The sequence below is a fragment of the Cryptomeria japonica genome, chromosome 9, assembly GCF_030272615.1.
Source record: "Cryptomeria japonica chromosome 9, Sugi_1.0, whole genome shotgun sequence".
Taxonomy (NCBI): Eukaryota; Viridiplantae; Streptophyta; class Pinopsida; order Cupressales; family Cupressaceae; genus Cryptomeria; species Cryptomeria japonica.
In genome coordinates, this window is record NC_081413.1 from 249,374,228 (window position 1) to 249,446,316 (window position 72,089).

Sequence of the window (72,089 nt, forward strand, 5' to 3'; positions counted from 1 at the left end):
GTTTCCCTTGACTTGATTATCTTTTTGTGAATCAACAAAACCACTAGCTTCACCTCTCGTGTTCACATATCCTGTTTCACCACTCCATATGTGGTTTGGTCTTTCCTAGCAATTAGCCTACAAAATCGCAAAATCAACCAACAACATATTTTTCTCTATTGCTATATCATAAACCACATGGTTTGCCTTGGAGGTCATCTCATGAAATAGCAATGACACAATTACCTTTTACCATGCGGTCTCTATCATATTTTTTATTTCGCAAAGAGCCTTGGTCAACCACAAGTTTGATCAGCAAAACTGCAAAAAATCCCTGTGGTTAATGGTTTTGCTGAATTGCAAGGAGCTAGGTCAACCAAAACGTTTAAGCCATGACACAACAAAAACCTTTGTTGATGTGATAGTTTATGTGTCACATTGACAATGGTATAACAATGAAGCTCGATAGGAGATAGAAGGGGTCTTAGTGAAAGAAGAAGTTATGCCAAAAAAAAAAGGGACTCCACAAGAACAACTCATCACCAAGGTGGACGAATCAGCTCCCGTCAAATGGGTACCTACTGACACATGGGCAAAGCAGGCCCCATATGAAAAAATCATGGTCTGAGAAGACAAATAAATTGTTGCTACATGGATACCTATGGACGCATGAGAGAAGTGGGCCTAATAGACATAATAGCATTTCATGATTTCGTACAAGAGTTAGTTCAATAGAAAATGTTAACCGCAAAATGGCAAAAAATATCCCAGCGTTAACCATTGTCGCTAAGACAATTACCCTGTCATGTCGAAATCTTTGCAACACATGAATACAACATTTTGGGCACATCTGCAATTTATTTCATTCTGGAACTCATCTACAACCCTAGTTGACATCAGTGACAACATTTTCTAACAACCACGACCTAGATAGTAAATGCTCAAAATGTGCTATTTAAATCTCACCCAAATTAACTAATTAGCTGATAGGATTTTTTTATTGTGGACTTATCTTTCCACAATTTACAGAAAACCTATCTCACACCAGTAAATAGGTTTAATCCATCATTTAACAATTTTTAGATTGCCAAAAAAATATCACACATAAGAAACAAATAAATTCCATTATTTTTTCCCTAATTTTTTCCTGTTATTTTTCATTACATTTTATTGCCACTTTTCATGCATTATATATGTTGTGTTGCATAACTATCATATTGTGCGTGTTTGCAATTGTTGTTGGTTAAGTTAAAAAGAAAAAAAAATGAATGCAACAAGGGACGCAAGCATCGTGTTCTTGTTGATGGTGTGTTGTCATAGGCTGTAATGTGGAGCATGGGGAAGAATGCCTAAAAATATTGGAGGAAGTTTTACGAAAAGTTTGAGATGCATGAAATCTATTGTGAATAATTTGTATAATATTGCTACATGGCATAGAAAGTTGTGAAGATGTGACATTTTTATTAATCTTTTGTTCATAAATTCTATTGTTTAGTACATATAGTCAACAACCAAACAAATTTATGCGTTGATGGGATTAGTAGACCTATAATGCTATCATGTTCTATTGTGAGTAGAATACAATAATTTGGAATCATAACCCCAAATCATTACGTGTCTTCATTCACTAAACAAAGAGAAACAAAGGTAACGTGATCATTAGGTGAAAGAGTGTGAACTATGATAGCATCATTATAACATCATTACCATGATCATTACAATCCATGAGAAGAACACACTCCAAGCTCCCTGAATTGAATCTGAAACTTATATATTTAGAAATTTTAACTTATTTAGTTAACACTCAATAAAATATCAAATTTTTTTTTGGGTGCATTATTATTAGCCTACACAAAATATATGCATCCAATTATCATTTCCATTCACCATTGTATGCATGTCTAATGATAACTGTATGCACCTAAAAATGGTCTGAAGATAATTAATTAAATAAGAAATTATTTAATTAATCCCCATTCCCAATTTAATTGAATTCATTAGCAATTTGATTAAATTCCCTATTCACCTTCTTATTAATAAATCTAAGGATTTATTTAATAAGTTCATTTTAATAGTCCCCTTTAATTAATTAATATAAATTAATTAATCCTCTCCCCATTTAATTCATTCTTCTAATCCCCTAATTAATTAAAACAAATCGATTTATGAGTTGTTGAAAGTTAATTAGCCTTTTCCTATTATTTGAATTTTTAAATTCAAATTTCCCACATGGCTCCTAACTTCTAACCATCTAACCTAACCACCCCTAACCTAACCCATTCCACCTAATCCTGGGTTAAGCTAACCCCATCCTAACCTCCTCATCCTAACCTCCTTATCCTAACCTCCTATGGGTTGGATATTCTCCCCTTGAGACACATGGAACTTATAACACGTCTCCTCCCTTGGACACTTTCTCTCTTGTGAGCAAGATTCCTTGACACTTGTCACCACATAGATGACAAGTGTCCCTCCCTCCAACCTCGTCAAATTTGACCCTTGATATCTTCATACTCAATTTTAACCATTGATTCCTGCCACCTCTGTAATGCCCATAATAAAATAAACTTATATATATGAATACACACACACACACACACACACACACACACACACACACACACACACACACACACACACACACACACACACACACACACACACACATACACACACAGAAAATAAATTTATTTTAAAAAGAATCAAATTAAATAACTACATAGAAATCCAAATTTTCATATTTTGGTATACACGAAATACAATTGGAAAAAAAGCGAATTTAATTACAACCTTCTGCTCCCTGCACGGTAACATGTGTTGCCATCGGTAGCACTGCTACCTCACGGTAGCAAGTGCTACCGTAGGTAGCAGATGCTACCACCGGTAGCATACTACCATCGATAGTACTGCTACCGTGCGGTAGCGGCTACCGATGGGTTTTTATTTTTTTATTTATTTTTTATTATTATTATTTTTAATTATTTTCCTTTGCTAAATACAATAAAAATAAATTTCCAAATACCAATGAAAATTCTCTGTTACAGAATTTTATTATATATATATATATATTTTTGTTCAAAAATTAAATAAATTAATTTTCCAAGACTTATATATCCCAATAAATTTAATTAATAATTAAATTTATTTTCTAAAGTTAATAAATCATTTCATAGAGATCTAATTATTAAACAAAGACTGTCATAGCCCAATCTCAGAACAAAAGCAAACAAGAGGAAATGATTTCTCTAGTAAATCTCATTCCTCCCAAATCTTGCCATTTCCATGCATAATAAAAATCTTGGCGAAATTTTCCATAATAAACTCCCAATTTTCTCAAAATCAAATCCACAAACACTCAAGAAATAATTTCTTTTCATAAACTAGAAATTAACATCAGGAATGGATTGTAGCCAAGAACAAGAAATATACAGACGGGATATGATAAACATCTTAACACACACATCATTCAGAAAGATAGAAGAAATAGAAACATTTTCTTGAAACAACAATCAAAAGAAGCCACCCAACCTGGTATAGCTTTCCTAAAAGAAATCTATAGAAGAGCCCTAATCTTTTCAACAAGCTTCCAAATAAATTTCTTCACCTAAATCCCTGACCTGTTTCTTGTGTATCTAAAATAAAGACCTATTCCCCTATTTAAACTAAAATTCTAGGTTGAATAACTTTTTCTCAAAAACCTAAATTTAGAATAAAAGCAATTTTATTATATTTTTTAATTTTATAACAAAAGATAAGCTAACATGCAATAATTACAAATCATTATTCTTTCTTTTCTCTTCTCATGCAAATTAATTAATTTTCTAAGTAAAGAAATTAAAGCAATACTTTAATTCTAATTAATTCTTTTATTCATTCATTTATTTATTTATTTAAAATTCTAGGAAACAATAAATGCAATTAATCTAATTTATTTTTCCACTAAAATTTGAATAAAATATATTTCTTATATCATGCAGCTTGCAACTTAATTTAATAATTTCTTTTAATTAACTAAATTTATAATATCAATGCATAAAATACATAATTCACAAGAATACCAACTATGAGATAAATCCATAAATTTAATTAATTAATAAAATCCACTAAAAATACACAAACTGAACAAATCTCAAGCAAATACTCATAAAAAGATCAAATGACAAAATACGAAGGCCAAACAAACTGACAGGACGACCAACTGACGACACTCACATGAGTGTAACTGAGTAAAATAGGGTCAACTACTATCTCCTCCACTTCCATCGAAAAATATAAGGCATGCTCAGACCTGTGAAGCCAGGTGGAGATGATACCCTGTACCTACCTGGTACTTGTACCCGCAATATCCTGCATCACCGAACCACACATGCATATATACTATATAGAAAACATGACAAACACACTGATGAAGGAGAATCATGATGTTCCCTGTCTCACCAAAATGAGTGAAGGAAAATCATCCCCTTGCATCCAATACATTCTCAGACACACAATATATAATTCCACATTGCATAGATAAAGTAAAGTGTCTGTATATAGCAATAATCCATAAAATGCCATTAATCACAAGTACTGAAATACTGCAAATAAATTATGCATCTCATATCCAGGTAAAGCATGAAATAGTGTCATAAAAATCTGAATAACACATCATGGTAATGTATCCACTGAAAACAAATAATAATAAAATATGAATCTAATGAGTTCAAACAAGTAGGGGTACTACATTCTCCCCCCCAAAACTAGGCTTACTCTTGGAAGCCTAAAATAAATAAGAATATAGCTCTCTCATCTTCACTGCATCCTCCCAAGTCGTTGAGGTCTCATCATTTGGGTCCCATAGAACCCTTACCTGGTTGATGGTGCGACCCTTGAGGATCAAATCCCGATGTTGAAGAATGTGCATGGGCTCCATGGAAAGTTGCCCATCCTCGATCTGCAAAGAGTTCCAATCAAGAACATGTGTCACATTAGGATGATATGGTTGAATAACTAAACATGGAAAACATCATGGATGCAGGATAAACTCGGTGACAAGGCTAGATGGTAGGCAATAGGTCCTATCCTCTCTAGGATCTCAAAAGGTCCAACAAACCGAGGTGCCAACTTAGAACCCTTTCCATAATAGATCAGACTCTTCCGTGGACACACTCTTAGGAACACACGGTTGCCAACAAAAAATTGACGATCTACCCTATGAGCATCTGCATACTTCTTCTTCCTATCCTATGCAGCTACCAAATGCTCACGAATCTGCTTTACCTGTTGCTCCATCTCCAGAAGAATATCTGGTCCTATAAGCACCCTGTTCTCTAGCCAATCCCAACTCAAAGGAGTGCGGAAAGGATGACCATACAATGCCTGAAAGGGGGACATACCTATGGAGCTATGATATCCATTATTATAAGAAAACTCCACTAGATAGATATAGTCCTCCCAGTGCAACTGTTGGTCCATTACATACATGCGAAGCATGTTCTCTAACACCTGATTCACTCGCTTTGTCTGACCATCTATCTCTGGGTGATAAGTTGAACTAAAGTTCAACTGAGTCCCCAAAGCATGCTGAAGTGAGGTCCACAATGCTGAGGTAAAGACATGATCTCTATCAGATATGATCCACCTCAGAATCCCATGCAATCTCACTACATCTTCCAAGAAGACTCGTGTCACTACTGATGTTTTATAGGAAGCTCGAATAGGAACAAAATGAGCAAATTTAGTCAATCTGTCAACAATGACCATGATAGCATCATGACGAGGCAAAGAGCTAGGAAAACCAACAATGAAATCCATGGAAATGATATCCCATTTCCAATCTGGTACCAAATTAGGCTGTAAAAGCCCTACTGGGTGCTGATGCTCTGCCTTCACCCGCTGACACTCTAAACACTTCGACACAAAATCAAAAATGTCGCGTTTCATACCAGCCCAATGATAAATTTTTCTAAGATCCGCGTGCATCTTCTTGACACCTGGATGTGATGAATAAGGTGCATGATGGGCCTTAGTCATGATCAAAACATGAAGACCCTCAAAAGGAGGTACATAGATCTGTCCATGGTGATGAAGAAGTCCATCTGCCTCAAGGTTATATCTAGAAAATCTACCCTCTAAAGGCCTTCCAGACTCTATCATAGCTCTAACATCCTAATACCAAGTATCCTGAGAAAGAACTCCAAGGATTCTCTCTCAAGTCTACTCCAAGGGACAATGCTGAAACTTCATGCTGCCTATGACTCAAAGCATTTGCCACTATGTTCTCTTTCCCCTGAATATAAAAAACCTCAAAATCATACTCGCAGAAGAATTCCATCCATCTCTATTGTCGAGCATTCAAGTTCATCTGCGTGGATATATATACTGCAGACTACGGTGATCACTGTGCAGCTCAAACGGATGCCCTAATAGGAAATGCCGCCATCTAACTAAAACATGAACTACAGCTTCCAACTCTAAATCGTGAACTGGATAGTTTAACTCATGGTTCCTGAGTTTGCGAGACTCATAAGAAACCACATGTCCATCCTTCATAAGCACTGCACCTATACCTTCCAAAGAGGCATCTATGCATATCATAAAATCTCTAGATGGATCAGGAACTGCCAAAATCGGATCAGTGACAAGGAGTTCCTTCAAGGTCCTAAAAGCTGCTTCACACTGTTCTGACCAAACAAACTTCTTCCTTTTTCTCTGAAGAGAAGTAATCAGGTGTCCTATCCAGGAAAAGCCTTCAACAAAGTGATGGCAATATCCAGCCAAACCCATAAAACTCCTAACTTCTGAAATGTTGGTCAGCACTGGCCAATCAACAATGGCTTGGATCTTTGAAGGATCCACAGATATACCTTCTCCTGAAACCACATGACCAAGATAGTTCACCTTAGTCTGGAAGAAGTCACACTTTGCCAAATTGGCATATAGTTGATTCTCCCTCAAGCACTGCAATACCTAACGTAAGTGACCCTCATGCTCTTCCATAGATCTAGAATAAATAAGAATGTCATCCAAGAATACAATGATGAAATGGTCAAGGTAGGTGCGAAAAACCCCATTCATTAGGCTCATGAAAAATGAAGGCATGTTCGTCAACCCAAATGGCACCGCTGTGAACTCATAGTGACCATAACGAGTATGAAATGTTGTCTTATGAATGTCTATATCTTGAATGTGCAACTGATGGTATCCAGACTTCAAATCAATTTTAGAGAACACCTTGGCTCCCTTAACCTGATCAAAAAGGTCATCTATACAAGGCAATGGATATCTATTCTGGACGGTTACCTTATTCAGCTATCAGTAATCAATGCATAGTTGAAGAGAACCATCTTTCTTCTTAACGAAGATAACAGGTGCACCCCAAGGAGAAACACTAGGATGAATGAATCCCTTAGCCAACAATTATTCTATCTGCAATTTCAACTCACTTAACTCCTGAGTAGTCATCCGATATGGAGCTCTTGAAATAGGTTCTGCACCTGGAACCAAATTGACACAAAAGTCTATGTCTCGCTACGAAGGCATACCAGGAATATCCAATGGAAACACATCAGCATACTCTCCTAGAATGGGGTGACTATCAAGAGTGATTTCTCGACTCTCTGACTCATCCACATCCTCAAGAGAAACTGCAAAAAGATGACACCCTCTATGCATGTACCGCTTAAGTTTCATAGCAGAGATCATACATAGGGATATCGATCTTTGAACTCCCACAATCTCTACTTCTCTGCCAAGGTCATCCAAACACTCCACTATCTTGTTGCGACAATCTACATGAGCACTGTGAGATGATAGCCAATCCATCCCCAACACAACCCCACAAGAACCCAAAGGAATAACTCGAAGGTCAACAGAGGTAGCTATGGTTCCTAGGTCCAACTTACAACTGGGAATGAAAGCATCTACAGAAACACAGACACTTGTTGCCAACTCTACTTGCCACCTATCCACCTGCTTAGCAGACATGAGTCCGCACTGCTCCACAATGGATGAAGAAATGAAAGAATCTGAAGCATTGGAATCAAAAAGTATAGAGATAGGGATTCCATGCAACATACCTGCTGCCTCAATGATTGTACCCTGATGATCAACTTGGTGATCATCTACCACTGCAAACACTCTATGAGATCTCCCTACATCTCCCACTATAAGTTCAGATGTTGTTGGCCTCTGATTACCTATATTGTGTAAACCCAGAGGGCACTACGCGGCTCTATGACCAAACTATCCACAAGAGAAGCAAGCTCCTCTATTCCCTGTCAGCCCACTAGATTGCTGGAAGCTTCCCTGGCTAGGGGCGTGAGATGCAATCTATGAGGACTACCCTATAGGGCCTTGTTTGCCCTTCTACTAATTCCTGTTCTTATATTGAGAGTTGCCACCTTGCTGGCTCTGGAACTGTTTTGGTTTTGACGATTTTTGTTGTTGTTGTCCACCCTTAGCGGGTGTCTGAGGGGTCCTAAATGGTGCAGCTGACTAAGACTGATTTCCCTGAGCTCTATTCCGACTAGAAGGTGTACTCCCTATCTGCACACCTGTTTGACCACCAAATGCACGGCTAAGGTTCAACTCAACCAATTTGTCTTTCACCATGGCTATCTCAACTAAAGGTGGATCAAACACCCTCACTCCCCCACTAATGTGGTCATTCAAACCTCTCAAGAAGTGTTGAACAAGCATAGCCTCATCATTACCAATCCCAGCATATTGTTTGAGCTCATAGAACCTTTACTCATACTGGTCTACTGTCATCCCATATTGATGCAAGGCGTAGAACTCATCTACTCGAGTCTGCCTCCACTGGGGTGAGAGAAATCATGCCCTAAATCTCTCCAAAAATAGCTCCCATGTTACGGTGTTAATGCATACATCGATTTTCTCCTCCTCTAATATCCACCAAATCGAAGAAAAATTATTGAGATGCATAATAGCACATCTCACCTTGGTGTTGTTACTATATGGAAACATGGTGAAACACCAGTCCAAATCGATGAGCCAGGTCTCTGCCTCAAGACCGGTACCCATACCATCAAAGTAAGGAGGATTGGACCTCATCAAGTCCTTTATGTGACCCAAGGAAGGTGGGTCTCAGACAGCTGGAATCTCCCTCCTCCAGGGTGATCTCTCTCTCTCTCTCTCTCTCTCTCTCTCTCTCTTGAACCTGCTGAAGCGGCTCCTCAACCTGAGCATGAATAGGCTGCTCAAACTCAAGCCTTTGGCCTAACCTAGCCAAAACCTCCTGAAACATTTGTCTCAGCTCTTCCCTTTCGGGAACCTGCTCTCCTACATGCTGAGAATTCTGATGAACAGACTATTTCGGGTCCTGATGGACGGACTGTTCTAGCTCAACACTCACATGAGTGGGTGGTGGTGAAGGATTGTGATGGTCAGAACCATGGCCCTATCCTCCACCTCTGCCTCCTTTACAACCACCTGTATGGCCACCTCCTCTAGCTTACCTAGCCATGACCTGGTACCATAAATAGAGAAAATGGTTCAAATCTACGGCAAGGACAAAACAAGGGAAACACAAACATTAAGACCTAAACAAGATGGTCAATTGAAAGGCACACTACAAACCCAGAGTACCCAGTGTTGAAACTTGGGCTCTGATACCAAATATAATGCCCATAATAAAATAAACTTATATATATGAATATATATATATATATATATCATATATAATAAATTTATTTTAAAAAGAATCAAATTAAATAACTACACAGAAATCCAAAATTTCATATTTTGGTTTACATGAAATACAACTGGAAAAAAAGCGAATTTAATTATGACCTTCTACTCCGTGAATGGTAACACATGCTACCATCGGTAGCACTGCTACCGCATGGTAGCAGGTGCTATTGTAGGTACCAGATGGTGCTACCGCCAGTAGTAGTTGCTATCGTAGGTAGCAGATGCTATTGTAGGTAGCAGATGCTACCGCTGGTAGCCTACTATCGTCGGTAGTATTGCTACCATACGGTAGCCGTGCTACCGTACGGTAGCCGTACTACCGCCGATAGTGGCTACCGATGGGTTTTTATTCATTTATTTATTTTTATTTTTTAATTAATTTTTTTTTAATTAATTTCCTTTGCTAAATACAATAAAAATAAATTTCCAATACCAATGAAAATTCTCTCTCACGGAATTTTATTATACATTTTTTTTTTTCAAAAATTAAATAAATTAATTTTCGAAGACTTATATATCCCAATAAATTTAATTAATAATTAAATTTATTTTCTAAAGTTAATAAACCATTTCACAGAGATCCAATTATTAAACAAAGACTGCCATAGCCCAATCTCAGAACAAAATCAAACAAGAGGGAACGATTTCTCTGGTAAATCCCATTCCTCCCAAATCTTGCCATTTCCATGCATAATAAAATCTTGGTAAAATTTGCCATAATAAACTCCCAATTTTCTCAAAATCAAATCCACAAACACTCGGGAAATAATTTCTTTTCATAAACTAGAAATTAACATCAGGAATGGACTGTAGCTAAGAACAAGAAATATACATACAGGATATGATAAACATCTTAACACACACATCATTCAGAAAGATAGAAGAAATAGAAATATTTTCTTAAAACAACAATCAAAAGAAGCCACCCAACCTGGTATAGCTTTCTTAAAAGAAATCTTTAGAAGAGCCCTAATCTTTTCAACAAGCTTCCAAATAAATTTCTTCACCTAAATCCCTGACTTGTTTCCTATGTATCTAAAATAAAGACCTATTCCCCTATTTAAACTAAAATTCTAGGTTGAATAGCTTTTTCTCAAAAACCTAAATTTAGAATAAAAGCAATTTTATTTTATTTTCTAATTTTATAACAAAAGATAAGCTAACATGCAATAACTAAAAATCATTATTTTATCTTTTCTTTTCTCATGCAAATTAATTAATTTTCTAAATAAAGAAATTAAAGCAATACTTTAATTCTAATTAATTCTTTTATTCATTTATTTATTTCAAATTCTAGGAAACAATAAATGTAATTAATCTAATTTATTTTTCCAGTAAAATTTGAATACAATATATTTCTAATATCATGCAGCTTGCAACTTAATTTAATAATTTCTTTTAATTAACTAAATTTATAATCTCAATGCATAAAATACATAATTCACAAGAATACCAACTATGAGATAAATCCATAAATTTAATTAATTAATTAATTAAATCCACTAAAAATACACAAACTGAACAAATCTCAAGCAAATACTCATAAAAAGATCAAACGACAAAATACGAAGGCCGAACAAACTAACAGGACGACCAACTGACGACACTCACACGAGTATAACTGAGTAAAATAGGGTCAACTACTATCTCCTCCACTTCCATCGAAAAATATAAGGCACGCTCATACCTGTGAAGCCAAGTGGAGATGATACCCCGTACCTACCCGGTACTTGTACCTGCAATATCCTACATCACCGAACCACACATGCATATATACTATATAGAAAACATGACATACACACCGATGAAGGAGAATTGTGACATTCCCTGTCTCACCAAAATGAGTGAAGGAAAATCATCCCCTTGCATCCAATACATTCTCAGACACACAACATATAATTCCACATTGCATAGATAAAGTAAAGTATTAGCATATAGCAATAATCCATAAAATGCCATTAATCACAAGTACTGTAATATTGCAAATAAATTATGCATCTCATATCCAGATAAAGCATGAAATAATGTCATAAAAATCTGAATAACACATCATGGTAATGTATCCACTAAAAATAAACAAAAATAAAATATGAGTCTAATGAGTTCAAATGAGTAGGGGTACTACAACCTCACCCCTGGCCTTGGAAATCCTATAAATATCCTCCATTTTGGAGCCCAAAGGATCCCATCTCATCTCATTTCAAGCATTGTTATTATAGGCATATCACTTCTTGCATATTATTTAAGCATTGCTATTATAGGCAAATGAATCTTATATCTAGCTTAATTTGATCATATTCTAGCATAATTATTTAATCATATAGCATAATCAATCTCTCATCTAGCTTAATGGTATCATCAACTAGTCCAATCATGCATATCATTAGCATAATTAGCTTCTTGGATCAATCTAGTTTAATCATACATTCATCTAGCTTGCACATCATATCCTTTTAAATCCTCCATCTTAGTGTAGTCAAGTCACTGGGATTGCTCATCTAGATCTGAGAGAAAATCCACATTCACATCTCTTAGGAGGTGATAGGTCACTTTGTCATGGTTTATCTTTCATTTGATTTCAATTTTCTAACCATGCTTGTAATAGTCTATTGAGTGTTTGTGTTGCAACTGCACGTACCCTACTTCACACACATGACATTTTGGCGCCCACCGCGAGGCCAGAAATATCATTTTTGGCCTCTTACATCATCAAAATCTTCAATCTCATGGGTTTTTGGGTGTATCTACTTCAGAATCTCATACGAGTACCTTTACAGTACCGTACGAGTTTCTTTATGCACTCGTGCGGGTATGTGGGAATACTCGTACTATCACATGAAGATACTCGTACGATTTTCTCCTTCTATCATTCCAAAATAGATTGTATTTTAGGATTTTTGTGCTTAAATATTGCCATTACTAATGCTAACCCTAGTCTAATTGTGAGTTTTCTAGTAGCCTGACTGGTTTTCTACATAACATTTTGTCCAAGATTACGCTAGCTAAAGAATCAATTACTCCAAAACAACATGATTACTAATGTATTTGTTTTGCAGGTTGCCTAAGGGAACTCAACCAAACTTTGTGTCTTCTTAAATTTTTCTAGGCACACTTAATTTTCTATTGGTAAATGAACAATCTTGTTTTCTATGCTTTAGAAGGTGTCTAAAAGGTAGGAGAGTATGCTCTTGTCCGTATGGACAATCAGAAATCCCGACCCTTGAAGTGCTTCTATGTTTGAGATTTGAATACCTTTAGCAGGCCTGTCACAGTGGGAAAAAGTAATCACCTTGTGAAAACGACCCAAGTGAGTGCAGCTAGACCTAAGCTTTCTGACTCACTCTAAAAAATAGGCCTCTCAGGATTAAAGTCTTAGAGGATGGGATTATTTGAGTTCTCCCATATCGAACATTTATTAAGGCCTCACGATCTTAATCACACTTGCGTGACTACTTGTTTTGGTACCTTGCTGGGCTATAGGCCTCAATTGTGCTTCCACAACTGCAAGGGGTAATTCCAAACGAAAATCCTTACTACGAACCCTAAGATATAAGCTACCTGATTCACCTCCAAAACGGGGATAATCTTTGTGAAAGAGAGATAGTAACTCTGCTGGAATCCAATAACACTGAGAGGGGGGGTGAATCAGTGTTCTATAGGAAAAATCAATTTTAACCTTATTAAAACATGCATACACCAATTGGTATACCGATACATATAGAATTGAAAGAAGTAAAGCAACCATTAATCCAATCACATAAATGAATACCATAACACACAAAATTATACGCGGAAAACTTCAAAGAGGAAAAACCATGGTGGGATTTATGACCCACAATATCAATCCACTAGCCATATGAAGAGATATTATAAAATATAGGGGCCTGCACTTGTAAGAAGGTTTACAGCCTAGAGCACACTTCTCAATCACAAAAGGAGCCTCACTAACTACATACACATCCATACTACAATCTAGAGAAATGATTGAACTATAAAGATAGCATCTTCTATGCCTGAATACAGTTCTGATTAAGCTTTGTCTGTTCCAGTCTGAAACCTTTGACCCTATACTGGAATAACCCTTTACAAAAATATCCTCACATACATAATCTCTCTCATATATTTCTCATCACCTTCATTATTTCCTTCCTTATGCATATATAATGATCTCTCTTTTTCAAAATGATCTAACCAACTAACCTATATGCCCTTTACAATTTATCATACCTTATGTCGGCTTACAAAGATAACTACAATATCAATATACATGTCGGCTAGATAACATAAATACATGAATATCAAAAACAATTACAAACACCGGATCCAAAAGATGTTAGCCTCCAATATCGATAACCTGATTCTAAACCATGTCGACTTGCATTGCCTATAACTAAAGAATTCCTTCCAACCTATTAGTTTCGGTTCCAGTGTAGTGTCTGTGAAGTGCCTATCGGTACACAACTAACCCAAAATATGAAGCCAAAATAAATTACCTTGTTGCCATTAATGACAATATATTGAAAACCAACCAATTGAGTGTCAATTGCCAACAAACTCTCCTAAGACACTTGCCATATCATGCCTCCATTAGTGTTTGGAGTTAGATAATACAGCATTGAGAATCCATTGCATGAGACTCACAGACCGTATTCTGATTAGCTATTGGCTGTGTACCTAAGTTTGCAAGCAAAGGTTTTCTCTCTTATCCAACTTCCTTAGGATTTAGTATGATGTGCTTGAGGTCACTTATCATATTGCATGTTTGTTGTGTTTTCATCCCTAAAATAGAAACTCAGACATATAAAACTGGAAATCATAACCAAAACATCAAACATCATTGATAAAAAATATATCAAAGTCAAAATTTTGTCTCTACTTTGTCATCAGTCGTATGAGAAAGCTAGTTTATCATCTTGTTCTATGTTAATTATCGTATGAGTCAGATCAATAGAAGATTATTTGTTATTAGTTGTCGTATGGTTCTGTGGAAAGTGTCATACGAGATTATGCCTTTGTCGTATGGGTCTATATGAATCATCATCTGAGATTGTGTAAACTATTGTACGAATTTATGTCTCTGTTAGTCCAGAGTTGTCTTCTTTCATGTCTTTTCCAGATCTATCATGTTTTCTTGGTCAATTTACAATGAGTGTATACACCTGGTATCTATCATCATGTGCTTAGGTTGTCTTCTTGGTTTGCTCGGTCAAGTTATCTTTTGTCAAATTGGATTCTCGGACTAGACACCCCAAGATTTTCAAGTATTCATCTTCAATAAGTTCAAGATCTAAAATCTCAAAGTGCATCATCACCTCTTTGATAAACTGATCACTCAAAACATAGTTTCTCATCAGGATCTATCATCCTTTATCACAAAACTACAAAGTTTGATCAAGATAACCTCATCCCATATCATAGGATATATCGTTCCTATTAGACTTTCTCTTATCAAAATCGTCTTCATTGCACTCCAACCGAAGATCGAAAAACTTACAAACTTACAAATACTTGAATTATCTTTTCATGTCATATCACTCTATCATATCTACATTGATAGTTGGTCACTTATCGAAACACCTCTTTGACAATTGAATCCTTGCACAATATTCAACACATGTGTATGCCCGTTTTAACTAGAGTGCAGAGACGTAAGATTGCAAAAACAAAAAAAGAAACATTTGAAATGATTGAAGATTATAGGAACATGGCATAGAAAAACAAAAAACAAGAAGAGGACATAACAAATCAACATATCAAAGAAATCAAAGAAGACCCTAAAAATGATAAATTTACAGAGAAAATATTGGAGGGAGAAAAAGAAAAATACTTCCTAATGTTAGCAAAATCTGGTGCTACACTCCCCCAAGATTTTGATGTGATAAATTTAGGACAAAGGAGAAGTGACCCTTTCCATTGTAACAAACAACATGAGGAGATTTCCGGTTACAAAAAGGATGACACATCAATTCCTGATAACATAAGAACTAATGAGGAAACTTTTGGTCCCAAAAAGGATGATGTATAAATTCTCAACAATGCTAAATCTAATGAGGACACAAGAAAGAGTTGGGATGATATGAGAAGAGATCAAGATCATACTAGAATGCAAACTCATGGTTATGCAAGGATAAATCATGTTGATAATCTTCTCATAATTCTTACACAACAAATACAAACGCTGCAAACATAGATTCAAGATATGCAGAGAGAAACCGTTAGAAGATACTCACTTCAAGAAATTTGTCCTTACCCATTCAATGGAAATCTAAACATGATACCATTTCCTACAGGTTGTGAAACTCCTAGATATGATAAATTTAATGGAAGCACTGATCCCCAGGATCATATATGAGAATTTTGCACAATGAGTATGGAGTTTTCACATGAGGATACATACTTGATGAGATTATTTCCAAAGACCTTAAGTGAACTAGCTATGGAATGGTTCTCCAAACTTCCACTTGGAATTAGACCATTCAAAGAATTGGTGGATAAGTTTGTTTCATAATACTCTTACAACATTCAACATGAGGTCACAATGATAGACCTATGTAATACTAAACAAAAGAGTGGAGAACCTTTCATGGTGTTTCTATAGAGATGGAGACGGTTAGCTTCACGATATCCTCGTACGGTGCTAGAATACGAGAAAATGGACATATTCATCAATAATCCAAACAGACAAATGAGATATCATCTAAAAATGCAATATCATCAAAATTTTGAAAAGATGATTGGAATCAGAATGGAGGAAGATATGGTAAAGAAGGGTGAGTTGAAGCTATACAAAGAAGGGGTTAATCCTCCTAACAACAATACTAGTAACAACAATAATGATAAGCCTAAATTTTGGAATAGAAATCAAAATATCGTCAATGATGGGATAGTGGATAACAACAATATAAAACCAAAGCAACCTGTTTTCAATTTATCCAATCACTCAACAATGACTCAACAAAACAACAATCACCAAAAATTAACTTTCAACAATTTCTTTCGAAGGAAATTTACAAACATTGGTGAACCACTTGGGTCAGCATTAAAGATGCTTCTCTCAAACAAGCTGATTACTTTGCCAAAAGAAAGAAACTTTGAACCTCAAATGAAACCCTCTTGGTAGAATGACAACCATTATTGTGATTTTCATCAAAACAAGGGACACCACAGAGATAATTGTCAACGGTTGAAACATGTCATCCAAGATTTGATTGATAATGGAGTGATAACTGTGGATGGACATACAACAAACAAATCTCATACAACTTTCAAAACTCTGCTTCCTAACTATGAGAAGGGTGAATCATCAACAACACATAATGGTAAGGGGAAAGCAAAGGTGAAATATGCTCATGCATATGACAGTGTGGTAAATGTGATTATGGTTAAAGAGAAACAAAATCAAGAACCTGCTCATGCTATCACAAGAAGCAAAGCCAAAGTTGTTTTGTTGGGTCCTACAACTAACACATCAACAATACAACCTAGTGGATCAACTACAAAAAACTCCCGCACAAATATCCATCTTAGAAATCTTAAGGCTTTCACCTGCATGCAAAGAAATTCTAGAAAGAGCATTAGTAGATACGACAGTGTCCAAAGATCTTTATGTATATCAATTCCAATGGTGGGACACCTCACAACCCCTCACTGCTTATCATCCACCAAAGAAGATGACATGTCCTTGCAACATCCCCATAATGCTCCCTTGCATATTGAAGTCCTCATTCATAAGACGTGTGTTAAACGTGTCCTAATAGATGGGGGATCTGGCTTAAACATTTGCTCATTGAGTCTTGTCCATGCTCTAGGTTACTCTGAAGATGCAGTTGATCCCCAGAAAAAGATCACAATCAAAGCATATGATGAAGAAGAGCGTTCCTCTAAAGTAATTGTGGTATTACCCATCAAAGTGGGACCTTTGCAAAAAGACACATCATACCAAGTTCTAGACTTGGACTTATCATACAACATACTCTTGGGAAGACCCTGGATACATGACATACAAGCTATTCCATCAACATATCACCAGTGCTTAAAATTCCCTATAATGGGCAAGAAATCATGATCTCAACAGATTCAAATCTATTTCAGTACTGTAGTAATCTAAAACCAGCTCAAGAGGTCATTGTTCCTCATAATAGGGAGGCATTGTCTTCAAACATACAATCCAAGGAAAAATCATTTGCCTTAATTTTGTCAAGTATGGAAAAACAAGTGTAGCTAAGAGATTGAGGTAACGGAGAATATTCACTATCACAGTTACAACTTTCTCCTAAATCCTATGGAAAGCCATCAAACTCTCAACAACAACCAATTGTGAAACATCTTCCAATATTTGATGGAGCATTTGTTAGTGCTTGGATATTATTAGAGGAAACAAAAGACAATGATGTGCTACAATGGCTATACAAGGATGAAGAAGTCCAACAAAAGATCAAGAATGTCAAAATACCTACAGAAAAATATGGAAAAAGATTCAACATTCTTTAGATAATGGGATACACTGGAACAGGTCCTGTAGGAAAAAGAAAAGAAGGTATCTCAGAACCTATCCAGCCTTATACTCAGTAGGCTAAAGATAAATCAAGCTTAGGGTATGGACAAGTTACTCTACAACAGGACACATATTCTTGCCAACAACAAGATGAACATGATAATAGACAAGAACAAATTGCAATTGAAAGGGAAGAAACATCTGCCAAGCAACGAGAACAAACAAACATGAAATGGCAAAAGAAGAAAGCTTCTAATCAACAGGGAAAACAAACTAAAGGCACCTCCCAACTAGTGTTAACTTCTAATAAAAACAAACAAGAAGATGGTACAAGTCAAGGAGAGTTGATAACAAGGTTTACAAAACTCAATATCAGCCTAGAGGAAGCTGAATATGAGAGAAGAAAAGATATAGCAAGAAAAATAGAAGAAACAAATCAAACGCTATATGAACAAATCTGCAAATTGCAAGCTGCAAGTGAGCCAGATTCTAATGAATGGGAATGGGACTCCTATCATTCTGAACAATCAGCTGAAGAAACTTGCTTTGAAGAAGATGTAGGTGTCGATGTAGATCATGTGTATGCGGGGAAAATGTTAGGAACTAGCCCACTTGAATTAGAATCACATTCGGTTGACTTAGACTTAATCGAGGACAATTAGAAGCTACTTGTGAGAGGTCATTCTAATGAGAGTATTGTGTTGGATCTCAAATCAAGAGATTGGATAAATTCTAAGGAAATGCCAACTCCTATGATCAAACTATCCAATTGACTTAGCCAACTTACAGAGTGAACCTATTTGGTTACTAACTCTCTAACTTTAGGCTCTGCAAGATCTAGGCGGGTATACCTATTCACTAGTGGCTTTTGATGACTAGTGCTTTTTATAGCAGATTGAGTGTCTTGATCTAAGTTATTCCCTGTCTCAGAATGGCATGGCATAGGTTCCTAGGATAGGTAGCTTTTAGATAAGTTCAAGATGGTTATTTATGAAAGCTATTTGATATTTGCACTTGAAATTTATATATTTACACTATTGCTAGTTTATTCTATATTTCCTACTCAACTATTCCTATTGCTTTAAAGTAAAGGTAATTGATATGGTAAAAAGTTATGATTTGTGAATGACCAATGTCTTTCCTGTTATTTGGGCTATAGAGTCTTATATTTCTCTAGGACTTAATGTACGATTTGTGAGACAGTTTTTAAACTTACCCCCTTTGGTAAATCTATCAATTACTATTTCTTATGAGATCTGCTAAATGTTTATATCATAAACCACCTGAATGAATTTAACCCTAACCGTAAAGGACCATTCAACGAAGAACTACAAGGAACAATTACAATCCACGAGTAGATCGTTTTTAATCCAAATTTATAACATAGGAACATAGACTTCACTGTAAGAATACGAATAAGCTTATCTCCTTTAGATAATATCACAAACAACTGTCTATAGAAAATGAGTTAATCCACAACACATATGCAAAGGAAAACAACTTATTGAATTGATGGTTCAAAAATAATACAATATTATCCAGAGTTTATATTATATTTCTCTTCTATTTCCTCTTCTTTCTCTCCCTCATATCTACATTTTTAACCACTTGTATATGTGTTTGAATGGGCACCATACCCCTTTTGGGGCGAAAAGTCACCATTTTACATTAAAATTAACAAAACCCTTTGAAATTAATATGCAAACTAGTTAGTCAATAACCTTGCTTTAAGCTATCTTCTAGGTTTTTGTTTGTTTGGAAGCATTAAAATTCACATACAAATCTGAATTTTTTTGTGGTGGTAGGAAACATCTACTTGTAAAATGGGTCTTCATCATATTTTACATTTGCATACATTTTCATTCCAAGTTGACATCTTCTTTCATGCAGGTCAAAATAACAAGCTTTTCAGCCTTCTTACGGTCTTATGTATGGGTATTTCTTATATTTTCATGTTTCATTCATTTTAATTCTCTGTTTATATCATCTTTTCTACAAATAAAAAATGCTAGTCTTTCATGGGGTCCATTAGAATTAATTTATTCATATCCTCCTTTACTCTAGGTGTTCAAATCATTAATCATCCATTATGTGTCATTTCCATGAAGTTACCATAATTTACAATAGTAGGGTGCTTTAAATTACTTGTAAATTTGAAGCCCCAACATATCATTCTAGACATTGAAATACATATCGAAAACTTTGACAACTCTATCATGACCCTTAATACCTTCAAAATATTTCAACTTGAGGACCCCTTACCTCTAATCCATCCTAAACTTATTGACTGGGAAAATGAAAGACATAATGTCATTGATACCTTTCCTAATGACCATGCCATATTCTTATATCTTAATGCAATTGAACCCACAATAAATTTCACTAGGAATTTCAACAACGCATCTTCCAGTCAAGTGGGTGCCAAATCTCTCAGTCGCAAAAGTGAAAATAAAGAAAACAATATCAGGTCTAATGTTGAAAACTATTTATTGGCAACATTATACCAAGAAAAAGTAAAAAGAAAGGTGCATCTAATGGTGAAAACTTCCTCAAGGCGCCAGAAGATGGGAGATTTGACACCTTACCTGGATACTATCAAGAAAGGTCATCCATTTTGATTGAACCAATAGAGGTAGTTAATATTAGGACAATTGAGCAACCAAACATTCTACATCCAACAACTTCTCTATCAGAACAAGAAATGCAACAATATATGGACTTCTTCAAATGACAACAAATCAATTTCGCCTGGTCATATGTAGACATGTCAGGGTTGGATCCAGATCTTATTATGCATCACTTAAATGTCAGTCCAGGAGCCAAACCAGTTAAACATAAATTAAGGAAGATGCATCCTCATATCTCTCTTCTTGTCAAAGAAAAACTAAATAAATTATTGGATGTGAGATTCATTAGACCTGTAGCATATCCTCAATGGGTATCAAACATCATTCATGTTTCCAAACAAGATAAAAGTATCAGAGTATGCACAAATTTCAGAGATCTTCATAATGCATGTCCAAAGGATGATTTTCATTTGCCTAACATTGACATCATTATGGATTTAACTGTTGGACACTCCATGTTTTCTCTAATGGATGGTTTCTCAGGATACAACCAGATCAAAATAGAACCTGAAGATCAAGAAAAGACAACTTTCACATGTCCATGGGGTACTTTTTGCTAGAACGTCATTCCATTTGGACTCAAGAATGTAGGTGCTATATATCAGAGAGCTATGACAATGATATTCCATGAAACGATGCATACATTCATGGAAGACTATGTTGATGACATATTGGAAAAATCATATAACAGAGAAGAACATATAGGAATACTAGAAAAGATCTTTGACTGGTGAGAACAATACAAGATAAGGATCAATCCTAAGAAATGTGCCTTCGGTGTTACTTCAGACAAGCTATTGTGATACATTGTTTTAGCTAGGGGTATCGAAGTAGATCCAGCTAAGGTCAAAGCAATCATGGAAATGGAATCTCCCAGGAATATCAGTCAACTCAGATCACTCTAAGGAAGACTACAGTCAATCAGAAGATATGTTACTCAGCTAGAAGATAAATGCCAACCATTTACTCATCTATTGCACAAAAAAGTTAATTTCATGTGGGACCATCAATGTGAGGACACATTCAACAAGATCAAGGCCTATCTCATGCAACCACCCATTCTAATGTCACCAATTCCAGGAAAGTTTTTGTTACTATATGTATCAACCACAAAAGTATCATTAGGAGTTTTGCTCACACAACAAGATAATGAAGGAAAGTATCATTAGGAGTTATGCTCACAATAGTGTTTGCTTCTCAAAAATTGAGACACTATCTACTATCTCATTGCATCAAGTTGATTGCTAAAATCGATCCATTGAAGTATTTTCTCAACAAGGTAACATTAATAGGAAGATTAGCAAAATGGATTATGATCCTAAGCAAATTTGATATTGATTATGTGGGCACAAAAACTATCAAGGGGCAAGTCATTACCGACCAACTAGCAGAGGCACCACTTCAAGATTATCATCCTTTACACATTGAATTTCCATATGTTGATATCCTAACGGTCAGCACAAAGACATGGCAATTGTACTTTGATGGTTTATATACACAACATGGATCAGGAGCAGACATTCTATTCATCACACCACAAGGACATACAATTCCAAAGGCATATAAATTGAGTTTTCCATGCACCAATAATACAACAGAATAAAGCTTTGGTCACAGGAATAAAGATGGCCATAGAATGGAACATTACACAACTTCAAGTCTTTGAAGACTCTCAACTCGTCATCAATCAAATCAATGATGATTATCAAACAAAGGATGTAAAGCTAATGTCTTATAAGAAAATGGTTAATGATGTCAAGAAATACTTTGTCAAAATAATTTTTCAACAGATTCCAAGGAAAGATAACAAAGCAACAGATGCCATGGCAACACTTGCTTCTCTACTTCAGACACATAAAAATCAAGAGCGTTACAAATTCTTGGTGGAAGTGTTGTTTCACCTTGCACATAATTGTCCTAATTCTCAAACTATCTGTCACCTTGTTGGGCATGATTCCTCCCGCTATGACCAAACTTATAACTACTTGAAAGATAATATACTCCCTCCTGACTTGTCAAATAACCAAAAGAGTAACTTCATCCGCCAATCCTTCCATTATACCATTATCGCAGATACCCTTTTTAAACGTGGTGTGGACAGTACAACATTTGTGGTACTCATTCAAGTGGTCTTACCCTTTTGAAAAAACTCATACGCTTGGGCTATTATTGGCCAACTATGGAATGAGATTCTTTTTAGATAGCTAAAACATGCAAAAAATTTCAAATCCATGCAAATTTGATTCATGCACCAACACAAGAACTTCATGCTTTGGCAACATCTTGTCCATTCTGCCAATGGGGTCGTGATCTAGTAGGAAAGATAAATCCTCCTTCATCCAATGGTCACAAATTCATCCTTGTAGCTACAAAATATTTTACAAAATGGATTGAGGTAGTACCTCTCATAAATATCATAGGAAAACAAATTGTTGCATTTACCTTGAACTACATCATATGTCGCTATGGTATACCCATAACCATTATCACTGATAATGGGTAACCGTTGAAGAACCCGGATGTCCACGAGCTATGTGAGAAATTCAAGATCCAACATAGATTCTCCACACCCTACTATCCACAAGGGAATGGGCAAGAAGAAGCATCAAACAAAACTATTCTGAAATTCCTCAAAAAGACAGTGAATGATGCTGGCAGAGATTGGAATATTCAATTAAACCATGCTCTATGGGCCTATCATACTAGTATCTGCACACCAACAGATGCCACACCTTTCTCTCTTGTCTATGGATCAGAAGCAATACTTCCAATAGAAGTAGAGATACCTTCTCTACAAGTATCCTTAAAAGGCCATATTCTAGATGAAGAACAACGAGTATCTAGATTGCAAGAGTTAGAATTAATCCATGAACGAAGACAAAATGCCTTTGATCATTTAAAGGTGTATCGACAAAGAATGTGTTGAAGTTATAATCACAAGGTCAAACCAAGAGCCTTTCAAGTTGGAGAACTAGTACTAAGGGAAAATCCACGCAACCAAGCAGCTCGAGAAAAGAAAGAGATATTTAAACCACACTGGTTAGGTCCGTTTGTGATCACGACAGTCTTTGGGTCAGGAGCATATCAACTATCAACACAGGATGGGGATCAGCTCGAGGAACCCATCAATAACATGCATCTGAAGAATTTTTTTGTCTGAAAAAAGCAGAAAAAATAAAAAACAATGGAAAAGCAGAAAAACCAAAAATAATGAAAAATATAGAAAAATAAAAAAACAGTGAGAAAGCCAAAAAAATAAAAAATAGTAAAAAAGCAGAAAAATAAAAAACAATGGAAAATCAGAAAATACAAAAAAAGCAAAAACAACAAAAAAAGTTAAAAATGAGAAAAAGTGCAATAAAAACAGATGGTGAAAACCTGACAATGGGCGTTATTTGTCAGCTAGCTCTTCCATCTATTAGTTCATGCATCCTTCCGCTTGCATTTTATTTCCCATTAGCATTGTTCATATCCACAAATAAGCCTTTGTAAATACACAGGCATCATAGCTGATTTCTCACCATGGTTTGGATCATTGGGTTTATCATAATAAGTTTGTTTCTAAGCTTGGGGAAAAATCGTGCACCTAGCTGGGGGCAAAATTTTCGATCATTTTGAGCTTCATTAAACAGGTAGAACAATAGTTAGACAACACTTGCCAAGTGAAACTGAGACACATCCAGCGTTGAACACGTGATCACATTATCAACTGTCAACCTATCACATGTTAGTCTAAACACAACACATACATATCAATGGATGATATCTTTTGCCTGATGATTTTCGCACTTTAATCAATGATTGTTCAACTTTAATATCTTGATTTTCGCTATCATTATTTCTGAGTGACTCCAGGATGTCTCTGACTAGAGAAAACAAGGAAGAAACATGATATTTTTCTTGTTTATTGTCTGTAAATTAATCATTAATATGTGCATATTTCTCTCAGGACATGATCATCGGAGTATCATCAAAGACATTTTCGATTTGCATATAGAAATGGTTAATACTACTTGTTTTATGCAAGCAACACTCATGTCATCTTGGGTCAATTATACCTCGATGCTTGTGCTACCTTGCAATATTAAAATCCAGGAAAGTAGTGCTTAGGTCATCATGGTTCAATTATATCATTGATGTTTACACTCACTTCCCATATTTTAAAACACTCAATGATGACAAAAATGCAATAACCCAGTGACTGGTCTGATCACAACTTTGCATTTTATTTGCATTTAGCTTGAATTTCATTCTTGCATAGGATCACAAAAGCTCATCTTATCCAAGGCCAAATCTATCGCAGGAATCATCAATGTATCATCATAGGTGTATACTGTTAATCCAACCGGTACTGAGAGGGGAGGGATACTTTTACTTTAAGCATGAACTAATTAACCATTCACCAATGTAAACATTTACTACAGAAGATTAAGCATACATGAAAAATACACAAAGACACACAGATTTATCTTGTGGAAACCCAATAGGGAGAAAACCACGGTGTGAGTAGGAACTCACAAAATTTGTACTCTTCTGGAGTACGCCTGGTGAAGAGACATCCATGTTAGGATATTACAAAGACACTAGTTAGGTGCCACCTAGTTAAGGGATTTTGATCAAGGCCGGTTAGTGCCTTTACCCTGTTAAAGGTAACCTAGTTAAAGGACTTAGAACATCAATAAAGATGTTACCCAATTAAGGGATTTAATATCTAATGGGACCTGTTAAAGTCCACATAGTTAAGGGATTTAAGTTGCAGTTATTAGAAAGCAACAGATGGATGATCAGATAAAAAAGCCACACATTAGCCTGATCAGATCACAATTAAGTATCACTCTAGGTCTACATCAATTGTGCTTGTTCTCCACAACTCTACCTTTCTTCAGTTTGTTGGTAATTGAATTATATACTGTCAGTCCTCTGTCACCTGAGTCACTGCTCGGTGAAATCCCAAATCTACCAGTCCTCTGTCACTCGGCTCTGCAAACTCTAAAACTCCCCTTGTGTCCACTTTCACATTAACTTCATGTTAGGTCCCAGAGACAACTAAGAGGGGTGGGGTTCATCAGTTGTCCAATAAATTCAAACCAAAATTAACTTAACCAAAACTTAATGCTAAATACCGGTAAACCAAACTTTATGTGGGTACACAGTTTATCAGTTAAAAGCAGTACCGGTAAAGATTAATGCATGAAACAGAAAGACAATAACATCCACAATACATAACACCAATATTTGTACGTGGAAACCCTGTAAGGGGAAAAACCATGGTAGAAGCCTTACCCACAATCAGATGATACTACTATAGATAGTATGTGTGTACAATAAGGGGTCTACACATGCAGAAAGGTCAAGTGCCTAGAGCTCACTGCTCAATCACAAAATGAGAATCACACTGACTATAATTGGATGGTTAAATCCAATGATAATGTACTGCTCAAAATAGCATCTTCATATGCTGGATTCAATACCAGTTTAGCTCTTATATGCCTTCTTCAAACCTTCCTTCAATCTTGAATGATGTTTGTGTGTATAGATCTACTTATATTTGCATATACCTTATTACAATCCTTATTCTTTTCTATCCTTGCATATCTTAATCTCAAAAATGAGATCTTACATTTATACCATAACCTAAGACCAATTGAGTAAGTCAGCTCACTAAAAGATATTACAATAAAATCAATTATAAATGAAACAATATACGATGCATGATGTTGGCTCAATGTATTTACAATAATAACAAATCATCTCCAAGACGTGTCGTGTTGATCTAGAATAGATATGCTTGCCGGTGCATAACCTGGACCTATTTGTCAGTAACAACAAATATGCAAACCCGAATATACCAATGAACAAATCACCAAAATAAAGTGTCCAAATGATGTCTTCAACATAACCAAGTAGTCTCCAAGTCATTCCAAGTGTCAGTGAACAATATAACCTGTCGGTGAACCAAATACCAATGACTGTGCATAAGTCACTTGCTTGTCGGTGAACATAACCAAATCTCCAAGTGCTGATAAGTGTTGACAAGTGTTGACATCAATGAAAAAATGATATCAATGTATCCAAAATACCAACAATCTCCCCCTTTTGTATTGATGGCAACACAAGATGGAAAAACCATCAAAGTGCCAAAATAGAAATGCCAAAAACCAAAAACCAACAATCTCCCAAAGAGATCATTAACCAGAAATCAAAATACAGATACAAAGAGTAATCAATCTCTCCCAAAATAACAATCTCTCCCCAAAGGATGATGTGTTTTTCCATATCAATCTCTCCCCCTTTGACATCAAATGCCAAAGCAATACAAAAACCAAATTCAAATACAGAATACCAACTCATTACAAAATACCAACTACTCCCCTTGAGAAGTAGCTCTCCTCATCAAAGCTGAAATAAAAGATTTCTCTGTGAATTCTACCAGTTGATGACAAACATCAACTGTCTAAGTCTCCACTGGTGGGGGTATAACTCCAAGATGCTCTCTTAGATATTCAAAAGTCTCTTTAGACAAAGGCTTAGTAAAAATATCTACAATCTGCTCTTTAGTATTTACATAAACCAATTTCACTTCTTTTGCTTCAACATTCTCTTTCAGAAAATTTCATTTGATATAAACATGTTTATTTTTTTAGTGAAGTACCGGATTCTTAGATATATCAATTGCCACCATATTATCATAGTAAATTGTTATAGGTTCCTTGCATTTTACCTTTATGTCCTTCAACATTTGTTTAATCCATAATACCGATGTGCAATTAGTTGCTGTTGCAACATATTCTGTTTTTGCTGTTGATAAAGATGTGCAACTTTGTTTCTTGCTCAACCAAGAAATTAATTTGCTACCAAGAAAAAATTCTCCACCGGTGGTGCTTTTTCTGTCATCTACATCTCTTGCCCAATTTGCATCTGTGTATGCACATAAATCAAAGTTTTCATCTCTAGGATACCATAAGCCAAGATTTCTAGTGCCTTGTAAGTACCAGAAAATCATTTTTACTATTGATTCATGATTTTCTTTAGGATTACTCTGAAATCTTGAAACAATGCATACTACATTCATATATCAGGTCTTGTTTGTGTCAAATACAGTAAACCTCCTATCACAGACTTGTACCTAGTCGGATTAACAGGTGTTGATTCATCTTTCAATGATAATTTATCAGTTGTAGTCATAGGTGTGCTTACCGGTTTAGAGTTTTCCATGCCAAATTTCTTTAGTAACTCCTTCAAATACTTAGATTGACTCAAGAATATACCTTTATCAGTCTGTGAAATTTACAATCCTAAAAAGAATTTTATCTCTCCAATCATAGACATTTCAAATTCTTGTTGCATTTCATTAGAAAAGCCTTTACATAATCCATCTTCTCCTCTAAATATTATATCATCAACAAAAACTTTTATAACCAAGATGTCATCATTAGTCACTTTGTAATATAAGTTGTTGTCAGCATTACCTATAGTAAAACCAATCTTCAAAAGATATTTATCCAATCTAGCATACCAAGCTCTAGGAGCTTGCTTTAGCCCATACAAAGTTTTACTTAACCTGCAAACCATATATTTGTCATCTATCAAAGAAAATCCATCAGGTTGTTCAATATAAACTTCATCAAGATCTCCATTCAAAAATGCATATTTAATATCCATTTGATATACTTTATAGTTCTTGTGTGCTACAAAAGCCAAGAATAATCTGACTACCTCAATTCTAACTATCGGTGCAAAGGTTTCATTATAATCAACTCCTTCTTTCTGTGAATATCCCTTACACACTAATCTTGCTTTATTTTCGATTACCTTACCATCTTCATTAAGTTTGTTTTTGAATACCCATTAAGTTCCAATTACAATTTTGTCTTTAGGTCGAGGAATTAATGTCCATGTGTTATTCTTCTCAATTTGTTTCAATTCATCTTCCATAGCTTTAATCCAAAATTTATCTTCACATTCCTCATTAACTGATGTTGGTTCAATTTGAGAAATAAGACATGCCTCTTCATTTGCCAGTCTTCCTCTAGTCATAACTCCTTGATACTTGTTTCCAATTATCTGATCTTCAGAGTGGTTCAATCTTACATACCAGGGTGTCTTTGTTTGCTGATGTTCCTCAGTTACTGTGGAATTTTCAGATGATGTCAGTGTAACTAGATCATCATTTTTTACCGGTGTACTCATTGTAGGTTCATTTGATATTAACTCTATTGCCATTTCAGAGTCCATGTACCTTGAATTTCCTCTAAACTGTTCATCAATCTTCACATTTGTACTCTCAACAATTTTTTGCGATCTCTTGTTAAAACATCTATATACCTTGCTCTTAGATGAATAACCAAGAAATATTCCTTCATCACTTCTAGGATCAAATTTGCCAATATACTCATCTCTTCTAATTGTAAAGCAGAAAAATCGAACCCTAGTTGTTCTCCTCCCCCCCACTCCAAGGAGAGAGAAGGGAGAGTCACTAGGGTTGATGGTTTTCACTTAGGAGAGACTTTACATTTAAAAGAGGGGTTGAAACCCACAAGATCCAATCCCACACAATGCAGGATTGGATTCTAAATGAGTTTCAAGGGTTAAGACATCAAGGATACCCTCTTTTGTAAAGAATGTAGATAGAATGATTGAACTAGGAATGCATGTAAAGTAGGAAAGATTCGCTTATAAATAGAGATAGGGATACGGGATGAAGCTGTGGACCTGGAATTAGCAGTAAAACATCGAGACAATGCTATTCTGCAAATTTGAGCGAAAGTTGACAGGACGATGGCGCCCAGAGTGCACACAGTCTTCTGAAAAATCCGCGAAACGAAGGTGGATCTGTTCGTCTCTGCACAAGGATTCCAGATCTTCAATTAGAGCTGCGTACCTGCAACCTACACACAGAAAAGAGAGGACGATTGGGGGGTTAGGGATTAGGGGTTTGCCTTTAGGTCAAACCACAGTTTTGGAATTAACCAAGAAATGAGAATGTTGTAAATGTAAATGTTTGTAATGTAAACAAGTACTGATACCTTGTTGTAAGAATGTTTGTATTCTTACATGCAAAGGTGTGATGTATGTTGTATGTTGTATGTGATCTCCTCTTCAATGGTTGAATCCTTGTCTTGAATGCAACACTTAGCCTTGAATGGAGACTTAGAATGCTCAATTGCTTGAAGGAATGCTTGAATGCTTGAATGTTTGAATGTTTGAATATCGCTTCCGCCTTTTGCACACATATGTCTTCCTCCCTTTTTGGAAGAGGAAATGTAGTTTATATACTTGTCAATTAGGGTTGAGAGACTGATTTTCCCGACCTTAGGCCGACCTAGAAACAATATTTTCCAATTTGCAAACTTAAAGACCCGATGCCCAACAAGAGACCGGGCTCAAAATAGGGCCAGGGACCAGGGCATTGGGCGCCATGGTCCCACCTCCCGGGATAGCAGGGTGCAAGAAGGGATCAGGCCAAGGTGCAGAAAATACAGTTTTTGGTGTCACAAGCAGGTTTCGGAGTCTCCATTCAGGTTCAACATTGCACCGCCATCGTGAAGACCCAAATGCAGTCGAAATTGTAAGTGTCACAATTTTAGGACGCTACATTTGGCCCCCACTTTAGCAGGAGTATAAGCGTACGCTCATACTTCCAGTAAAGTACAAGGAAACAACATTGAAAGACTTTCGCCACGTCAAGGAGGCCAGATACACCAAGCCCCTAGTGGACTAAGGATCTTACGACTTCGATTGACAAAGTAAAAGGGAAGATCACGAGGGAGAACCATGACTGTCAGTAGTAAGGTTCCCTCACTATGAGTCATGCAAGAAAGATATCAAAAATTTTCAAGGCAAAGCTAAATTTGCCAAGAAATTTTCAAGTATCTTGGAGAGATATGAACGGGATGTATGCCCCCCTATGTTAAAGCGATCACACACGCCTCACTGGAGGTGATTGCTTTAAGGTAGTGATACATATAAGAAATGAGAAAGGAAAGGAGCACATTATCACAAGGATCTAGACCCCAAGTGTGAGATAAGCCCAAGGATAATGGACACAAAACATGAAGCACGAGGTGACTTTGCTTTCCTCAAGGTCAGTATGATGTATGATAATTCATGTATATCATATGTATGTATGCATAATTGTTCTTCATTCCCCAATCAAGGAAGGTCACCTAGAAGAAGGGAACACATGTGTCTTTTGAGTCAACATGAGAGAGACCAAAAGAGATCTCAATGTTTTGCATCGTCCTCAAGTAGACAACACTATGGACAACAAATAGAAGAATGAGAATAACACATAGAAGAAGTAACAAAAGAGATCAAGAGAGGAGGAGAGAGTCTGCTATGCTAATGTTACTAGTCTAGCACGTCATCCACCCCCCGATCTTGCTGATCAATATTTCGAGAAGGCAGGAAACACGCTAGAGGAGGAACATCCAACACAGCAGATGGAGCTATCACAAGATCCAAATAGGGGCTATGTTCATGTTCCACGCCACGTTGTTCTTGTCTAGGAGCTAGGATAAGTGCTTTAGAAAATTCGTTAGATAAATGGTTATCAACATCAACATATTCATATTCACTATCAGAATGAACATAAGTAACATTTTCATCATGAATAAAATTTTCATCTATATCATCATCAAGATTTATAAAAATAGGATCTTTAACTCGCACAGGATCAAGACCATCATGCATCTTATGTTTAGGAGATTTTGGCTCAATTTTTGGCTAAGGAGAAAATGGAATAATACTAGCTGAAGGTGTTTTTGGGGATTGCAAAGTTTGAGAAGCAGCTGCCTGAGCTCTAAGATGACGCTTTTGTCGGCGTTCACGTGCAGAACAATTTCATCTAGTCTTAGTAGGAAGTTGAGAAGATTGAGGAGGAATGTTCTCATCCTTATCACTTGGGTGTTTAGGTTGTGGTCTCTTAGGTTGACTAATAGGAGAAGAGGAAGGTCTCTTCTCTCTATAAGAGGAAGGAGGAGGAACTGCTCCATATAAAGGAGGAATATTTGGTTTAGGAAGGAGACCAAGTCCATCATGACGAGGAGGTATAGGTCTACCTTTAGAAAGTTTATTAGTCATATTCATAGGGATGGGTTGGGAATCTTCTTGAGGAAAGACATTAGTTTTATCTTTCAAAGGAAGGACTTCCTTCTCAAGAATGATAGGAATATCAAGTTTGGGTGTTCTAGGTTCACTTAGAGATAGGATCATATCTTTTTTCCACTTTTGATAAGATTTGAAAAGATGATCACTCCGCGGTGGAAGAGATTGGAATTGTTTAGGCCAAAAATAATCAATAGGAACACTAGAAGTTCTTTCAGCTAGTTTAAAGAGACTTTGATTGACAGTAACAACTTCACCATTATGGGGAAATTTCAAACACTTGTGAATAGGAGAAGCAATAGCTTTCATGGAAGATAGCCAAGGATAGCCTAGCTTCACACGAAATTGTTCGGACGATGGAATAATAGCAAAGCTCACATCAAGGGGTTTGTTATGGACCTCAATAGGTAATGTAATAGAACCAATTGCAGGAGAAGAAAATGCATCAAATAATTTCACAACCACATTTGTTTCATCATAGATCACTTGATTCAATTGCAAAGTAAAAAGAAATTCTTCAGTAATGACATTAACCATACAAGAAGGATCAATAAGCACTCCATGGCAAGGTGTATTCTTGACTTTTGCAACTATATATAAAGGACCATCAGGTGCCCTGATAGTTTCACTGGAATCAAATGTGATGGAAGGTTCCTTAGGGATTTTCTGTTGTTCCACAAAGTTAATCACATTTGGAGTCATAGACACAAGATCATCAGGTGAGACAGAGGAATCATTCGTATCAATCACATTAGAGGTATGAGAAGGTAATGGATCGGTAAAAATCTTAAGATTTTGGTTAGGAGGAGCTACAGATGTGTTGCCTTTATCATTCACACCAGAAATAGAGATAGTATTATTATCAATCAAATCTTGAATTTTACCCTTTAAAGCAAAACATTTTTCAGTATCATGCCCATGTTGACGATGAAATTGACAAAAAGATTTGTTATCAAAATAGGGTGAATTAATCTTTTTAGTATCTATTTTCCTTATAGGAGGGAGGGTAAGCACATTTTGTTCCAATAACTTATTCATAATACTATGCAATGATTCATTCAAAGGAGTAAACTTTCTTTCTTTCTTGAAAAACTTAGAAATAGGAGGCACACCTGATGCTGCATTCACATTGTTGTTGATGATGTTTTCATTGAATTTAATAGACTCTTTGTTCGGTTTAAACTTCCCAAATGGTTGTTGACTACTATCACCCTTATCACTCGGAGCCATAGGATTTGCTTGTTCCATTTGACTCACAGTTAGTTGATAATTGTGAAGAGTTGCGCACAACTGTTGGAAAGAAGTAAACTCAGAAAACAGAAGTTTTTCTCTAATATCTTTTTGTAAATTAGAAATAAAGATTCTTTGAATATCATTGTCAGGTACTAGAAAAGAAATTTGAGCATACAAATGCCTATATCTACCAATGAAATCAGTCACTTTTTCTTTAACACCTTGTTTACAATGCATTAAATCAATCAAAGTAACTTTAGGACTTATATTGTTTTGAAATTGTTGAATGAAAGCATTTGCAAGTTGTTCGAAAGAAGTAATAGAATAAGAAGGCAACGAGCAATACCATTGTAGGGCTTTATCTCTTAATGTTCTAGTAAACAATTTTGCAAGCAACCTTTGGTCATAAGCAAAATCGGTACATATTGTTTGAAATGTCTTAACATGTGTTAGAGGATCACCCTTACCATTATAAAGCTCCAAATGCGGAATTTCAACATGTTTAGGGGGGATAGCTCGAACAATGTCAAGAGAAAGTGGGCTCGCAACATCAAATGTGGGCACACTAAACTTAGATTGATTCATAGAGGCAATTTGTTGCTGTAAAGAAGAGATAGTTTGTGCAAGATTGTTAATGGTCGCTTCAGTCGAAGAGTTCATATTAGACGTGTTAGATTGTGATGGAGGTATTATGTTATTGAAAGAAGGTATTTATTGAGAGTACGGTGGCGAGACACTATGATAGTTAGTCATAGGGGATGATTGGAAAGGAGGAACACTACAAGGAGGAATGGAATGGTTAAATGAATTGCCCCCTTGCATCATGTTTATTTGTGGAGATGAAATAGGAACACTCATTGAAGGAATGAATGAAGAAGTTGGATTGAATGAAGGAAGAGGGTTGATTGAAGAAGAGGGATTGCCCCCATGACTAGTGATAGTAGGAGGAATGTCTTGTATTGAAGTAGTCATTATGTTTGATGTAAAAGTAGGTATACTAGCAATAAGAGTTGTCAAAGGAATAGAATGATTAACTTGAGTAGGAGGTTGTGTATAACCTAAAGTTTCAGCACAACTCTTCATAGGCATCACATTTGAATCCACAATGTGTGCAATACCATGCAAAATATCAATTCCATTCTTATCACTTTGAACCATACGTTTTAGACCCTCAATTAATGAAAGAGCTTCACTATCAGGGTATTCTTGAGACATCTATTGTCGAAAATCATCAAATTGGTTATCCAATTTTGAAAGTTGTTCTACAAAAACCTCATGGAGAGCTTCTTCATCATTAAGAGGATTAGAAGAATTACCCATGTCCTCGTTAAAAAGGCCATTCAAATTAGGTTCCATCTCCTCAGTAATTAAACCTTGGAAAGACTTAATTCTAAGGCTTCGTCTAATGGGAATAGTGTAAGTAGGGCTTATTGTTGTAAAACTCATGCACTAAAGAGAGAGAGAAGATTTTGAATTTTAGAGGTAGCAAATTTCAATAAAATCAGCCAATCTCCTAGATTTAAGCTGTTAAATACAATCAGGACAATCTCCTGAAATTTTGGAAAAAATGTCAGGGACCGTGGCGAACGGAGTGCACACGGTCCTCGCAACTTTTTTTTAAATTTTCAGGGATGAAAGTTATGATGATTTTAAAGCTAATCTGAAAAAATTGAGTGATTTTACGATCTGTAGATAGGCCAAATTAAAGTTGCAATCTCAAAATTGAACCCTACCAAGATTGTTGAAAAATGCAAAATTCGAATTTTGAAAAAGAGAGGGAAACTGAAATTTTGAATTTTATGATTTTAGAGGGAATATTGAAAGCAATGTAGGCTTTGAAATTTTAAAAGTTGACTCAATTTCATGCAAAATTCAAATTTGAAAGCGGAAATCAAAGTTGCCGCAATTAAACACTTAATTTCAAAAGTCACAAATTGTAAAGATTTGAATAAAGCACTGAAATTTCGAATGAATTCCAACACACTTTTCAGATTTAGGACAGTAAGGAACACAATTTTGATATGAATTTTAATTTCAACAATTTTTGAATGATTATAAGCCTTTATCCAAGCAATCACTAGACCAATTTTGACTTTAATTTTGAAAGTGTTAGAACTGATAAAATCAGCCAAAATTCTGGATTTTAGCAGAAAAATATAGTAAGATCTAGCTCCCGAAATTTTGAAAAAAATGTCGGGGATGATGGCGCTCCGGGTGCACACGGTCCTCGCAACTTTTTTCCAAATTTTCAGGGATGAAAGATATTGTGATTTTGTTGCGGAATCCAAAGTTACAACCGATTTGGAGGTGTTTTGATCAGTGAAATCATTAGTCAAAGGTTGAATCAAGAAGGTTTTAAAAATTAGGGTTTTGACATTTAACCACTTAATTTTCAGAATTAAAGCACAAATATGAATTGACAATTTGCAATAGAAGGATAGATCTGAAACAAGCATTAACAATTAAACATTTCACAAGCTTAATTACTAAAAAGAAAATTTTAGGGTTTTTATGCAATTAACCTCTAAAATTTGCAAAAGATCAAACATAGAAATGTAATCAAGGAAGCAAATTTTTTAGATCTAACCATGAATAATTAGAATTAGGATGTTCACGTCGGGTTCACCAAAATGTAAAGCGGAAAAATCGAACCCTAGTTGTTCTCCCCCCCCCAACTCCAAGGAGAGAGAAGGGAGAGTCACTAGGGTTGATGGTTTTCACTTAGGAGAGACTTTACATTCAAAAGAGGGGTTGAAACCCACAAGATCCAATCCCACGCAATGCAGGATTGGATTCTAAATGAGTTTCAAGGGTTAAGACATCAAGGATACCCTCTTTTGTAAAGAATGTAGATAGAATGATTGAACTAGGAATGCATGTAAAGTAGGAAAGATTCACTTATAAACAGAGATAGGGATACAGGATGAAGCTGCGGATCTAGAATTAGCAATAAAATGTCGAGACGGTGCTGTCCTGCAAATTTGAGCGAAAGTTGACAGGACGATGGCGCCCGGCGTGCACATGGTCCTCCGAAAAATCCGTGAAACGAAGGGGGATCTGTTCGTCTCTGCACAAGGATTCCAGATCTTCAATTACAACCGCGTACCTGCAACCTACACATAGAAAAGAGAGGACGATTGGGGGGTTAGGGATTAGGGGTTTGCCTTTAGGTCAAACCCCAGTTTTGGAATTAACCAAGAAATGAGAATGTTGTAAATGTAAATGTTTGTAATGTAAACAAGTACTGATACCTTGTTGTAAGAATGTTTGTATTCTTACATGCGAAGGTATAATGTATGTTGTATGTGATCTCCTCTTCAATGGTTGAATCCTTGTCTTGAATGCAACACTTAGCCTTGAATGGAGACTTAGAATGCTCAATTGCTTGAAGGAATGCTTGAATGCTTGAATGTTTGAATGTTTGAATATCGCTTCCGCCTTTTGCACACATATGTCTTCCTCCCTTTTTGGAAGAGGAAATGTAGTTTATATACTTGTCAATTAGGGTTGAGAGACTGATTTTCCCGACCTTAGGCCAACCTAGAAACAATATTTTCCAATTTGCAAACTTAAAGACCCGATGCCCAACAAGAGACCGGGCCCAAAATAGGGCCAGGGACCAGGGCGCTAGGCGCCATGGTCCTGGGGGACCAGGGCACTGGGCGCCCTAGTCCTGAAGGACCAGGGCGCTGGGCGCCATGGTCCCACCTCCTGGGACAGCAGGGTGCAAGGACGAATCAGGCCAAGGTGCAGAAAATGCAGTTTTTGGTGTCACAAGCAGGTTTTGGGGTCTCCATTTAGGTTCAACGTTGCACCGCCATCGTAAAGACCCAAATGCAGTCGAAATTGCAAGTGTCACAATTTTAGGATGCTACACTAATATAGCATTTACTTCCAAGTAATTTGAAATATTTAAGAGTAGAAGTATTACTAAACCATAGTTAATGAGGGGTCTTACTGGTTTCACGTTTGATGTGAACTTTTTTGAATGTGTAAACCATTGTACTTACTGCTTCTCTCCAATATACATGAGGTAGATTTTCTTCTGATAACATACTTCTAGTTGCATCTAAGATAGTTCTGTTTTTCCTTTCCAGAACTCCATTTTGTTGGGGTGTCCGGGGTGCTGATAATTGTCTTCTTATCCCATTCACTTCATAGAATATATTAAATTCCTTATATGTGAATTCACCTCCTTGATCTGATCTCAGACATTTGATTTTCGTACTAGTTTCATTTTCTACTATCTCCTTGAATAGCTTGAATTTCCCAAGTGCTTTTGATTTCTCCCTAAGAAAAGTAACCCAACACATTCTAGATAGTCATCAATGATTAGCATAAAGTACCTATCTCCTTGTAAGCTTCTAGTTCTTGCTTTCCAAATTGACATTCCTTATATACCAGATTGTGAGGTTTGACAATTTTAGGTAAATCCCTTACTGCCTTAATTGTACTAATTTTCACAATGCAATCAAAATTTACATGACAGAGTCTCGTATGCTATAACCAAATTTTATCAATATGTGCAATCAAGCATGTCTTTTCATTGTTGTTCAAATGAAAGATATTACCTCTAGTATGATTACCGGTTGCAATTTCCAAACTAGTTATGTTCATGATTTTGCATTTACCATTATTGAATTGTAAGTAAAATCCTTTTTCAACTAATTGACCAACACTCAAAAGATTATGCTTCAAATCTTTAACATAGTAAACGTTATCAGTATTGTGCTTACCATCAAGAGATATTGTACCTTTACCTTTGATCAAACAAGCTTTATCATCTCCAAATCTTACTAGACCTCCATTATATTCCTGAAAGGTTAAGAATTTACTTTTATCACCAGTCATATGATGTGAACATCCTGAATCAATGATCCATTCATCCTTATCTTCAATTATAGCTACTAGGGCCTTCTCTACTAGTTGAACAGTAGGTGTCGGTTGATCTTCTGTTATAACAACAAAAACCCATCCATTGTCTGTCAGATCCTCATCAAAATCATCAGTGACTCCTTCATCAACAAGGTAACAAGATTTGTCTCTATTCTTCTTGTAGTCACATAAATCTGTCCACTTAATTAAATGAATATTTAGTATTTATTTGATTATTTAACCATCAATCAATAATTAATTAAATTAATATTTAATTAATTCATCTTAACCTACTTCTCCTATTAATTAAATAAATTATTCAATTCATTTGATTTAATTCACTTAACCAAATTCAGACCATTAATTAAATAAATAAATCATATTTGTTTAATTAAATCTTCTCTCGCATTTAAATAAATTAATATTTATTTAAATCCCCAAAATCCCATCTCTCACATATAATTAAATCACCTTTATCCTCCACCCACTTGCATTTTCCTACAAATGCAAGTTGCACAACTATTTTAAATTAATAAATTATTTATTTAAAATCCTATTTATCCTCACCCACTTGAAACCTTTAATGGTTTCCCTTAAAGTCTTGAAACTCAATGGCTTCCTTCTAGAGTCTTCTTAAGCCTTTAATGGTTTCCCTTAAAGTCTTCAAACTTAATGGCTTCCTTCTAGAGTCTTCTTAAGCCTTTAATGGTTTCCCTCAAAGTCTTCAAGCATTTAATGCTTTATCTTCCTTTTTCTCATATAAATAAATTAAGATTTATTTAAATAAAATCTAAAATTTGCATTCACATTTAAATAAATTAATATTTATTTAAATATCCATCCAAATGCAAATTACACCATTTAATTGAAATAAATGATTTTATTTTAATTGAAAATCCCAAAATTCCTCCCACTTGCATGCCTAAATCCCTTCTAGATTCTTCTAACTCCTTCTAATTAGCCTAATCCTATCCTAATCATTGTCACATTCCTAAATAAAAGGAAGTCACTTCTCAAAAACCTCCAAAGTCTTCAATAACCATTAAAGGCTTTATGTCTTCAAATGGTTAACCTCTAAATTCTTCCAAACCATTAAAGGCTCTTACATAACCATTTATGGTTAACTCACATTTTACCTTTGGTTATGTTGTTCACCAAAAGTGATAACCCAAGAACACCTGCAATTGATCTATGAATTAGCCAATTCAATCTATGAAGAACCTCAGGGCTTGGACAACATGACAAGGATATAAATCCTTCTACTCTTCAGGCTCTGCAAAACCTGGGCGGGTATACCTTTGATGCTTAGAATTATACCTATTACAGACCTATGATAGCATCAACATAAATAGATGGATCTCACCAGGGCTCTAAAACAAGTAGTTTATTGCAGATGGACTATATCTACACATAAAACTCAGCTATGCTTGAGCATGAGATAGATGAAACATAAACTAAAGATATTCTGATTGGATTTTAAATTGGTTTGAGAACCCCCTTAATTGCAAGATCAGTGCCTTATCCAAGGGCAACAGAGTCACAAATCAAACTATAGATGAGAACTTACTACAAATCCATCTTAATTCTTAAGTATTCCTGCATTTAATGCCTTGCATAAATACATTACTGAGCTCATCCACAGAAAATATCAGATCCAGAAACATAAACCTTGTTTTATTAATGTTTGCTCATAGAGTTTAAAATCTTCCTTGAAGATTACCCACAAACCAACATTACACTCACAGACACAGCTGCTCATGACCAACTTGATCCTCCTTAAGAACCAAATTTGAATAAAATGAGATTACATTTCAGAGACAAATTCTGTACAAATTTGTGCATGCCTTACATACACAAGAACCTACAACTAAGAACACCTATAGCAAAGAATTGAACTCCATTACTAAAAGGAAAGCCCTACCTTGTACAATCTTCAAGAATACTCCAAATTGGAAGCCATGAAAATTGAAGCCATCCTCCAAATTTTTGGAACCCCTCCAAAATGAGAAGAATTGGGAATAAGAAGGAGAGGGAAGAAAATCAAATCTGCAACTGAAATTGTCAAGTGTCTCCTCTCTAACTGAATTTCATTCCCATCAAAACTGCTCCCAAAATATCTTATCTTTGTCAAAATTGACTCCATAATTGGATTCCTCACTCTGAGAGCTTTCTGGAAACATATAATACTTTATATTTTGGCAAAAAATACAGCCCTGGGCGAATTAATCCTTCCAATGTGCACAATCATTTAAATTTTTGAATTTTCTCTATAGTTGAAACTATATCATTAACATGATTTCAATTTTAATTTTTGCCTCCCCTTTGGTCCTAACGCTTTGCCACATGGCGGGACCTGATTGGCTGATGGGGTTGACTGGATGCCACCTGGGATGACACCTCATCACATCCATGTCATCCACTTTGTCACTGCCACTTGACTGCCACGTGTACGCCACCTAGGTGCCACCTCTATGCCACATCATCACCACCAGGATGGGACCTACCTGCTGGACATCTGACTGTACCTGCCACGTGTACACCACCTAGACTTCGCCATTTTGCATTTTGCCTTTCGCCATTTCGCGGCCTCTAACGGGTGAGCATCTTTGGGCTCCAAAATCGCGCAGACCGTTGGATCAACCCGAACTTGCTCGATCTTTACCACTGCTGCATTTTCACCAAACCATTTCGCCATTTTGCAGGGCTTAACTCGTGTGCATCTCGCCTTCGCAAAGTCACACCGACCGTCGATCCATCTCGGACATGCTCGCTGGTTAAGTCGACCTTTCTCTGCAAAATTTTGTCCATCTACCTCGAGAAGCGTGCCTGCATGGGGTCCACCTGGTCGCCACTCAGTCGCCAACTCTGGTCGCCTTGGGATCCATGCCCATGCACATGGGGTCCACCTTGGGTGCCCAACAACACCGTCCGTCAAAAGCCCAGAGGCTTTAGCATTATGTATTGGTGGAGATTTACATATAAATATCAAAACGCTTCTCCCCACAGCGAATGTGGGATAATGTGATTTTCCTGAGACTGCAAGTTTTGAGGGTTCTCTCTGAGTTTTAATGGTGTCTACTTGCTCACTTTCCACATCTGAGGGAAGGAGGACTACTGAAGGATGCCCACATGCCACGCTCCAAACACCACGCCTTGTATTTGATTTAAGTTTTTTTCTTTTTTTTTAAACATCATTTACCATAGCATTTTCTATGATTGCTGGTAATTATTTTGCCTCCTTCTTGGATGCCACGTGAGGATTAAGTGTAAAGTTTCTACTGCAAAAGCCACACTCCATCCCCTCAACATCTCCATCTCACCACCCACATTGTTGAAAGTGTTTTGGATTTATGCCTTCTGTTGGACGTTGGATTTGGGGATACCCAACAGCCATGAAAACTAGCATTTGCAATTTGTTGAAGGTTTTCAACGCTGTTGTAGCGGCTACCAGAGGTTTCAAATGGCTGAAGTTTCAAATGTCTCTTTAGCCTAAACACTACGCAAAGGGGGAAGAAGCAAGGTCTGAAGCTTTATGCCTACACTTTGCATTTATTTGGAAAGACTTCAGTCTTCACACCACACCATACACCAAGGAAAACATTGAAATATACCTGCTATTTGCATTTGCCTGAGAGTTTTCTGAATGCATTATTAACAAAATTATATTGTGCACTTGCTGAAAGTTTTTCTTTAAACCATCGCCCACCACTCACAGCAAGGAGGAGGGAGGATGCCTTTTAAATTTGCCAATGGCATTTGCTGAAAATTGCTTTCTTAAAAAAAACCTCCTTCGAAAGCTACAACCACACAAAGGGGAGGATGGACATTTGTTTGAAAACTTATATGGTATGCTGAATTTGGTTTAATGCCTGCCACTTGCATTTGCTGAAAGTTATTAATTTTCATTTTCACATTTCCTGAAAGTTTACATTATCCTTTCAACGCTGCCCCCAGGAGGAAAATGCTTTGAAAACCGGCCAATTGCTATTTACTTGAAACTTATATTGCTTTTTTTTTTCCACGGTGCACCACAGGAGGAGGACTGGCAATCTACATTTGTCAATTTGCATTTGCTTGAAACTCTTTTGTTTTTGTAGTCGAAGTCAATATGGAAAGTTGCATTGTCGGTATCTGCTTCAATTAGTTAGTGACCCTGAACTTGATACGTCTCCATCATTTCAACATCTTCTTAATACTTAAATCATATAACATATGATTTAAAATAACAATTTGAACTTTGCCTGAAAAAAATGCATGAAGTGGCAAGCTAGGTTGGGCCCCAAAGTGGGTCCGACTAAAATTTTTTTGTTTTCATGCAACTTACCTCTGGAAATGCTTCATGAACCTTAAACATACCTCTAGAAATGATCGGAAACATTTTCGGATCACCAAATTGAGTTTTGCAACATTCAAGCAATTACGCCACGTTTTTGCATTTAATCGTGAAGACGTATTTTTCAAGGTGGTCAAAACACCTTTCTAGACCTCGCCATCTAATAGGCGTGTACTCTGATATACAAGCATGAGCACTACCAAGTGGTTTCTCAAGATGAGTCCCGAGCAAAGAGATATTAATTTTTGAAAATGCCCAACTGGCTTTGTCAACACTGCGGACCTGATGAAGTCAATGTTCTGGCAACACATGATGCCTTTCTCAAAAATATCAAATGACCTCCGTAGACCCTCAAATTTGAGACACAGGTACCTTTAAGTACAAAATAAAACTTGGAAATCTCAGTTCGATCACAAGGATAACAAGATGCAAATGGCGCACTCACAAAAATGGCTACATTAACTGATATAGCACTAAAAGTACGGATAACTGAAAACAATGGCTAAATGAACCCTTTTGAAAATCGATCAAACAAATTGACAGAGGCTTGAAATTTGAAATGTAGCTCATAATTTATACTGACATTAGCCTGGAACAAACATTATGTCATAACACTTATTGAGGCAACTTTTACACTTATGCGAAACAGGGCTCCGACTAGCTGTCGAAACAGGGACTAGTCAAATCACACAAACCGCAAACGGATTTGGCTTCAAAAACTGAGCAAATGGATTCGTCAAGACTTGAAATTTTGTAGGCTTACTCACATTTATGCACAAAATCCAATCCACTTTTAATTTCTTCATGAAAATCAATAGGGAAAAAGATGTAATCGCTCAAAGTAGGCTACTCAATAAAATCTGCATTTGTGCCTAAAATGCACTTTCAGCTCACCCCTCGAAATGGGTACCTGATAAACTTCTCCAAACTGAATTCTAAAAGTTGTACATCACTGCATAGGCCAAATGAAAGGTGTAGGATATGTCTTTCGAGCCTTACTCTCTGAAAATCAACTGGGTCCATTTACCCCCTCTCTAACTAGGCCATTCAAACTGACTCATTTAAGTGCCTTTTTGACATACAGAGAATTTTTTTGAAATGGGCCTCTAAACTTGACTCAAATTTAATGAGTCCCAATAGGTTAGAGACTTTCCTCTAACTTAACCATCCTTTTGACTCACGGGTCTCTTCAAAGCATTTATTTCTTTGACTAAGGTAACCATTTAACCCTTGCATATTCATTTATCCCTTAGATAAAAGGAATATCCATTAACCTAACCCTAACCCAACCCCTTAGGGTAATCATCATGTCCCCTCAAGCATTTAATTCTCCTTATCTCTCCTCTCAAGCCTCCTTATGGTGACACTTGTCAACATGGGATTGGGTTGAAAGTCTCACATGGATTGAATATCTTTCAATCCTAACCCTTGTTAAGATTGCTCAATCTTAACCCTTCATTTCCCCATTTCTTCTATAAATAGAACCCTTCTCCTCAAGCAAAGAGGTGAGCATTAGGGTATTGTTGTTATATTGGTATTAGCATAGAGATTTTTCATAGCATCATTGTCTACAATTACATAGCATTTGTTTATCATATTCAACCATCTTGAATCTCCATATGGCATCCATGGCTAGTGCTAAAAGTTGAGAGCTACACTCATGTGGAACTTGGAGAGGAGAGGAACAAGGGAGGACCAACTATGAGCATCTTGATTAGCATTTGGAGGAGTATAGTTTATCTATTCTATGTTTCTATGCTTTCTATTTCATGCTTAATATCTCTCTTGATATGCCTGTTTAGGATAATCTTTTGTTGCTAACACTAACGTTTGTTTCTTGTGCTCTTGTGTGTGTTGCCATCAAACGGATTTTCTAATCCTTTTTGTAGAGCATCACTTCTTAAATTTGTATCTCTGATATTCAAGGTTAGGCTTGTAGGTTCTTTTAGATTCTTCTTTCAATCTTGCATGTCTATCAAGACACCTAGATGTCATATGACCAATCTTATTGCAGTTAAAACATTTAAAGGTGCTTTATCTTCATACTTACTTCCAATTGGACCTTTAGGCATTTTCCTTGCAAATAGTGCTTCAAGTTCTTCCAGTTCTTCATTTTCTCTCCTACTTTTTTCAAGTTTTGTTGCATAAAAGGCTTTCCAATCATATTTGTCAAATGATAATGATGCAAACGATGATGCCTCGAAAGCTAAATCAGTCTTTATAGTAGCAACAGGACCAAATTCCTCAAGTTCAAAAGCTGAAAGTTTTCCAACCAATGTGTCTCTAGTTACTGATGTATTAGGCATTGTTCTCAATTCATTTATAGCAGTTACTTTCATTTTGTATGTCGGTGGAAATGCTCTTAAAACTTTTGAAACAATTTCATTTTCACTTAAGGTTCCTCCACAACATTTTATACCCAAAACAATTTCATTTACTTTTTCCATAAAAGCAAAAATCCTTTCATCTTCTTCCATTTTAAGATTTTCATACCTGGCCCGGAAGCATTCAAGTTTTGCAATTTTGACTGTGGAATCTCCTTCATTGAATTTTTCCAATTTGTCCCAAATAGCTTTAGAAGTAGACCTATCTGACAATCCCATGATTTGTTGATATGACAATGCGCTCAAAAGTGCTTCTCTTGCTTTGCAAGTCCTTTCCATTGCAATTCAAGTGTGTCTTCATCCTGATCTTCGATATGCCATAGTTGGTTCCATCAAGTTTAGGATTCTCCTTCCTGAAATAGTTTGAAGCCATTGGATCTCCTCAAGGTGTTAAACTTCTGCAAAAAGAGAACTAGGCTCTAATACCAATTGTTAGGTCCCGGAGACAACTAAGAGGGGGGTGCATCAGTTATCCAATAAATTCAAACTGAAATTAACTTAACCAAAACTTAATGCTTAATACCAATAAACCAAACTTTATGTCGGTAGATAGTTTATCAGTTAAATGCAGTACCAGTAAAGATTAATGCATGAAACAGAAAGACAATAACATCCACAACACATAACGCCAATATTTGTACGTGGAAACTCTGTAAGGGGAAAAACCACGGTGGGAAGCCTTACCCACAATCATATGATACTACTACAGATAGTATGTGTGTACAATAAGAGGTCTGCGCATGAAGAAAGGCCAAGTGCCTAGAGCTCACTGCTCAATCACAAAATGAGAGTCACATTGACTACAATTGGATGGTTAAATCCAATGATAATTTAATGCTCAAAATAGCATCTTCATATGTTGGATTCAGTACCGGTTTAGCTCTGATATGCCTTCTTCAAACCTTCCTTCAATCTTGAATGATGTTTGCGTGTATAGCTCTACTTATATTCACATATACCTTATTACAATCCTTATTATTTTCTATCCTTGCATATAATCTCAAAAATGAAATCTTACATTTATACCATAACCTAAGACCAATTGAGTAGGTCGGCTCACTAAAAGATATTACAATAAAATCAATTATAAATGAAACAATATTTGATGCATGATGTCAGCTCAATGCATTTACAATAATAACAAATAATCTCCATGACGTGTTGTGCTGATCTGGAATAGATATGCTTGTCGGTGCTTAACCTGGACCTATTTGTCGGTAGCAACAAATATGCAAACACGAATATACCAATGAACAAATCACCAAAACAAAGTGACCAAATGATGTCTTCGACATAACCAAGTAGTCTCCAAGTCATTCCAAGTGCCGATGAATAATATAACCTACCGGTGAACCAAATATCGGTGATTGTGCATAAGTCACTTGCTTGTCGATGAACATAACCAAATCTCCAAGTGCTGATAAGTGTTGACAAGTATTGACATACCTTTCAAAATTCCATTGTCAGGCCTTAAATTGCACTTTTGAAATCATATAGGAATCTCTGTCAATATAGTTGAACATGTTGATAAGTCCACCGGTTGACTGAAGAGGACTCCTGATTTAGCTGGTTGTAACTGAACGTTACTAGTCTCTCGGTTACCGACTCTTCCGATGTACCGATCAAAACCTATCTAGACAATTTCTTCCTGTATACCGGTTTTCTCTTTGCTTATCTGGTGGACATCTTCCTTGTCAATTAACTCATCACTACCTGATCTCCTTACTGCTTGCCGATCTTCTTATTGCATGCCAGCTTACTTACTTCCTATCGGTTTATTTCTTGCCAATTCACCCACGGCCTGTCGGTTTACTCGCTGCCTAGTTTACTCACTGCTTATGGACTGTGAAGACTAAGGAGATGATGTTGCCAACAATGACAACCATATCAATTACCGATCATACAAAATTGCATCAGAATGCCAACAAACTCCCCCTTTGGCATTAGTGGAAAATTCTACAAACTGTTGTGCCGGTTCCATTCTATGGCCCCTGTTCCTGACAAGATTCCAAAAAATTCCAAAATTCCCCCTTTTGCCATCAATGGCAAAGACTATCCAAGAAGAGTTGTCAAAATAAACCAAAAATCTCTTAAAGTTTTCTTGAGCCACTTTTAGAGAAGATTCCCATGAAGATTGAATTTGTTTCATGGTAGTAAAGTGCCCATGTAATACTGCAATGAAGACCTCCATATCATCAACTGTCTTACAGTCAGGTGTATGAATTAGGCGGTCTACCTCATTAATGTTCATTTGCATGAAATTAATAATTGGTGCTAAATAGAACTAGAGCTCTAACAAACTAAGACTTCTTTTGTCTTCTTCATCTTTCAACATTCTAATTTGATAATTAAGCATTTTGACTTTTCCATTAAAGGTTGATGTTGAACTGCTAAGGGGATCAAATGAGCTTACCAGATCCTGAATCTCCTTTTGAATCTGATTTCTTTTATTGTCTAAGTCTTTGATTAAATCAAGAAAGTTTGAATATTTCATCAGTAGTTGACCAACTTGCTGCAGTATGGTCTTAACTTCTTCTATTCTGGTTGAAAGAGCAACCTTTCCAACTGTTATCTGCTCCATGAGGTTATCTCCTCACTTTGTTTCATATTGCCTTACTGCAACCTTCTCCAGATTGGTTGCCTCTGAACTGATTGTTTTAACCAGAGTATCCAACTGATCAATAATGGGTGTAGTATCATCAACTGCAATGTTCAGGATGAGATCAGAGAGAATTGTTTTGGTAGAAGTGAGGATTCTTGCCTTCTTTTTCTTCTCTCTCAGTTTTACCTTTTCAGCTTGGATTCTCAGTTTTTCTCAGAATTTCATCAACTGTTTAGGGGTTATTTTATTTATATCAATGACCAATTCACCTTCTTCTTCCTCCTTTGTTCCTTCCTCCATTTATAAAGTCTCAACTTCTAAGCTAGTTATAGTGATTATTCTTACCTTTTTCTTTTCACTTTCATTGTCTAAGTCTAACTTCCTCTTTGCTGGAGAGTATCCATCACCACTGTGTTATCCTTTATTTTATTCTCTTCCTCTTTTCTTTCCTCTACTTTCTTCTCTTCCTCATTTCCTTCCTTTGTTCTCTTCTCTTCCTCTATCTTCTTTTCTTCCTCTTTTCCTTCTTTTGCCTTCTTTTCTTCCTCTTTTCCTTCCTTTATTTTCTTCTCTTCTTCATTTCCTTCCTCTGTTCTCTTTTCTTCCTTTGTCTTCCATTCTTCCTCTTTTCCTTCTTGAGAGAGATTAGGATTTGGTGACAATAAGGTTTTGTGAGGTGTATCCTCATAAGGAATGTCTTCAATTAATACTTCATCATGACCGAAAATTTTAGTTTTATCAGCTTCCTCGATCAATGAAGTATGAACCGATTGTTCCAATACCCTTTGTCAGATTGGGATGTTTGACACAACATTTCCCAAGATGTCCTCAATGGAGAACATATCAAATCCTTCAGTGGAGTCTATTTCCTTAGTTTTTCTTTTATCAAGGACAATTGCACCTTTGTCTTGTTTAGTTTCCTATTCAATTTCTTCTTCAACCTTCTTTTGCTGGTCCATAATTTCCCTCCACAAGGCAACACCTTCAGCATGCACTTCTCTAACTTCCCCTACTGCCACTCTTCTAGTTGTGTTCCTTATTTTGAAATGTTGAATGCATGTTGCAGTCACCAGTGAAGCTTGGTCAAGATCTAATTCATGTTGCACTTCCATGAGTGCTTTTATTCTGAGTTCCTTTTCAGTAGCTAGAGAAGTATTTCATCTTCCTTCAATTTGATCTAGCAAATATGATGGGATTATGTCATACAATTCACTGGAAGTTCTGCAATAGTTGTGCAAGTTCTTGATTAGAGATTCCTCAATTTTCCTCGTCTTCTTCGTTACTGATGGAATATCTCCTTCCAACACCACCTAGACCTCCAAATTCTTTGATGTCATGCACCATCCCATCAATTGTTGGAGCTTTGTTCCTTTCACTTATTCTAACCTCCTTTATTTCCACATTTGATACAATGTCACCTTCTTTCTTATCCTCTTTGAGCTTTGGATCACTCTTCCTCTTTATCATGTAGGTTACTCCTACCAGTCTATCTTTGCTTGGTGAAGATATCAGAGTACCTAGATTCTTTTCCTTTGTGTATGTTGTTGATTTAGTTGTTACAGTCCCCTTTGGTTTTGTTTTTGTCACTTTCTTCTTTCCACCAGTCAGTTCTTCATCTTTGGCAAGTGTGACCCCTATTTTCTCACTCGCATCGGTGGAGGTAGTGGTAGTAGATGCTTCAACTCCATATTTATTGTCAAGGGTATCAATCATTTTCTTTACCTTTCTTTTAATGATAGGCACCTGAAGTTCTTATTTTATTTTAGAGCTTGCCTCCCCAAATGTTCCAAACCTCTTTGCTTTCAAATCTACTGGTTTAGATGGAAGAATATTGATATGAATTTTAACCAGATCTGCTACAACCTCATACCCCATAGGTGGAACCCAAAAAGTTTTGGGTTCAACTGCTTGGATAATACAACAATCTGTATCTACAAGAAAATAAATGTTGTTCTTGTATTTCTACACTATTTCGGTTGGAATTATTTCCCTCTTGTGCATTCTAGTTTGGAATTCCTTGAAATATCCCCACATTGCTTCTCCAAATTTATCTCCCAGATCCCTAATCATTTCACCTATATGAACCATGATAGGTTTCTCCTGTGACCATACTATTACCCTAATCGGGCAAATATTTTAGCACATAGAAAAATATACATAGCAGAAGAGAGTCATATTTAAAGGTTTGCTTCTTATCCTTCTTTATTCTTTCCATGTTCACCATGAACTGGCTTTAAATCATCTCACATATATCATATGTTGCATCTTCTTTGATAATCTGATATCCAACATGGATGGCACTGCTCGACACACTATTCATGCGGCTTGATTGATATACCCTGTAACCCAACACTACAAAGGCAAATCTTACTTCAACATCCTCAATATGAGTGATAGTCATTGCTCTACTATCATAGTAGGATTTGGTTAATCAAGTGACTTGAGTTGATGAAATCATTCTTAGGGTTAATGCTTCACCGGTTGCACTGAACCCTGTCACTCTCCGAATCATCTCCTTTGTGATCTTGATCGGTGCATGATCTTCTAGCCACAAAAATTCATCATGAACCCTGCTCAATACATATCTAACCCAGTCACCATGAAACTAATCAGGAAATTCTACAACATATACCAAACCCCTGGTCTTCAGATGTAGGAACCCTGATTTCAACTGATCATTTTCACAAAACCCTTTAAAATTACTTTGAATGAACTTATCTCCAAGTTCTTCAAGTTTGCAATGAATATAAGAGTGAATATCTTCTACCAACAATACACCAGAGGGCATGGATGATAAAGCACCGGTCTTGTCAATTTCACCAACTTTCATCGGGTGCAGCTTGTGATGAATAATTATGAACAACAGATACCCCAACTGGTACTGAGAGGGGAGGGTGAATCAGTATAGGCAGAAACAAAACTTTCACAACAACTTATCTAGTTAAAACAATACCAACTGGTTGTCACTATTACTGAACTTAACCACAACAAAACTGGTTAAACACAGTAAGACATCAGACACCATAAACTGATAAGTTTGAACACTTCAAATATGATCAACACTTGATATCAACTTCACCCATTAACATATGCATGTGGTCTACTAGTAATATCATAACCCATTAACTCTGCATGCATAATATTTCAACCAAATAATTCATAAACATCACATGAAACCCAAATGGGAAAAACCACGGTGGGGATGAATACCCACAAGCTTGTTTGAACTCTTTTGAAGCTTGCCCTATTAGGAGCCAAGTCCGGTTAAGACTTTATAATAAGGTTTCTACTAGGAACTGATCCTATTAGAGATCACCCAGTTAAGGGATGGCTATATACACTGTTAAAGGTTACGTCGCTAGAGGATTTGAAGAGCTCAATGATCTTGAGTCACCTGGTTATAGGTTTTACAATAATCCTATTAAAGCTACCCGGTAAAGGGATTTTCCAACTGTTGAAATGGTTAGAAGACAACAGGTAAAACTCTGATCTGATAACAACACTAAATGCCAAGGCAGATCCTTTTCATTTCCTCTACTCTGCAATCACACTTTATAGTTTTCCTCTTACTGGTTTGGCAAGTATCTCATCACTTGAATACACACACAACATTTACCAACAACTTTACAATAACAAACATCATCGACCTTATAGACAATCAGTTAGGTCGGTGGCATAAACCCTAAACCCTAAGCATCTTAGGTTTACAACACAGGCGGTCCAACCCTAACCGTCCAAACACATTGCATAGAGCATTACAATTTCAAACAGATCACAAGATAATCTGCATCGTTCATTTATCACTGCACATGGGAATTAGTAACCCATCACACTCTCTTCTCATACCGTTTAAGAAGAATGATCATTCCTGAGGTAGACTCCAAACACATTCAATCTTCTCATGCAAGATCCTCAAGGAAACCTTCACGTGCACAAATCTGACATGGCACCTCGATCTCATTCACATCTCTTAGCTAACTCATCACATAGTATCATTGGCTGCATCGCACATGCTAGATCACCAAACCGATAACCCTAGAGCTGAGACTACCAACCGTTAGCCACACTTAGTGAAACCCTGACACTGGTTCACTGCATCACCTCATACCTCTTCATACTGGTTCACTTAGAACTTCTTGACATCAATGAGAACATACATTATCTTTATATCAACATGTCGGTTCATCATATGCCAATGATACCCAACAATCTCCCCCTTTGGCATTGATGGCAATACTCAATGTAGCATTGCAATTAAAAACATTATAGACTAGTGTATCTGCATCATCAGATATCTTCTCCCCATACATAATATATCTTCTCTCCCTTTGACAACAATGCCAAAGTGGAGGCATAAGCTTCCAAAATCTACTATGTTGCTCCCCCTAAGGAGTAGCATCCTTCAACACATCAATCCTGAAAGATTTGTCACTGTAGTACTTGACTGATGCGGAGCACACATCTTTTAGTTGACTTCATGAAGGGGCAGAACCCCTAATTCACCTCTCAAATAGGTAAATGTAGTCTTTGGTAAGGGCTTAGTGAATATATTTGCTAGCTTCTCCTTACTGAAAACATGTTGTAGTACAACCTCTTTATTTTGAACTTTCTCTCTCAAAAAGTGATATTTAAGCTCAATGTTCTTAGTTCTAGCATGCAATACCAATGTTCTTGGAAATATTTATTGCACCTATGTTATCATAAAATATATTCACCAGTTTGGATATAGGTACCTTGAAATCTTCCAATACATGCTTCATCCAAATTGCTTGAGTGTAGTTCATAAATGTTGCCACATATCTGCTTCAGTTGTAGATTGAGAACTATAGCTCTGCTTCTTACTTGTCCACGATACTAATCTTCCACCGAGAAAGAACGCTCCACCGGTTATTCTCTTCTGGTTGTCCACATTACCTGCCCAATCAGCATCGATATATACCTTAAGATTATATTCACCATTATATGGATACCACAATCCATAATCAATTGTTCCTTTCAGATATCTAAGAATCCTTTTTTATAGCTACCAAGTGGTATTCCCTTGGACATTTCTGAAAATGAGATACTATGCCCACTGCATGAGCAATATCTGGTCTATTGTGCACCACATAGTGCAGCTTACCAATCATTGACCGGTACTCTTTTTCATTCACTAGTGTTGAATCATCTTCTTTAGTCAGTTTACAACCAGTCACCATTGGTGTACCAACCGGTTTGCTCTCCTCCATGCCAAAAGTCTTTAATACTTCTTTGACATACTTGGGTTGGGTAATAAAGATACCCTCTTTCATTTGTTGAATTTGTAAACCAATAAAGAATTTTATATCTCCTATTAAGGACATCTCAAATTCTTTCTTCATTTCATCTGCAAATGCATGACTCATTTTATCATCTCCTCCAAAGATTATGTCATCCACAAACACTTCACAGATAAGAATCTGATCACCTTTTGATTTCAAGTAGATGTTGCTATCTTCGCTTGTTCTTTGAAATCCAATCTTCACAAGATGAGAGTTTAGTCTTTTGTACCATGCCCTAGGTGCCTGTTTCAGTCCATATGGGGCTTTGTGTAATCTACACACCATGTCACTGTCTTTTGATAGGGCAAACCCTTCTGGTTGCTCTATATACACTTCCTCTTCTAGGATTCCATTAAGAAAAGCATACTTCACATCCATCTGATAGACCTTAAATCCCTTAAATGTTGCAAATGCAAGTAGCATTTAAACACCTTGTAGTCTAGCCACAAGAGAAAAGGTTTCTCCATAGTCTTCTCCCTCCTCCTGAGCATATCCCTTGCATACAAGCTTAGCTGTGTTCCTGACAACTGTGCCTTCTTCATTCAGCTTATTCCTGAAGACCCATTTGGTACCTATGACATTTTTATTCCTGACTAACCTCTTCTTCTTCTCTTACTGCAGCTTCTACCAGCATAGGAACACTTAGATCTTTACAATTTTCTTTCTTAACCGATTCCCAGAAAGCTATACCCAGTTCATCCTCCACTTCTTTGCTGCATGTTTCCTCAGGTTCCTCAAGGGATTCATCAACCCTGGCATTGATGCTTTCAACAATTTTCTAAGTTCTATTGTTGTAGAACTTGAGAGCTTTGCTCTTAGTGGGATATCCTAGAAATATTCCTTCATCACATTTTGCATCAAATCTGCTCAAATGCTCACCTCTCTTGATATAGCACTTACTACCAAACACTTTAAAGTAACTCACAATAGTAGTTTTCCCTATCCAATACTCATAAGGGGTTTTGTCTTTGCCTTTCTTGATGAGTACCAGGTTCATATTATAGACTGCAGTGCTCACCGCTTCTCTCCAAAAAGTGTGAGCAACCTTTCCTTGGATCAGCATTGTTCTAGCCGCTTCAACTACAGTCTTGTTATTTCTTTCTGCTATGTCATTATGCTGTGGTATCCTTGGGCTAGACAACTACCTCTTGATACCATTATCTTCATATTACTTATTGAATTCATCATAAGTGAATTCTCCTCCTTGATTAGTTCTTAGGCATTTTATCTTTTTACCACTTTCTTTCTCTACTAATGCTCTGAAATCTTTGAATTTTCAAAATGCTTTAGACTTATCTTTCAAGAATGTGACCCACATCAATCTTGAGTAGTCATCAATAAGAATCATAAAATACCTATCTCCTTGAATACTTCTAGTTTTCTTAGGACCACATAAATCAATATACACAAGATCAAGTAAATGTTCCACTGAGAAAGACTTACCTTTGAAAGTTGAGGAAGACATCTTCCCAAGTTGACATTCTCTGCACAAAGAATTTTTAGGTTTTTTCAGCAAAGGTAATCCTCTTACTGCCTTGATCTTACTAGCTTTAACAATATTATCAAAGTTCAAATGACAGAGTCTCCTATGCCATATCCAACTGTCATCAAACTTAGCCATTAGACACCGACTTATCTTGGCATTCAATAGAAAGAGGTTGCCTCTCATCTGCTTACCGATGGCAATAAGTTCACCACTCTTTCCAATTATACTGCAGACTTTGCCTTTGAATTCTAGAACTAGTCCTTTGTCATTCAACTAAGCAACACTCGACAGGTTATGCTTAAGACCTTCTACCCAGTAGACATCATCTGCACTGCTCTTTCCATTCAATGAGATGGATCCTTTACCTTTCACCAAGCATGGTGCATCATTGCCAAATCTGACAATACCTCCATCATATTCCTCCAGAGAGAAACTTTCTTTGGTTGCCAGTCATGTGGTGATAACAACCACTATCAATTATCCACTCATTAGAGTTGTCAATGTGAGAGACAAGAGCTTTCTTGTCAGACACTTCTTCCTTTACTGCTACAAACACTATGTCTTCATTTTCTTCATCCTTTGATTCTTCATCTATGACACCTTCATCCACAACAACTAGACAATTTCTTTTGTTTCCTCCTTTATACTTTCTAAACCTCTCCAGTTTATCCTTATCATTGTTAGGACAATTAACAGCTATATGTCCTATCTTATTGCAGGAAAAATATTTCAAAGGAAGTTTGCCTCTATACTTTTCAGTTCCCTTCGGAAGTCTTTTATCAAAAAGAGCTTTGAACTCCATCAGAATCTCTTCATCATCCATATCTCTGCATTGTCTGGATTCATAACTGGTACTAGTTTCTTTTCCTTTTCTAGATGGTATAGTAGATGCTTTAAAGGATGACTCAGTCTTTTGAACACTGCCATCATAGCTATTCAACTCGTATGTAGATAACTTTGCAATAATAGAATCTAAGAATACCTTGGTTTTATCAATAGTTCTTAGTTCTTGGATAGCAATAACTCTGATTGCATAGATTGGTAACAATGATCTAAGGACCTTACTAACAACAATGGTGATAACTCAATGATGAACTACTAGTACCAAACCGATACTGAGAGGGGGGGTGAATCACTACAAACACCAATATCATCCAAAACCGGTTTGACAGCAAATACTCCAAAAGACTAACAAACAGGGATACCGGTAAAACAGAGTGAAACCGGCAACATCCAGTATAGCTCAACCAGTCATGAACCGGTCACTCAATAAGCTTTCCTCTTGGCTCAATACCATAGTATCATTATATTCTCATGCATAAATAAGTAAACTTAACCATCAGATCTTCACAATAGTGAGTTCAATGTGTTTTATAGACAGGCATAAAACATAGAACCTTCATATGCTTAACAGGTAAGACAAAGCATCACAAGACAAAAGCATTTCACATGACACACATATTTTTCACATGGAAACCCAACTAGGAAAAACCACGGTGGGGATGAATACCCATAACATGCTTTTTGAACTCTTTAGAAGTCCACTCTGTTAGGAGCCTTGTCCGGTTAAGGACATTACAATAGGTTCTGGTAGGAACCGATCCTGTTAGGGATCACCCGGTTAAGGGTTAAACCTGGTAGGGTCACCTTGTTAGAGGATTTCAAGAACTCAATGGCTGAAAGGATCTCCTAAGCTTCTCAAGCTTCTCAAAACTCATTAGCCTCGAGTTACCCGGTTAAGGGATTTGAAATAATCCAGTTAAGACCACCTGATTTAAGGGATTTTGAATCAAGCCAGTTAAAGCTACCCTGTTAGGGGATTTTACAACTGTTGAAGTGGTTAGAGATCAACAGGTATTACAATGATCTGTTAACAACACTTAATGCTAATGCAGATCCATTTAGGCTCCTCTATTCCTTCTGCACATTCACTTTGCAGGTATCTCTTCTCTCCTATGGTCTGGCAAGAATCTTGTATCACTTTCCTTGGATACACGCTCACAACTTTTGCCAACAACCTTAGATAGAAACCTAGCATCAACCTTATAGGAAACATACAGGTCAATAGCAAAAATCCTAAACCCTAAACCTATTAGGTTAAGCAATTCAAACGGTTCGATCCTGACCATTGAATCATACTGCATTTAATGCAACAATCTTGAATTGATCTCAAGACATTCCTCGTCATCCATTATCCACCATTTGACAGACTTCGCACTTTCCCGAGGTGGATAGGAATAGTCTTCTTCATGCAAGATCCTTCACGCACATAGAGCTTACGTGGCAACATGATTTGTCCTCCATCATACTGCTAACTCATCACATGAAGATTATCAATTGAGTCACTTGAGTTGCTCCAACCGGAAACCCTAAAGTGGAAGCTACCTACAACCCGGTAACCATACAATGCTTCCACGTGTCAGTTCACATAACTGCATGCCGGTTCACCTTGAACAAATGTGCCGCTTCACTTTGGCATATAAACCGGTTCATACATATGCCGGTTCCTCTCTCTTCACCTATCACATGTGTCGGTTCTCACCATGTCTCATATTGACATCAATGACAACATACAATATCATTATGTCTTCATGCCAGTTTGCATAAGGCTCATGCCGGTTCACATAATGCCAACAATCTCCCCCTTTGGCATTGATGGCAATATACAAAAGATATCTTCTCTGCTTTACATCTTCTCCCCATTTGCTACAGATATCTTTTCACTTCACTCTCACTCCTTCTCCCCCTTTGACAACAATGCCAAAGTGGAGGTACAATCATCACTGTTTCATCATGCTGCTCCCCCTTAGGAGTAGCATTCATAAATACACCAATCAACAAAAGATTTGTCTTTTCAGTACCTGACTGATGTGGAACAATCACTTTTAGTTCACCTCCTGAAGGGGCAATACCCCTAATTCACCTCTCAAATGCACAAATGTTGTCTTTGGGAGAGGCTTGGTGAATATGTCTTCTAACTACTCCTTACTGGACACATGCCCAAGGGCAACCTCTTTATTCTGAACCTTTTCCCTTAAGAAATGATACTTAAGCTCAAAATGCTTGGTTCTAGAATGTAAAACTGGATTCTTTGATATATTGATAGCACTTGTGTTATCACAGTATATACTTACTGATTCAGATATAGGGATCTTGAAGCCTTCCAGTACATGCTTCATCCAGATTGTCTGAGTGCAATTCATGAAAGTTGCAACATACTCTGCTTCTACTATAGACTAAGAGATGCAACTCTGCTTTTTGCTCATCCATGAGACCAGTCTACCACTGAGAAAGAATGCACCACCGGTTGTGCTCTTTCGGTCATCCACATTACCGGCCCAATCAGCATCTATGAATACTTTCAGATTGAAATTATTGTTGTATGGGTACCACAATCCATAATCAATTGTTCCCTTCAAATACCTATGAATCCACTTGACTGCACTCAAGTGAGATTCTCTTGGACTCTTCTGGAACCTTGCAGTGATGCCAACTACATGTGCAATATCCGGTCTACTATGCACTACATAATGCAACTTACCAATCATTGACCAGTATTCCTTCTCATCAACCAGTGCGGAATCATCCTCCTTTGTCAATTTGCAACCAGTCACCATTAGTGTACCAACCGGGTTGCTATCTTCCATGCCAAAAGTCTTCAACACCTCTTTGACATATTTGGACTAAGTGATGAAGATTCCATCATTCATCTACTGGATCTGCAGTCCAATGAAGAACTTAATCTCCCCTATGAGTGACATCTCAAACTCTTTCTTCATTTCATCAGCAAACTCATGACTCATCTTGTCATCTCCTCCAAAGATAATGTCATCAACAAAAACTTCATAGATCAGGATCTGATCTTCTTTAGACTTCAAGTAGATATTGCTATCTTCACTTGTTCTCTCAAATCCAATCTTCACAAGATGGGAATGTAGGCACTCATACCATGCCCTACGTGTTTGCTTTAGACCATATAATGCTTTGTGTAGCCTACATACCATGTCACTGTCTTCAGATAGGGTAAACCCATCTGGTTGCTCAATATACACCTCCTCTTCAAGTACACCATTTAAGAATGTGGATTTTACATCCATTTGATATACCTTGAATCTCTTAAAAGCTGCATATGCAAGAAGCATATGAACTTCTTCCAATCTGGCTATAGGAGCAAAGGTTTCCCCATAGTCTTCACCTTCTTCTTGAGCATATCCTTTGCATACCAGTCTGGCTTTATTCCTAATCACTATGCCATCTTCATTCAACTTATTTCTGAACACCCATTTGGTGCCAATGACATTTTTATGCTCTGGTCTAAGTACCAAGGACCATGTACCATTTTTCTCTATGTAGTCAAGTTCTTCTTCCATTGCCTTGATCCAGTCTTCATCTTTATGAGCCTCTTTGAATGACTTGGGCTCTAATTCAGAGATCATACATGAGTTTTCTCTGATCTTTCTTCTGGTAAGGATTCCTGCATTCTTATCACCTATGATCTACTTAGGATCATGATTCAACTTGACATACAGAGCAATGATCTTAACTAGTTCTTCTTGCTTTTCTTCTTCATCGTCATCTTCATCAGTATCAGCATTCACCAGTTCAGGAACACTGTTACTGGTACTAGGTTGACTAACAACCGGTTCCCAGAAGGTTGCAACCGGTTCATTTACAACTTGATCACTGCCGGTTTCCTCAGTCTTCTCAGAGGATTCATCAACCCTTACATTGATGCTTTCCATAATTCTCTAAGTCCTATTGTTGTAGCACTTGAAAGCTTTACTCTTGGTGGAATATGGATAACAACAATAACAATATTGAAAGGCTAAATGAATTCAACCACAAAACCCTAGCCTAATAACAACAAAGATCCACCATAACATATGAAGATTACCTAAGACAATGTAGATCATACAAAATCACAAAGATTATACCTTCACATGTCCAATAGGGTTTGGATCTCCATTCTTCCTATCTCCATTGATCTTGCTTGATGTATTTGCTCTCAAATTTTATGTGCACAAGAGCTCAACAAAGAGCGGAATGTGGTTGCAAGTAGGATCGTAGTGTAGTCAAGTCATTAAGATGATTCATTAGAATGCATAGAACGATTAGGGTTTGATAATGAAGGAAGCATCTCCTTATATAGAAGACACTATAAGAAATGGAGGGATAAGATTGAGAGGTGTAAAAGGAGGTCGGCTAAGATTAGAGGGTAGGTAAAAGAAATAATAAAATAATGAAAGAGGTAGGTAGTGTAGGAATTAAGAGATGATTGACATGTGTCATGGGTAGAAAAGGTTAATGAATTAATTAAATAAATAAAGATTTATTTAATTAATAGAAGAAGTGGGATAATTAAATAAATAAAATATTTATTTAATTTAGGAAAAGGATAATTTAAATAAATAAATGTATTTATTTAAATGAGAAATAAGGTTAGAAGAGGATAAATGAATTAATTAAATAAATAAAGATTTATTTAATTAATAGAAGAATTAAGCTTAGATAATTAAATAAATAAATTAGACTGGACAATTTTGGGTGTCTACATTTTGCCCCTCTTTGAGACAATGAGGCTTGTCGCGTTGTTTCAAAGAAGATAAGATGAACTGATACAGAGTTGCCCCAAGATGGGAATGATATGCCCCCTCGAGAGATTGGATGAAAATGTCTGAAAAGATTGCAGACAATCTCTCGATAAGAAAGACGGGATAGAATGGATTGACAGGATAAAGTGATAGAGTCACGGGCTAAAGAAGACTGACTCGGGAAACGAGGGCGAGGGCTAGGGTAGTCTATAAGATAGACCACAGGAGAAATACATCCTCATTGTCATCTACACATCCACGAGAGAAGATTGCAGAGAGAGAAAAGAGCAGCAGTAGTCAGCAGCAATGGCCTTTGTTCACAGATTCGACCGCGTTCGTCGATTTCAGAGGCCAGCTGAGGCAAGAGAGCTGGTAAGTACTACCAAACCTCCTCGTACTTCAACACATTTATTATTGTCATTAATGCATGCTAGGTAGAGCAATAAATGCGCTTAGAATAGGGTCCCAAAAAATGTCCAAAAATGTCCAGGTGCGTCTACGTTGGTGCCAGGTGCATCTATGCTCGTGAGGCGCATCTGTGTTTGTGTCAGGCGCGTCTGCATTTGAAACCGTGTCTGTGTCAAATGTGGCCGCATTTGTGATGTTTAGGCACTTCTGTGCCAAGAAGGCACGTCAATGTCACCCAGGCGCATCTATGTAGAGCATAGGCACGTCTGTGTTTGTTAGGTGCGTCTATGTTTTTCAGGTGCGTCTGTGCAGTCATTAAGCGTGTTTATGTCAGGTGAGCACGTTTGTGTCCAAAAATGTGAATTTGTGTCTTCTAGGTCAAATCGGCAGTTCTGTGATGAACATACGCTATCGATTGGATAAGCTGCTGAGAGAATACACTCAAGCAGGTCCTCTAGGAAAGACTAGAATAGATCAAGGCACTTTGTGATGAACAAGGAGTACCAAGATAGGAGCAGCACTTTGTGATGAACAGGGAGTGCAAATGTGAGCAACACTTTGTGATGAATAGGGAGTGCCACACACGTAGTACTTTGTGATGAATAGGGAGTACCACTAGAATAGAAGCAACACTTTGTGATGAACAGTGAGTGTCACTAGGATAGATAGCCATATGCATTTAGATAAAAAGTAGCATTTCGTGATAAACAAGGAATGCCACTATGACTAACATGATCGATTTGCTTGACTGTAGGAGTATTTGCCTATGCTGGAGTCACGGGAGAGATTCCCATCGACTCAGAGGTTGCGACCTGAGCTGATAGCCGAGGAGCGAGCTGCTATCGAGGCTATGGGATTGAGACATGTTCTATATGTGCCTGAGTTTCAAGCGAACATGGGACTGTTGACTGCGCTAGTGGAGAGATGGCACTCTGAGACATGTACTTTTCATTTGCCGATGGGTGAGATGACAGTCACCCTTGAGGATGTATACAGGATCCTGCAGATACCGATCGATGGGGAGCTGATCCCATACGATCGAGATGGAGATAGGGAGGCCCTGAGATGAGTGTTCCAGGACCCAAGACTAGAGATGAGGGCTGGACATGTGGTGTGGGATACGATGACAGCCACAGGGCTAGCGCTACTAGCAGTGGTAGGAGGAGCAATCTGTGGGTTCCTGTGTTTGGATAGGGTGACACGAGGGTTGGCTATAGGCTGGGGAGGAGCATTAGAGACACTGGTGACACAACACACTAGATATGCTTGGGGATTGTGTGTGCTGGCACACCTCTACTATGAGCTGCATCACTTTGTGTACCACAAATCAGTGGGATTGGACTGTGGGGTGACATTGTTGTAGGTGTGGGCTTATGAGCATCTGCCAGTGACAAGGTCGATACACTTCAAAGGTAGAGGTCATGGACGCAGTTTTGTGCACCTATATAACATGATCACGTCACAACCACGGATTGGCAGGTTAGAGCACTAGCGACGAGTGATAGATGATATTGACATGGTCATATGGAGACCATACCTGGGATGTAAGCAGTGGGAGGATGATGTAGTTGAAATTCCCTACACCTTCCAGAGCAGGTACCTGATTGGGCAGACGCCTTATGTGCTAGAGAGGTAGCTAGTGGACTGGGTTGGCAGGCAGTTTGGTAGGATCCAGAGGATGCCACGGGGCTTAGGCATGTATGCACGGACTGTGAGAGATCAGGTGTAGTTTGGACCCCTGCTATCATATGATCAGGTAGTTATGCAGCTTGTAGAGATGATGCCCCTACCCTGGGACATGTGGCCAAAGATTGAGGATGCTGGCATGGATGCCGAGTACATAGCATACTAGGCGGAGCATCCATTCCCATGCTTGACGGATCTAGGAGAGCCATTAGATGGGGATGGTGGTGGGGATGATGATGATCGTGGAGGTGATGGGGGCAGAGGCCGATGGAGGAGGGGAGCAGTTGGAGAGAGGAGGGTTGCACCTCGGAGGGAGGGTGGTGAGGGGTCGTGGTGGATTGCCGCTATAGGTGCCAGCAGCATAGGGTCCCAGACAGGTGCAGGTACAGGGACAGGGACAGATACAGGGACATGTACCAGTACAGGTATAGGCACAGGCACAGGGGCAGGCACCCGTATAGGGGGAGCCACAGGCAGAGGCGGAGGGGGCTGATGCAGAGGAGGATGAGCTGATAGAGATGAGGGAGATCTACCAGGGACAGACAGATGAGATCCAAGAGTTGGAGAGGGAGAGGGATCGACTCAGGAGGAGGCTCAGAGATACTGAGCGGGAGTGGGATCAGGCTATTCAGCGTTATATAGAGGCTGAGACAGCACTGAGGGCTGGGAGACAGGCAGCGGAGGACCCAGGAGCTGGATATGCTTATGTCATGTGGGCAGGGGAGGAGATTGCCTACTAGCGGGATCTCTATTATGGTGCAGTCCCAGCAGATCAGTGGGCGAGGAGCTTCCATAGACCATCACGTACAACGACAGCTACGGGAGGGATCCGGAGGAGACAGGCATCGAGTGGTGGGGTCATGGGTCCTCCACCACCACCAGATAGAGGGGATAGGAGGGATGATCTTGGGGTAGGTCCCTAAAGGGCTCAGATTCCATCGAGGCCAGGCGGCTCCGAGGGAGGGAGTTCATCATAGCCATAGAGGGCTCCCTATGTATCAGTATTGTACCATTTTTGTATGATGATGTAGACACCTACGGGTGCTTTTGTAGCCATATGATTTTGACATCATTGTATCATGACACTTTATATATTTATATGAGATGATTCATCTTTGCGGAAGCTATATGCATGTGTACCTATATGATGAGATGTTCTTATGTGATGTTTATGATGTGGATGCAAATATGTATATAATGCAATGCAATATTTTTGTCTTTTATGTTTTACATGTGTATGCAAATGAAAATGTGAATGTATGTAATGTAGATGAATATGATAATGCAAATGTAAATTGTGCTAACAGGTGTTGTGTGCAGGATGTGATGTAGTTGTGATATCTATATGTATGTATGAAATGCTTATATGTGATAATGCAGGTGCAACTATATGAAATGCAAATGTTTTTTTGGTGTGTCATTATACTCAATCATGTGATAGCAGGCTACGCGGACTCAAGAAGAAGAATGATGGAAGTCAATCAAGAAAGGGGGATGGAAGACAGAAGATATGAAAGTGAAAGAGCTTCTTGTGTGTTATCATCATTGAGTTTTATTATGGCAAGTAGGTTATGACAATCGAGGCATATGTTTGACCCAGAAAGTCATTGTACCTGTTTGCATGGAGATAAGATAGTCACAAACAAAGAATGCCCCAGTTCATACTAGACTCACAATGTCCTCATATCCTTGGACAAGTCATAGCATTACTAAGAGACAATCCACAGACAGCAAATACAGATAGGTGACGATACCCCATCCTCGCCTTTCTAGTCAAAGACATCCTAGAGATAGAATCTCTAGTCAGAGGCATCCCGGAAAAGCTAAAAGACATGTCACCAAAAGATAGAATCAAAAGAAAACCAAGACTCGACACCAACATCCACTGTAGTCCTCAAGTTTAGTGTCTCTTGTCACTTGTATAAGTCTTATTTGATTGTGGTCACAATGTTTACTATCGCAGAATGGATAGATAGCACTGAACCATATGTTGTCTGAGTCTGTTGAAAGATTTGATTTTGTTGAAGCCCATTGTTGCTGCTGTGTCTCATCTGAAACTGACTGAATCCATGAAACTGATACTATATTGCAGAGAAGATGAAACTTTATTGTGGATTTGTGATGCAAATGTTGCTTTATTGCGGATTTGTGCACGGACAGACTGAAGGAAGTTGGAAGAAACTATACTCGAATCATGTGATACTCTGAGTTCCACACCCATCACTAGACGTAGGATTTGCCTTAGCCATAGATAGGATCTGATTTATTATGGATGGAAAGGGAGGTTTATTATGAATGGCCAACCAATCTTAGGTAGATCAATAACAAGCCATGATGGGAATGTGTAAGTTTATTATAGATGAATTGGTCGTGAGTGTGTGCAAAGTGAAGTGATGAAAGAGAATCCTGAAGGAGGGAGGAGAAATGTCTCTACGCATGGCGCTGGTGACCCAGTTTTCACCATGGTACTTGCCCAGGGTGCCACCAAAGTGGTTTTCACCATTGGACAAAATTATTTCTCTTTACTTTTTTTGATTTTTCAATGTTTTTTTTTTTTTTTTTGTGTCACAAGGCGCCTGTTTGCCAGGTTTTCACCAAGTGACGATTTTTTTGTTTTATAATTTTTTTTGTATTTTTGAATTAGGATATTCTGAAGAGCTATGTGTAAAACCTGCGAAGGTGCTTGTTGTTGATAGGATCCTCCAAAGGTTCACCTTCTGTAGTTGAGAGCTGATATGCCCCAGATCCATATGTTGCTATAATGATGTAAGGACCAAGCCAATTTGGTTCGAACTTGCCCTTCTTCTCTCTATCTTGCTGATTTTTGGGGTTTTCTCTGAGAACCAAATCACCTACCTCAAATGTGTGAGGCTTGACCTTGTGATTGTAGCTGTGACTCATTCGTTGTTGGTAAGCCTTGAGATGATTAAAAGCAGTTTGTCTTCGTTCATCCAATAGTTCCAGCTCTTATAAGCGAGAGACCCTATAGTCTTCATCACTGATGATGTTTTGCAAAGAAACCCATAAAGAGGGTAGCTCGACCTCGATAGGCAAGATGGCTTTAGTGCTGTAGACAAGTGAATAGGGTGTAGCTCCTGTAGGTGTGCGAACACTCGTGCGGTAGGCCCAAAGTGCAGGATTAAGTTGGATATGCCAATTACGACCAGCATCATCAACTATCTTCTTTAGGATTTTAAGGATTGTTTTATTAGACGCCTCATCTTGGCCATTACCTTGGGGGTAATATGGTGTGGAGAAACGATGGGAAATATGGAAGCGGTCACAGAGTTCACGAACATCCTGATTTTTGAAGGGACGCCCGTTATCAGTGATAATGGAAACAGGAATACCGTATCGGCAAATGATATAGTTGAGGATAAATGTAGCAATTTGTTTTCCTGTGACTTGTGTGAGAGGCACAGCTTCAATCCATTTTGTAAAATACTTTGTGGCAGTGATAATGAATTTATGACCATTGGACGAAGGAGGGTGAATCTTGCCTATGAGATCGAGTCCCCACTGACAAAAGGGCCAAGGAGACGCAATTGGTTGAAGTTCTTGTGTTGGTGCATGTATGAGATCTCCATGAATTTGACATTGCTTACATTTCTTGACAAACTAATATGAGTCTTTTTCCATATTGGGCCAGTAATATCCAGTCCTGATGAGTTTCTTGGCCAAGGTAGGACCACTAGCATGTGGACCACATATCCCTTCATGCACTTCATGTAACGCAATCTGAGCTTCATCGCTTTCTAAACATCTAAGAAGAGTGCAATCTAGACCTCGCCAGTATAGGATATCAGCTAAAATGACATATCGAGAGGATTGGCGAATAAAAGTGCGACGTTGGTTATTTGATAGATCAGGAGGTAGGATATTGTCACGAAGGTATGTGAAAATGGAACCATATAACTGGGACTCGGGACCGACGACACATATCGTCTCAGTAGGCATGATCTCATATGAAGGAACCAAAAGGTTATCCACCAAGAACTCATAGCGGGTCTCATTTGGAGGTAAATCAATTAGTGAAGCAATTATAGCCATGGCATCTGCGGCTTGATTATGCTCTCTTGATATCTGCTCAAAGTCTATCTTTGTGAAGTGTTGTTTCAAGTCATCCACCATTTGTTTATAAGGCATTAATTTTTCATCTTTTGTTTGGTAATCATCAGTTGCTTGACGGATGACAAGTTGGGAGTCCCCAAAAACATGAAGTTCCTGGATCTTCCATTGAACTGCAATTCGTAATCCTGTTGTTAATGTCTCATATTCCGCAATATTGTTAGTGCAAGGAAATGATAAGTGGTATGATTTTGGTATAGAATCCCCTTGAAGAGTTATAAAGAGGATGTCAGCTCCTGCCCCGTGCTGTGTGTATGAGCCGTCGAAGTACAGTTGCCATGGCTCTGCATGTGACATTGTCAAAATAGATTCATCTGGAAATTCTGAACTTAGAGGAACATCATCTATCATGGGAGCATCTGCTAATTGATCTATGATGGCTTGTCCTTTTATTACTTTTCTATCCACATACTCAATGTCGAATTCACTCAGGATCATTACCCATTTGGCTAGTCGCCCAGTGAGTGTTGCTTTATTGAGAAGATATTTCAATGGGTCTATCCTTGCAACTAACTTAGTCTTATGAGTGAGCATGTAATGTTGTAATTTCTGCAAAGCAAAGACCACGGCGAGACATGCACACTCAATTGGTGTGTAGTTTAGCTCATATCCTACCAATATGCGACTGATATAGTATACTGCTTTTTCTTTGCCCTCAGCAATTTGTTGTGCTAAGAGTGCCCCCAGTGTTGTTGAATTAGCTAATATGTATAGTAACAGAGGTTGATCTAGAACTGGTGGCATCAGAACTGGCAGATTTAGAAGATAATTTTTGAGCATCTGAAAAGCCTGTTGACAGTTATCATCCCATTTGAATTTGATGTTTTTATGTAGCAGGTGCTGAAAAGGATTACACTTATCTGCAAGTTGTGCTATGAATCTTCGTATGCAATGGAGTCTGCCTTGTAAAGACCGAAGTTGATTGATATTTCTTGGTGGTTGCATCTCCAAGATGGCTTTGACTTTTGCTAGATCAGCTTCAATTCCTCTTTTGGATACAATGAATCCTAGGAGCTTCCCGGAGGTTACTCTAAAGACATATTTCTTGGGGTTTAATCTTACTTTGTATTTTTCCAACCGATCAAAGATGACTGAAAGAATGTCCAAATGTGTATTTCTGTCTATTGATTTTCCCAAGAGGTCGTCAACATAATATTCCACAGTTACGTGCATGAGATCATGAAAGATAGTAGTCATGGCTCTTTGATATGTAGCACCTGCATTCTTTAGCTTGAAGGGCATGGCATTCCAGCAGAAAGTTCCCCAAGGACAAGTGAATGGTGTTTTGTGTTGATCCTCGGGTGTGATCCTTATTTGATTATAACCAGAGAATCCATCCATCAATGATAACATTTCATGACCTACTGTGAGATCAATAATCAAGTCAATATTTGGTAATGGGAAATCATCCTTTGGACAAGCTTTGTTGATGTCTCTGAAATCTATACAAATTCTGATGCTGCAATCTAGTTTACTGATAGGCACTAAGTTGGAGATCCATTCAGGATAATCAATTGGGCGTATGAATCCAACATCCAATAATTTCTCAAGTTCTGCCTTGACTAGTAATGCCACTTGTGGGCGCATCTTTCTTAATTTTTGTTTTACTGGTTTTGCCCCCGGTTTGACTGTCAAATGATGCATTACCAAATCCGGATCCAATCCAGGCATATCAGCGTATGACCAGGCAAAGTTGATTTGTTGTTCTTCGAAGAAACTTATGAATTTTGACCTTTCAAACTCTGTCAACGATTGAGCCAGGAATATGTTGTGTGGAACCTCTTCTATACCAATGTTTGTTTTGATAGTCTCCTCTACCAACATGGATGACTTTTCCTCATATGATGCTGGGAGAATGTCGAGCCTTCCATCTTTGGGTGCCTCAAAGAGGTTTTTGCCCTCAAATACGTCCTTTCTTTTTACTTTTTTGGGGTTAGACAGTGCCACAGTGTGGTTTTCGCCATAAGACCCTTGATTTGTTCTTATTTTCACATTTTTGCGACTGGAAGGTCCGACACCCTCACCAAAATATGCCACGTTGTTGAGTTCTATAGTGTATCTCGCTTTATGGTCCCCAAGAGGAAGATCATCTCGTATGCCCAGATAGTCAATAAAAGCTTCGTCATTTTGGAATGTGTCAAACTGTGCAGGTCCTTCATGATCCCAGTCAATGAGTTGGTGGTGAACAAGGGGAAGGTCGTTAATGTCTTCGAAGTTAGTCGGGCTAAGAGTGAAGATGCAGTTATATTCGGGTATGTCAAGGTAATTATCGAGGTCATCGATGGCACTCTCCTCATCAGTCTTGATCACGAACGAAGCCAAATTATCATCACTAGTAGTGTATTCTGGGACAGGTGTTCTCATCCTATGTGATTTCAACCTAGAACTTTGAGACAAGGACTATGTGGAATCCTCATGGGTTGTTTCTTGACCAACTCTGAACTTGTTATAAAATTCCTCTTCTTCTGTTGGTTCATCTGGCTCTCTAAATATCTCGGTGAGCTTGTAGTCATTGGAAGACTTGTCGGAACCCCATTCCCATTCATTGGAATCTGTGGAATAGCGATCCTCTTGTTGAATTTTGGCAGCTTTGATTTGTAAGGCTTCTTTTGTCCTTTGGGTGTGGACCTTGGAAGTTAAGAAACCAAGTCCTTTCGAGCGTTCCTTTTTGAAAGTCAATTCAGGTTGTAAAGGTTCAATGATGCCTTCCTTTCGTAACCCAAGAGGGCTTTTTCCATCATACCCGAATTTTTGTAGAATTTTGAAGCCTTTGCCATATTTCTCACATGGTAGACTAATGTGATATTGTGTGTCATCTTCATTGTCTTTGTAAAGCATTCTGTATAAATCTTCCTCTTCTAGTTCACCCCATCTCTAAAAGGTAGTAGGGTCCCATTTGAGTATCATGATGGATACTTGTTTGTTAGGATGTGGTCTTCCATATTCTTTTGGGGAACTCATGACTTGTCGTAAGTACATGGTCTGATTTAAAGTGTATTCCCCCATGCCCTTGTCTTGAAACTTGCCTTTAAGCTCACCTTGTTTTGATGTCAAAGGTTTTAATGACTCGGGATCAATGTATGCCGAGGAAGGAACAGCTTCACGATTACTGGGAATGATGGTCTCAGTCTTTGATCTCAGGGTATTGCAATATATGAATGGATTAGGATCGCCGTTAATTGTTACTTCCACTCCATTATGAGGAAACTTAATGCATTGGTGATATGTGGATGGGACTGCTCTCATTTCATGAATCCAAGGGCATCCTAGTAATATGTTATAAGTGAGATCTAAATCCAAGACTTGGCAAATCACATCCTTTGTAACTGGCCCAACTCTGAGAGGTAAGGTGACTGTGCCCTTGGATGAACGCTCTTCATCATCATATGCCTTAATGGTGATTTGATTTGTATAATTCATAGCTTTATCAGAATATTCCAATTATATAATAGTTCTCAGTGTGCAAATGTTTAGACCTGCTCCTCCATCTATCAGGACTCATTTTATTCTATGTTTGTGTATGAAGGCTTCAACATGTAACGGTGCATTTTGTGGCTGACTTACAGAGGCATCATCAGCTTCTGTGAATGTAAGGGAGTGTGGAATGGAAAGGTATCCCACCATGGCTTGAAACTGGTCCATGTTTAGATCAGTAGGAACAGCAGTATCTCTCATGATTTGTCAAGAATGGCTTTATGAGCAGGGGATATGCGTAATAGCTCAAGGATGGAGATTAGCGCGGGTGTCTTCCCTAACTGTTCTACAAGATCATACTCAGGTTTGGTTGATGAAGAAGTGGTGTTCTTAGTTGGAGCCCCTTGCAAAGTGATTTTACCTTGGCGGGTTGTAACATGACATTCAGAGGTAGGTTCAGAAGAAGATCCAATACCTTTTAGGACAATCCTGGGTCTCTGGGTAGAATTCTCAGATGTTTTGTCCTTGATGATAATGGTAGAGACATAATTGTCCATCGAAATGTGATTGATAGTTGAATCATAGTTGTAGGATGCTCTAGTATAGTTGGTTTGATCATCTATGGCTTTAGCTTTTCCCTTGTCATGCTTTGGGAATGGTTCCTTAAACATCTCATGATCTTGATTAGATGAGTGTCCTTCAATCTCAATATCACCTCTATCAATGAGATCTTGTATGATGTTCTTCAGTCGATGACAATTTCTTGTCTTATGACCCTTGCTCTTATGAAATTCACAATACTCATCATCATTCCACCAATTTGGCTTGACCTTTGGTTCATATGGAGGAAAATCTGGAACTATGATTACTTTGTTTGCCACTAGCTTTTTGAAGACTGATTCAAGTGGTTCTCCCAAGGGAGTGTATTTCCTTCGTGATCTGGAAGTTGTTTGAGTATTCACTTGATTGTTTGTAGAACTTGATCCTGAAAAGATGAATTTGGGTCTCACTATGTTGGCATCAACAACACCATCATTGACTATATTCTTGTTTTTGTTCCAAAATCTCAGCTTGTCTTTTCCCTTAAATTCATCTTTGTTTTCCTTGAATATCTTAATGATGCCTTGCTCAATTAGGACCTTCTCTGTTGCTAAGCCTTTTTCAATGACGTCCTTGAAGGTGGACAAACAAGATTTCCTTAGATCATAGCCAATGTCTTTGTTAACGTTCTGGGTGAACATTTCTACCATTTGTTTTTGTGGAATTTCACAAGAGCATCTGCTAGCTAGATTCCTCCATCTTTGTAAAAATGATGCAAAAGACTCTCCCTCCTTTTGCTTGGTGTTGCACAAAGTAGTGACTGATATGTCTGTCTCTATGTTGTAGGAGAAATGTTGAATAAATGCCTCTGTTAGATCACCCCATGACTTAATACCGGGTGGGAGTTGGGAGAACCATTCCATAGCTTGATCACCTAGGCTTTGTGGGAATAATCTCATCAAATATGTCTCTTCTACTGCTACCTCAATGCAGGTTGTGAAAAATTGTCTTATGTGTGCCTTAGGATCCCCTTTTCCTCTATACTTATCAAATTTAGGCGTCACAAAGTGTGTAGGAAAAGGAGGCATTGGAATTCTCTTGTCAAATGGATAAGGACATGTGTCTCTCATTGTGTATGTTGGCTTCGGTGTATTTATGTTCTCCATTTTCTTTTGTAAGTCCCTGATTTGTTGCTCCAAATTGCTCTTAGGTGGAGATCGACTTCTTGGACCATACCCCATGCTTGAGGCACCAATTGGAGGAGGAGCATGTTGTATATATGGATGATATTGATCATACACATGTTCATATGGAGGAGGTCTATAGTGATGTTGCGTATATGGACCACTTGGTATAGATTCATGTTGAGGAACACCATATCTATTTTGTGCATGTATACCATACTCTATAGGTATGTCATGTTCTAATGTGTTGCCCCCAAATTTGACATGGGGTTTCCTTGTGTCCAAATTTTGAGCATGCCTTTGAATATCCAATTGCTTTGGTGGTTGATCCTGAGCATTGGTATGTGATTGAGCATATCTATCTACATAAGACTTCCATAATGGTCTGCGAAGGTGAGTATCATATGCTTGACCATGTGTATGTGGGACCTCTAGTTTTTGAAACAAAGATGATGGTGATTCAAGTACCATATCTGGTCCTCTATTGCCTCCACTATTAGGCCTCCTTTGATCCATGTTGGAGTGAGTTTGTTGCAAAGGTCTATGTTCCATTATTTGAGACATGTCAAAATCATGAGGGATCTTGGCTCCACTTTGTGCCATCATTTGTAAGAAGTATTGTCTATCCCTCCTCATTATTTCCTCAACCAATCGATTGAAATGGGGATTCATAATGGATTCTTCCACATCTGCCGAATGTACGGAAAAGTTGTCCATATTGTCATTGTGTGTACCATTGTTGTTTGTAGTGTCCATGTTCTCAACATTTGGAATGTTTCTATAGGCATCCATATCAGGTAATGTAGTATGATCAGAATTGAAAACGATATCATTGTCATACTCATAAAAACTCATGTTTGCGGACTCTTGAGCCTCTTTAGTTTCTCTCCTAGATTTTTGAAGATGGGTTTCAACCATGAACTAGGTATTGACCGAGATGTGTGAGACTAGATGAAAAATGGAAAAAGTATGGAAGACCAAGAGTTGGATGGAATGTAAATGAATCTGAGGTGTACATGCAAT